Source organism: Hypomesus transpacificus, chromosome 12, assembly GCF_021917145.1.
Source record: "Hypomesus transpacificus isolate Combined female chromosome 12, fHypTra1, whole genome shotgun sequence".
In the NCBI taxonomy this organism is placed as follows: Eukaryota; Metazoa; Chordata; class Actinopteri; order Osmeriformes; family Osmeridae; genus Hypomesus; species Hypomesus transpacificus.
The window spans coordinates 10,692,541-10,745,206 of record NC_061071.1 but is presented as its reverse complement, the minus strand read 5'-3'; the positions used below and the strand labels follow the sequence as shown (position 1 = coordinate 10,745,206).

General features: G+C 46.7%; 6 protein-coding genes across 9 annotated transcripts in view; 4 read left to right on the top strand and 2 right to left on the bottom strand.

The window, feature by feature from the left end:
- fam184aa (family with sequence similarity 184 member Aa) overlaps positions 1 to 1,982 on the top strand; it is a 23,247-nt gene extending 21,265 nt beyond the window's left edge. For both annotated transcript variants that reach the window (XM_047030852.1, XM_047030851.1), the window contains one exon: positions 879 to 1,982. In XM_047030852.1, the coding sequence (XP_046886808.1) occupies positions 879 to 887 (9 nt within the window). In that variant the 3' untranslated portion in view covers positions 888 to 1,982. The remainder of the gene's footprint in view (positions 1 to 878) is intronic.
- Positions 1,491 to 2,459, bottom strand: LOC124474569 (cardiac phospholamban-like). Its single transcript, XM_047030854.1, has one exon. The coding sequence runs from the start codon at positions 2,357 to 2,359 to the stop codon at positions 2,201 to 2,203; it is 159 nt and encodes a 52-aa protein (XP_046886810.1). The 5' UTR covers positions 2,360 to 2,459; the 3' UTR covers positions 1,491 to 2,200.
- A 7,633-nt stretch (positions 2,460 to 10,092) lies between these two features.
- ros1 (c-ros oncogene 1, receptor tyrosine kinase) lies at positions 10,093 to 18,739 on the top strand. Its single transcript, XM_047031411.1, has 19 exons — positions 10,093 to 10,353; positions 10,533 to 10,584; positions 10,873 to 11,077; positions 11,220 to 11,296; positions 11,573 to 11,698; positions 11,824 to 12,008; positions 12,437 to 12,534; positions 12,624 to 13,132; positions 13,674 to 13,880; positions 14,114 to 14,197; positions 14,310 to 14,430; positions 15,167 to 15,332; positions 15,491 to 15,555; positions 15,799 to 15,928; positions 16,152 to 16,249; positions 16,483 to 16,686; positions 16,923 to 17,057; positions 17,144 to 17,598; positions 17,773 to 18,739. The coding sequence occupies exons 1-19, from the start codon at positions 10,204 to 10,206 to the stop codon at positions 17,901 to 17,903; spliced, it is 3,198 nt and encodes a 1,065-aa protein (XP_046887367.1). The 5' UTR covers positions 10,093 to 10,203; the 3' UTR covers positions 17,904 to 18,739.
- Positions 18,740 to 18,855: 116 nt separating this feature from the next.
- LOC124474345 (calcipressin-1-like) lies at positions 18,856 to 28,522 on the top strand. Of its 2 annotated transcripts, none has more exons than XM_047030365.1 (4): positions 18,856 to 19,319; positions 26,121 to 26,294; positions 26,710 to 26,869; positions 27,159 to 28,522. In XM_047030365.1, exons 1-4 carry the CDS (start codon positions 19,203 to 19,205, stop codon positions 27,335 to 27,337), a joined length of 630 nt encoding a protein of 209 aa, XP_046886321.1. In that variant the 5' UTR covers positions 18,856 to 19,202; the 3' UTR covers positions 27,338 to 28,522. The 2 variants fall into 2 exon arrangements, with proteins under 2 accessions (XP_046886321.1, XP_046886322.1); XM_047030366.1 differs by lacking the exon at positions 18,856 to 19,319 and adding an exon at positions 23,559 to 25,146.
- Positions 28,523 to 30,441: 1,919 nt separating this feature from the next.
- On the bottom strand, positions 30,442 to 35,488 carry gpalpp1 (GPALPP motifs containing 1). Its single transcript, XM_047030364.1, has 9 exons — positions 35,305 to 35,488; positions 35,016 to 35,157; positions 34,757 to 34,843; positions 34,386 to 34,650; positions 34,067 to 34,231; positions 33,297 to 33,398; positions 32,322 to 32,949; positions 31,259 to 31,472; positions 30,442 to 30,638 (listed from the first exon to the last, which is right to left on the bottom strand). Exons 1-7 carry the CDS (start codon positions 35,384 to 35,386, stop codon positions 32,731 to 32,733), a joined length of 1,062 nt encoding a protein of 353 aa, XP_046886320.1. The 5' UTR covers positions 35,387 to 35,488; the 3' UTR covers positions 30,442 to 30,638; positions 31,259 to 31,472; positions 32,322 to 32,730.
- Positions 35,489 to 35,547: 59 nt separating this feature from the next.
- ercc3 (excision repair cross-complementation group 3) lies at positions 35,548 to 46,816 on the top strand. 2 transcript variants are annotated; one of them, XM_047030362.1, is made up of 16 exons: positions 35,548 to 35,708; positions 36,100 to 36,299; positions 36,593 to 36,829; positions 37,105 to 37,154; positions 37,514 to 37,649; positions 38,024 to 38,188; positions 38,719 to 38,923; positions 40,789 to 40,952; positions 41,117 to 41,267; positions 41,434 to 41,618; positions 42,315 to 42,517; positions 42,910 to 43,006; positions 44,011 to 44,128; positions 44,598 to 44,770; positions 45,515 to 45,664; positions 46,041 to 46,816. In XM_047030362.1, the coding sequence occupies exons 1-16, from the start codon at positions 35,681 to 35,683 to the stop codon at positions 46,170 to 46,172; spliced, it is 2,394 nt and encodes a 797-aa protein (XP_046886318.1). In that variant the 5' UTR covers positions 35,548 to 35,680; the 3' UTR covers positions 46,173 to 46,816. The 2 variants fall into 2 exon arrangements, with proteins under 2 accessions (XP_046886318.1, XP_046886319.1); XM_047030363.1 differs by having other exon boundaries at positions 35,549 to 35,708; positions 44,652 to 44,770.
- Positions 46,817 to 52,666: the final 5,850 nt, after the last annotated feature.

The following is a 52,666-nucleotide window of genomic DNA, read 5'->3' as shown; positions in this document are numbered from 1 at the left end:
ACTAACAGTTTTCTATTTTCCAGCAATGAATGTATTGCATCATATAACAGTCTTGATTTTAATTTCAGTTTAGCCAAAGTTTGGTTACTTATAATCTGGGTTTCTTGAAAAAGCACAATAGAAGAGATGGAAGTGTCTCTTAAGACCAAAAAAATCCTATGTGTGATTTCTCACTGTTTGGATTTTCTCCGGATTTCACTTGCTCCGCATCCCATAATAGTTAGAGGCTGTTGTTTTATGTGAAACGGGCGTGCTGGGATTTTAATAGGTCAAGTCTTGACAAAAGATCATTACTGTAAATGCCTGGCTGTTGATGCTGGGGTACCAATTACAGCTATTGTTGCTGCTAGCCAGGGAGCGGGTTGCAAGGTCCTGGGTGTCGGGTGATTATGTGCATCGTGGTGGTGGTCTGAATATTAATAAGCTGCTTATGGGAGGCAGTCGGGAGTGTGGAGCTGGTGTTGTTGAAGCCCTTGCTGTCTGGCTGGGTGACAGCGACACAGCAACACACACTCCGCCCGAACCAGCGAGTGTTTTGAGGAGGAAATGTGTCCGCTCCCACTGGAACGGTGTGACTGTCCGTTAAGATGATTTTGGTGGACTCGGAATCTGAGTCACACAGTTCTAATGGTGACCACTTCTACCACGATGTCTATATATTTATGTTATAACACAGCTTTAATTAGGTTATGTGTGACATGTGACAACAACAAAAGTTTGTATTTTGACCCGTCACGAAAACTAACATGTCTGTGGTCTCTTCATGTTGTAGTCGTATCGTCGCATTGTCGAGCTTGCATCTTGACCACGTCTTGCTATCCTGTTGTCGCTGTGTTTAGCGTGTCGTTGTGTAATCGTTGTTTTGAACTCCCGTGCAGCCCTCCTGAGACTGACGAGGTGACCAGCGCGGAGCCGCAGGAGGAGCTATACGCGCAATACTTTACGTTCTGACTCCGCTCGGAGGAGACGACCTTAGAGCATGTGAAAAAGATAATTATTCATAAAACACACAACGTGGCTCTGCGTTCATTCATACACTGTGAACTGTTATCTTTGTTAAACGTTTTTTTTATATATATTTTTTTCCGTTAAAATCTGATTAATGATGATGTTTTGTCATGGCCTGTTATTATGCAATATCTGCGTCGGTGCAGAAAAAAAACGTATTTGTTCAATATAATGCCACTGTAAGTATCGGGGTCCTTTTAAAATACTGTCACTTACTGTCAGATCTGTAAGCAGTCTTATGAATCTGAATAATCCCCTGTAATATTAAGAGCACTTTTCATTTTAATGTCTAAACAGTCAAGAATGATGTTGGAAAAGGCTCCTAATTTGATGGTTTTAAGTGTGTGTTAACGGTTGCATTCTCCAAACTGTTAAACACAAATGATGTCTTGCCAGTTTCAAAGTAAATAGCACAATTAATCTATATTTATAATATACATGTCTATTATTAACAATAAACAACTATTGTGACATTTGCTTGATTTAGTGGTCTCACAATATCTGCTTTATTTGTGTGCATAATACAACGATGAGAACGTACACTGGTGAAGTGGTCATTCAGAGAGAATCTGCCACCTTGAGATCGTGAGGAACATGCGTCCAGAGAGTTGTTTCCCCCAGAACGTTTCACAGAGGTGATAAGGACACACTTGGCTTTCACGGGACAGTTTACATAACATTTGAACACTTTATTCATTAATCAGACACTTCTGTCCAAAGCGACTGCCAGGTTGACCACCTAATGGCAGTTAAAGTAAAGGTAGCTGACCCTTCTAACAGGCAGCTACCTGGCCCTCCCTGCTGCTTCCAGGCTCATCCACGCCACATCTCGGGGGTTTTAGAACCTATTGATCCACATCACCCAAGGTGCAAAAAACTACATTTAGAAAGCAGCTGTTTAACTAGATCTGAACGTTGACAAACCCAAGCTTCAGTGACAGTGACGATGTGTCTACGATACATTTAGTGGAAAACCTGTTCATGCAACGTGCAGGGAGTTTACTTACACTACAGATGTTACTCTAATGACACACCCTACAAGTGTGCTGTTGTGAGGGGAAGAGCAATGATGTTAGAGGATGACCTGCTTAGCCATCCCTCTTCCACTTCCTCCTTCACCCCATTCCCCCACCCCATTGGCTCCCGCACAGTTCATCTTCTTCCCGATTGGCTGCCGTCAGTCTGCGGCCTGTCACATGAGCAGGACGATGATGTAGATCAGAAGCAGGCAGATGAGGATGAGGGAGAAGTTGACGAAGAGCTCCTGAAGGTTCCTCTTGGTCTGGGGGTTCACCTCGATGTTGGATGCCCTCCGGATGGCTGTGCGGGTCATATGCTGAACTCTCTCCATGGCTGGTCAGGGGTCAGAACACTCACCAGTGGTTTCTGTCGGGGACGGAGAGACAAGCACCTTGCTATTGAAGCCAAACTTCTGTGAAGGGAATGATAGTCTGTGGAAGAGCAAAGGAACATGGTGAAAGGATGGTTATACTTGATGAATCCTAATTGGGACGTGTATCACCGCTGGTCCCCAAACAACCTCAGTCAGTGACTGATCTCCTGACAGAGTTGCTCAGGGAGACTGAGGTGACCATGATGGGCAAGGTGTTTGTGTTTTTAGCCCTCCAAACTTCTCACACCAACAAGTGGGTTTGGTGAGAGCAGCTGATATGCTTGTGTGTCTTTACTGACCCCATCTGTCAGATGCCTGAACTTTCCTGGCTTGTTATCTTTTCTCCCGCTGTATTCTCATGCATCTACAGCTATTCTGGGCAGGCTGGATGCCAGTCCTCTCTCCTGAGACTATTATTAGCCCTCTGTTTTTTTTCTTCCCCCAGTCCTTCATAGAGTAGGCTATGTTTGTATGTTGGTTGCCATTTATCGTGTCGTAATGGGACATCATATTTTACTTTTTTTATTTTATTTTTGGCACCAGGGAAAGGTAGTTGTTTTTCACAGATGTTGTTCGACTTCGTCATGTGTCGTCGACGAGTTGTTTAGAATGTATATTTCAGTTTTTATTTTTAAGATATTCCATGTAACAACTTGTTCTTGTGCTTCTGTTCGTTCGAGCTTCCCTTTAAGTCGTTTAAAAAAATATCCACTTCACTCCCACGACGGCGAGCGTATGGCACCATGGCGACTGCAGGCAGCTGCTATGCCTCTCTCCCGGCGAGCTAGCGAGATGACAGACATGCCTTGGCCGCCATACCAGAACCGATGCTAAGCGCCTCCTGTCAACACTAAGATGTGACTTCAGCCACCTAATAAAAAGCCGCACAGCAGAGTTCATTAGGGGCCTGCCTTCGGAGTTTGACCAGATCGGACTAATCCCGTAGCCGGAGTCAACTGCCCTTGTTGTCGTTTCCCCTCAGCACTCGGTTGAGTCACCATGTAAACACGTTCATTGAGAGTACAGTACAGACTGGTGAACTACATTAGGCTACAGTACATGACATAGCCTAAAGTATTTTGTGACATTCAACCTGACAACAAACGACGATCTTAGTATTATTTAACAGTAATGTTAGTATAGTAAATGCTCCAACTGGGACAAAGATAGTGTTACATGACCAGTTAGGTGACAAATCTCAACACATTAATGATGGTGTTTATACAGACTAGATACATGCCCAACTGCTTGACAGTCCATATATGAGAAAAATACTCAATTATTTTATCTCACTCAATAACTGTAAGTGTACACTTATACAACTAGACCTACCAAAAATATACTAATGCCATATTTTATGGTTGGTTTCGTGACAGTAGATCATATTGCAAGGTCTCGGTCAGGAATGAATCTTGACATTATCTGCCATGCAGTGCATGTGTTTGTTTTGGAATAGACTAGTTTAATTTTAAATGTGAAGCCTTTATTTTTGTTTCACATGGGTAATCGCTGACAACAGATCTCATCTCCAGACTAGTAGCCCACAAACCACTCATCGCATTGGTTTAAAACCTGCTCCACCTGCTTAGTTTTGGCTATAAAATAGAGATTTCAGTCCAACTATTTCTGAGAATAAAAGGATAACCAGAAGCAACAGGAGAAACATCTGTCTACTTAACAAAAAGAAAGATGATCTCAAAAGTCAGAAGATTCAAGATAGTCTTTAATTTTTGCAGCCTAAAGCTAAGTGTAAATGACTAGTGGTCTAAGGTTTCCTACCTGACGTAGAAGGTGAGGCGTTGGAGAAGGAGATCAGACTAAACAGGAGAGAGAGGAGCCCATCAGCACAGCGAGGAGGATGGTGCTGGGAAGCTTGTCAGAACACTCTCCAAAGCTTATACAAGCAAAGTGAGGGGTGGAGGAACCGATGAAGTCAACAAGAGGGATATTAACATAGATGGAGTATGAGAGTGGGGGGGGAGAGAGAGGGAGAGGGAGAGAGAGAGAGGAGGGAGAGATAGGGAGAGGGAAAGAGAGAGATGAGGGAGAGACAGGGAGAGGGAGAGAGGGAGGTAGAAAGACAGAGAGAGAGACACAGAGAGAGAGACACAGAGGGAGAGATAGGGAGAGGGAGAGAGGGAGGTAGAAAGACAGAGAGAGAGGGGGGGAGAGAGAGAGAGGGAGAGAGAGAGAGGAGGGATAGTTGGGGAGAGGGAGAGAGAGAGAGGAGGGAGAGAGGGAGAGATAGGGAGAGGGAGAGAGAGGGAGAGAGAGATATAGGGAGAGAGAGATATAGGGAGAGAGAGAGTGAGAGAGAGAGAGATAGGGAGAGAGAGAGAGATAGAAGGTAAAGGAATGTGGATGGTGTCACCTGACTGAAGATGTAACATCAGCTCCTGTCTCTGTTGAATGTTTGTTGTGATAACAGGCCACTCATGCCGGTATTTAATGGAAGGAACTATCTAGGCACTTAGATGACTGGACACACTGAGGGTACCACCGAGGGTAGTGTTCCTAGTGTAGATAGAAGCCTGGTCCTGTTTCACCCTCCCTGGTTAAACCATAAACAGTAGGTGACAGTAAACAGGCTTTTTAGCTGTGTGGACTGTTGCAAATATTTATGGTTGATTGATTACTTGACAGGTCTGGCCTGTTTCTGGTTTATTCCAAATTAAACAATTATTATATTATTAGAAACAATAGGCAATACAAGCTTAGAACAACCACAAACTTCTCAGATTTATAGGTCATGAGCATCTGGGATGGTAAATTATTCTGAGGGTCAGTTAGCTGGTTGTCGGTGTCTGGTTTTGACTCGATAGTCAGGGGGGGGGGGTAGTTTGGCAGTTCAGCTCTGAGAAATGCACTGGAATCTGTATTTTTTTTCCCTCCCTCGGTTTCTCTCACTCCCTCTCTGTCCTCCCGCACTCTATCTCTCTCTGTCTCCCCCCTCTGTCCTCCCTCCCTCCCTCATTCTGTCTCTTCTCTCTTTTTTCTTTATGTGTCTCCTCCCTCTCTCTCTCCCTCTCTTCTGTCTCCTTCCCTCTCTTCCCTCTCTCTCTGCATCCCCCTCTCTCTCTCTCTCTCTCTCTCTCTCTCTCTCTTCTCCTCTCTCTTCTCTCTCTCTCTCTCCTCTCTCTCTCTCTCTCTCTCTCTCTCTCTCTCTCCCTCTCCCTCTCCTTCTTCCCTCCCTCTCCCTCTCCCTCTCCCTCTCCTCTCTCTCTCTCTCTCTCTCTCCTCTCCCTCTCCTCTCCCTCTCCCTCTCCCTCTCCCTCTCCCTCTCCCTCTCCCTCTCTCTCCTCTCTCTCTCTCTCTCTCTCTCCCTCTCCCTCTCCTCCTCTCCTCCTCTCTCTCTCCCTCTCTCCCTCTCCTCTCTTCCCCTCTCCCTCTCCCTCTCCCTCTCTCTCCCTCTCTCTCTCTCTTCTCTCTCTCTCTCTCTCTGTGGCCCAAAAAACACTTTTGCCTTACATGGAGCTCCAGGATTTTCTCTGACCTAAAAAAAATGTGTGTGGAGCCCCTGTTCAGAGCCTCTGTTCAGATCCCCTGTTCAGATCCCATGTTCAGACTCCTCTGTTCAGATCCTCTGTTCTGATCCTCTGTTCAGATCCCCTGTTCAGAGCCTCTGTTCAGATCCCCTGTTCAGATCCCCTGTTCAGAATCCTCTGTTCAGATCCCCTGTTCAGATCCCCTGTTCAGATCCTCTGTTCAGATCCTCTGTTCAGATCCTCTGTTCTGATCCTCTGTTCAGATCCCCTGTTCAGATCCCCTGTTCAGATCCCCTGTTCAGATCCCCTGTTCAGATCCTCTGTTCAGAGCCTCTGTTCAGAGCGGAGCAACAGAGAGTTGAAGCTTGTATCGGTTTTTGCTCTGGATGGAGCCTTGCTGCTGTAGCGCCCCCTTCCCCCTCACATCACCCCCAGCCATTAGCCCCCCCCCCACAGCCCCCCCTCTCAGCATACCCACCAGCTCCCGCCCCCCCAGCTCCTGCCCCCCCCCCAGCTCCTGTGCTATCCCCCAGCTATGCAGGGCCAGAAAGCTAGCATTCCTGCCCTGAGGCCGGCAGCATGCTGTGTAATGAATGAGATGGTGACAGTCAGCACCCACACCTAGACACCCAGCCTGGAGGTGTGGGTCTTGGGTTTGTGTCTGCCTGTATCTCTCCATGTCTCTATCTCCGTCTCTCTCTCTCTCTCTCTGTCTGTCTCTCTGTCTGTTTCTCTTTCTGTCTCTCTGTTTCTCTCTGTTTCTCTCTGTTTCTCTCTGTTTCTCTCTCTCTCTCTCACCGTTCTCTGTCACTTACATGAGGTCACCAGAATACATTCGGTCATTCTGTGCTTGACAACAACAGTTCTCAAACGGTAGTTTGATATAATATAGACTTCAGTGGCTTTGTGTCTCCTATCCAAATACCAGATAGCCGACAGGGAACCAGGCGCAGGGGTGGGGTGGGGTGGGGGGATGCTGATGACATCCCAAGGACAGGACGGATGGCTGAGGTGTTGTCCAACAAGAGGCTGACACCAACACACTTCTGAGAGGGAGAGCTTCACTGCGCTGGTTAGATCTGAGGCGTCCATTTTAAAAACCAGCCCTGTCTGCTTGTTCAGTGACTGGTTGTGTTCTCAGTCGAAGTGATCAATGATCTGTTCACTCAACAAAAGGTGTGCTTCAGGAGATTAGAGGAGGTGTCAACCCTTCACAGCTTGAGAAAGGGCCAGTGTGACTTATCCAGCCTCCGCAAATCAGAAGCCACTACTTGGGAATGCTGCTGAGCCACTTCCTCCTTCCAGTCCTGTGCTGTTGTGTCCCATGCTGGTTGTGTGTATACTTCATGTGATAGAATCAGCTTCTGCCATGATTTGATTTCAACATCTCCTTATTTGGTAAAGATTTTATCTTTCGATAACTTCAAAAACTTTCGATTTCTTATGAGTTCCTGTGGGTCTGAATGGAGATGGGATGAGAGTAGTTGTATGGAGAAGTTCACTTCTAGAAAGGAGAGTGTGTGTAGACGGTCTGGATGAGCAGCTGATAGACTTGATGACCAACGGGGTCAGGAGCTTCAGTCCACATTCTCTGTTCCTGCTCGTTCTCGAGGATGACCTCACTCTTCTCTTATTTCCCAAAATAGTTAATCAAATCCTCCTCCACTTGATGTAAAACGCGCTCTGGAGGGTTTGCATCTCAGTGGCAGACTGTTTCTTGATCCTCACTCTTTTTATTTAAAAATAATAATACATTTAAATTATTTATATCCGGGCATAGCTTTGCCAAGTAACTCTTGATCCTTTGGAAGCTCTCAGGCCGGCATGGGTCAAGCAGGTGTTTCTGACTGTAATCCCAACCTACTGTTCCAGATTTACTTTTAGACGCGTGCACTATGACAGTAATGAACAAGGGTAAACTGTAGCCTTGTGTCGGGTTATCTATTCACTTACATTCAGCCTGAGGCAATTTGCTCTTTGCCTCAGTACATACCGTTTGTATGTTGCTTAGGATAAAAGAGTCTGTTAAATGAGTTAAATGTAAACAAGGGACCAAAGCAGAGGCTGTTGAACACAGGGTGAGAAGGGCTTGGATGAAGTGTTTATGAAAGGCAGTAATAACATTGAAAAAGAGGGCTGGAGGAACTGGTCGAGTGCAGCCATAGTACAATATGACATCACAGGAGCCCGTGTTCGTGGGTGTGTCTGCAAATGGGTGTGTGTAGCTACAAGGAATGGCAGTTATGGACCCCTGGAGGTCTGGAATAAATCCATCCGTGCCCCCCCCCCCCAGACTGCATGGCGCTACAGACTGTAGGACAGGGATGGGGAGTGTGTGTGTGTGTGTGGGATGAATGGGGAGGGCTTGTATGTGTGTGTGTTTATAACAAAAAATGTCATAATTCTTCAGAGGGATGGAAGGAGACCTTGATATTAAGACAACATCATGATGCAGAGTGAAGTGTTTCTTGGTATCTACCATTTCTCTTCTGCTGGATCCTGTTCCAATAGCAGGCTATGCAGTAGTAAGAATTACAGATCATAAGTTGAAAACATAGCGACAGCTTAATCTGAGGTAATATAGGAAGCAGCGAACAGTCATTATCTATGTTTGCCTCTGTTGTGGTAATCGCTTCACCACCTTTCAAATTAAATGGATGAGCTTTGCTACTAGGGAGAAGAGAAAATGCTACTGAAACTAGTGAATTGGATGTTGGGTAAATATCTAGAATAGCAAGATCACTTCAAGGATTCAGGGTTTATTCATCTTGATCCACTGAAATGTCTCACAATGTCCATGGCCACTGCAGCATGTCGATTTATTCTCCATCTCTAAATTTGCCTTTGCATCCTCTGTTGTTGGCTGGGAAGACGCACCTGTTCCCATCTGATAGGGTGAAGATATTGAACCTGTGGTAAGCTAATTTCAGCCTGGCGGTGAGACAACTTGGACATAGTTAGTGGAAAAATATTTTAGCTATTTATACGCTGGGGTCCAATAAAACAAGGCTATTCACAACCGATAGAAATATCAACAAATACATGAAGTTCATCGTCATGGAGTTCTCCGCTTGTGCATTTAAGTAAAATACAATTGACCTATCAGGTATATTTTTAAATGTGTTAAATTAATAGTTTGCGGCTGGTTTACTGTAAGAAATGTTCTATGTGGTACTAATGCAAGCCTATTTTTTGAAAGAGGAAGGAGTTTTCATTTGGGAGGCGTGAATGTGACCCCTTCCTTTCCACTGGCCTTTCACCAATGTAGTGTTTGTGGTCGGACAAATTAACACCATTTGACTAGTTGACACCAGTTGACTAGTGAGAATATTTTAGGAACGACTTCTAAATTTTGTCCGACTTTGCCATCTAGTGGCTAAATACGGCAATGTCATCCGTCATAGATAGCTCTGTAAATCAAAGTACAAATACTTAGTTACTGTACTGAAGTTGATTTTTCTGGTATCAGTAGGCTATTTTACTTTACTATTGAATTATCTGCCAACTTTTTTACACAAATATCTGTACCTTATACTCTACTATTTTCAAGTCAGGCTCGTCACCCTACTTTAGTTTTAATCTGTATTTGGTAGCAGGATCTCTCTTCTCACCTCTCCTTTCACTGTGTGTGAAAATATATGTATGATTTTTTTTCAGAATATTTTCGATAAAGTTCTGGATTTTTGGGGGGGGATGATCTCGGGTATTACGACCATTAATAATGTATCATGTTACTGTCTCACTGGGTCATTTAGTGGAACGTCCATGCTTACAGGTGTTTGGATTTGATAAATACATCTGTTGATGAACCTGCGCTATCAGTCACATTGTGTGTTGGGTTGGAACCCATGTCCATGTGGGCTCTTACACTTGTTATCATCGATCCCTCTTCTTCTCTTACCACTTCCTCTCCCACCTCCACTCACACACGCACACACGCACGCACACACACACACACACACACACACACACACTCTCCCTCTCCCTCTGTCACTGATGGTGTGAATGTTACGATAGCAACTTCCTGAATGTTTGAGAGTCCAGAGTCCAGCCTTCTGTTTAGTCTTTGGTATGAGCTACCTTTGACAAGACAGGCCAGCCCTTGGGTTAGGGTGGATATAGCCCTGGGTGGGTGTGTTTACACTCCAAATCATTTAGAGACACTGATCACAGAGGGGATAGCAGCCATAAGGAAACAGACTGAGATGAAAGTTCTCATTGTACTGTAGTTAGTCAGTAGTAGTTAACAGCCCGTTTTAATAGTGTCGACTTGACACAAGATTTTATCATTAACTCTAAGACTAAGACTAGATACACATGTATGTAATAAAATGTGTGGGTGAAATGGACGTCAAACGGATGAAGGGTCTTTTGTCACGAACAACAAGAGATTTGATCTCAGTATCCGTGTTTGTCTGTATGTGTGTGGACGCAGTCATCCAGAAACCAACTCAGCACTTTCAGACGGTGAGTTATTCATCCTCGGGTGTTTGACTGTCATTTTGAGATCATGTAGTCCATGTATCTTACAGTGCACTGGGAAGCCTGTCATGTAGATTTCTTTTTAGAAAGAGATCTAAATTAAACTAAATGATTGATTCAACATTTTTTGTTTCTAATTGGTGATACTTTGCTGGTGTTTGTAGAGTGTGAATGGTACAGAGGTGCAGACAGACATTTACAGACAGAACAACTCTGGTGAGTCAAAGCATCCCATAATATCCTGTCTGACTCTGAAGACGTCAGCTATTTCATAATATTTGTTTTTACCTGTGGTGGCTGTGTCAGTGTTCTGTATCAGAACACATGGACTAGTGTATGAAAACCTCCCATTCAAACACAGTGGGGTTATTTAAATTGATAAAGAATGCTTTTAGCAGATGCTTTTACCCCAAGAGCCATATTGCAGGGAGTGGGATTTGAACCTGCATCCTGTGAAATGCTTAGACCGCTGATCTGAATCAGGACCCGTCTCCTGTGTTCCAGTACCCTCTGTGCCTCTTGGCCTCATGGTGGAGAGTTTGTCAAGCGAGAGTATTGAGGTCACCTGGTCAGCCCCTGACGAACCAGCGGGGATCATCATTGGCTACAACCTCAACCTCACAGACCAATCACGTACCATCAGCTCCACAGTCGGCGCTGATGACTTCAGCACTTCCTTCTTCCCAACTTCAGCTAACACTACATACAGGTAGGTCTTGTGATGTAAAATGTTGCTATCTGGTTGAATCCAGGAAGTCCCACTTGACCACAAACATCTAAACCCCTGGTTGAAGGGTGAATGCATCTTTGTTGCTGTGGTATAGAAAGCTGATGCGTGTTCCTTCCTTCAGGGTCACCGTGGCAGCGGTGAACAGGAAGGGACAGGGGTCAGCGGCGACAGCCAACTTCACCACACCTCCCAGAGAAGGTCAGTATCCAGCTGGAAACATCTCCATTTGTGTTTCTCCTCCAATAAACTTGAAGCTTGGTTTGTGTGAGCGTTAAGCTCTAGAGCAGGTCCCTGTGGTGTACTGGTTCACGAGAGCAGATCCCTGTGGTGTACTGGTTCATGAGATCAGGTCCCTGTGGTGTACTGGTTCATGAGAGCAGGTCCTTGTGCTGTACTGGTTCATGAGAGCAGGTCCCTGTGGTGTACTGGTTCATGAGAGCAGGTCCCTGTGGTGTACTGGTCCTCGTGTTTCAGAGCCGAGGGGAGGGGATTGGGTGTTCCTGTCCAGGATGAGGTCGCTCAGGAGAAAGGAGATCTCTGCTGGGATCCTGGAAGAGGCCCTCTGCCTCCCTGAAGATCTGATCCAGGGCAACATCACTGGTGAGTCCACATTGATCTCTGTCTCTCTTGTTCTCTTTTTCTCGCCCTCTCCCTGTCTCCACCTCTTTCTCTCTCTCTCTTAATTTGTCATTTCAAGGATGTCTCTGTTTTATCTTCTTGTACAGGGGTGTCGGTACATCCCAGCGCCAGCCAGGTTTACTTCTCAGCAGGGGTGCACATTTGGGTCAAAGGAGATAAGAATCTAACGGACCCCTCTGACATGGTGCTGTTCCACTCCGCTCCTCTAGGGGTCACTGCTCTGTCTGTGGACTGGCTCTACAGACGGCTCTTCTTCATCTCTGATGGAAAGGTGCGACACACACGTTACGTTCCCATTTCACAGACGCTTTGATCCAAAGCAACGTGGAAACAGTGCTGGTGGAACAGGAGATCCCAAGTGGGTTGTGTTTCGGGACACAGTCCCAGTGTTTTATGTAAGGGTACATGTTACTGTGTCAGTGTTCAGGCAGCCTCCCCCTCTCCCCTTGCAGGTGTCTCAGTATTCAGGCAGCCTCCCCCTCTCCCCCCTTGCCGGTGTTTCAGTGTTCAGGCAGCCTCCCCCTCTCCCCTTGCAGGTGTGTCAGTGTTCAGGCAGCCTCCCCCTCTCCCCTTGCAGGTGTTTCAGTGTTCAGGCAGCCCCCCCCTCTCCCCTTGCAGGTGTTTCAGTGTTCAGGCAGCCTCCCCCTCTCCCCTTGCAGGTGTTTCAGCGTTCAGGCAGCCTCCCCTTCTCCCTTGCAGGTGTTTCAGTGTGGGCTGGACAACTGCCCCGACCCCCAGAAGGTTCCCCTGCCTCTCCCCAACCCTCCCTCTAGGATCGTTGCAGATCCGTACAACGGGTGAGCTAACAAACCTTCCTGTCAGTACTGACTGTGTGGAGTTAGAACCGCAGACCACATTGCCAGTACCAAACTGTCCCATCCTCTAGGTACCTGTTCCTCCTGCTGCCTGATGGGATACATCGCTCTGTCCTCCCGGACCCCTCGCAGGCTCAGACCCTCGCCCTGACCCCAGTGGTGACCCGCCGCGCCCTGCTCGACCTGGCGGTCAGCTTCGCGAACAAGAGGGTTGTGTTCTTTGAACAGGTCAACCGGACCATCTCCGCCACCTTCCTGGACGGATCGGATCACGTGACCCTCCGTCCGGATGTAGGCTTCTTGCACTCCGTCCAGAGCCTGGCCTATGAGAAGGATCTCTTTTTGCTGACCAATGGGTGGGCAGTGTACCAGGAAGTGAAACAGGGGAATGTCTTTAATGAGTTCCTGGTGGACTGTGACATCTGGGAGCCCAGCCAGTCGGGGTTTGATAACGTCCGGGTATCCAGCTCCTCCTCCCAGCCACACCCCGTCCCCCGGAGACCCAGGGCTCTGGAGGTCGTGTTTGGAGCCAGCATGGCGTCCGTGACATGGGAAACACCTGCACTGAGGACAGGAGCCAGTAAGGACACACTGTCAGATGTTCAGTCTTCTAAATTAAATGTCTTTGTAGATCCTGACTGGGGTTTCAAGTTTGTTGTTTTTACAGGCACAGTGCAACCTTTGGTCCTTCTCTTCTCAGCAGTCTAACCTAGATCCTTTATCTCAGTAGTCTAACCTAGATCCTTTATCTCAGCAGTTTAACCTTGATCCTTTATTTCAGCAGTCTAACCTAGATCCTTTATCTCAGCAGTCTAACCTAGATCCTTTATCTCAGCAGTCTAACCTAGATCCTTTATCTCAGCAGTCTAACCTAGATCCTTTATTTCAGCAGTCTAACCTAGATCCTTTATCTCAGCAGTCTAACCTAGATCCTTTATCTCAGCAGTCTAACCTAGATCCTTTATCTCAGCAGTCTAACCTAGATCCTTTATCTCAGCAGTCTAACCTAGATCCTTTATCTCAGCAGTCTAACCTAGATCCTTTATCTCAGCAGTCTAACCTAGATCCTTTATATGGTTTCAAGTCGTCTGCAGGTGAAATGTTGTGTTTTTGTTTGTCAGGTCCGTCATCATGGCAGAACTGGACGTACTCGGTGAGGATCTCTTGTTTGAACGGGTCTGAGACGCTGACTCAGGACCAGCTGATCAACACTCATCACACATTTAACGGGCTGCGGGGTAACCATGGATACGCGGTGACAGTGTGGGCGGAGTCTCCAGGTGGACGCTCCGCCTCCGTGCGGTTCGAGGGATCCACGCTCACACTTGGTTAGAACGCTTGCATTTCCAGTCCGTCCAATCAGGGGCCGCGGTTATTAGGATGACCTTTCTTTTGAGGCTCTTTGAAGATCTTGTTTTTATGATACAGACCTTTGTTACCTGTTTATAGAATGTGTCAGATCATATCATGGTGTGAAATACTACTGTATTACATTTCATTTAATTGTATTATAGTATTCCATTATAATATAAAAATAAAATAATTATATTTTGTTTGACAGAGGACCACAAATACAGTCCCTTGGTCATTGGTGTGACTACAGTGATGGGTATAATCTTCATTGCTATGATTGTTGCTGTAGTTGGTGAGTCTTAAACACCATCACCTGTCCTTTATCAAGCACACATTCTCTTTCATGAGTACATGATCTTAATTCTGTAAATGTGATGTGTAATGTGTGATTCTCCTCTCGGTAGTTTGGTGTCGGCGGCCGAGGAAGAGGGTTCTGGAGGGCAACACAGTGGTGCTTCCCCCTGACAAGGAGCTGGAGGTCATCAGGGGATTGGTGGGGCTCGCCAACGCCTGCTACGCTGTCAGGTAGTTCCAGACACACAGAACACTGGACTGACACACTTATAGACTGACTAATTCCATGTCCCCTTTAGAAGTGTCCGCTAAATTTCTACAATATACGCCAAAACACTGTGTTTCCTACCGTACTTAGAGATGGGACGTAACGTACAAATACTGTACTTCTAACATTTATTTGTAAATAAGTTTGTATCATTGATGAGTACTTGATGAGGACTCAACTATACTCTACCGTACTCTATTGTACTCTGCTCTGCTTTAATGTACTCTGTTTTAGGCTTTTCTGTTCTCCTCTCCCCTCTTCTCCTCTCTCCTTCCGCTCCTTTCACTGTGAAAAAGGTTTCGTAAAAAAGATCACTTTTGAAAAATTTGTTTAGAAAGGTTGAAAAAGAATGATGAGAGGTCCTTGAACAGGTAGTAGTAATGGCTACTTTTTTGTTAAGTATGTGTCAGAGCTCATACTTCTTTACTTTTATCCTGAGTGAAAAAGCACTTAAGCTTTTACAAGTCTTTTTAAACATGAGTGTCTGTACTTCTACTTGAGTGAAGGATGTGTGTACTTTTGCCATCTCTGACCGTACTTCATAGATTATCCTTATATGAGGTAGTCGTACAATCCTCAATGTGGTCTGTATGAGTCACAGTATGTATTTTTACAGTTGTAGACGTGTAAACGTATTACAGTTATAAGACGTGTATTGTGCTTATCACAGTTTTTAACCCGTATATTCCTGTCTGTTAGCCCCCTCCCCATCCACAGCAACACATCCACCTTACCTCTGTTCCCTCGCGAGAGCCTCAAGCTGCAAAGGCTTCTGGGTAGCGGGGCCTTCGGGGAGGTGTATGAAGGCATGATTGTAGGTCAGCCCATCCAGGAAGTCATACCCCAAAATAGAGTAGCTGTGAAGGTAAATGTTCCGATAAAGTTTCTCATTTCAAAATCTGTCAGGATTTATTTGTATTTATTAAACCAGGAAGGGCTCTTTGAGATTATGTATTTTTTCCTAGAATTGGTTGGAAGATTATACAGATGTTTTACCGATTTTCTAATGGATCTTTTGTGTAGACTCTGAGAAAAGAAGCGACAGAGAGTGAAAAAGCTGAATTTCTGAAAGAAGCTCACATAATGAGGTAAATAAGCTGTCTACTACATTCACTGAATCTCCTCTGGGGGGCGCTGTATGTTTGATCTTCTGTGATTCTTGTGTGTGTTTGCATCTTCATGTTCATGTCTATGTATGAAGTTTTCGATCCTCCTATATCTTTAGCAACCAGTTCCAACACCCCAACTTCCTGCCTTTCCTGAGTGTGTGTGTGTGCTTGTCTGTATGTGTGTGTGCTTGTCTTTGTGTGTGTGTGTTTCTCGTCATACAGCCAGTTCCAGCACCCCAACATTGTGCGTCTGCTGGGGGTGTGTGTCCAGAACGAACCCCAGTTCCTGATTCTGGAACTGATGCCAGGAGGTGACCTGCGCTCCTACCTCATGAAGGCTCGTCCGTCCGTGGTCCGTACAGACAGGACACCCTCTTGTTTCCTCCCCTTTCCTCTCCTCTCCCCTCCTCCCCTTTCCTCCCCTTTCCTCCCCTCCCCTCTCCTCTCCTCTCCTCCCCTTTCCTCCCCTCTCTTCCCCTCCTCTCCCCTCCCCTCCCCTTTCCTCCCCTCTCCTCTCCTCCCCTCTCCTGCTGTGACGAGCACCATTAAGTGTGTGTTTGTCTGCTGATGTTCAGAGTCGCGGCTCACTGCTCAGTGCAGAACAGCAGCTGGACATCTGCTGGGACACCTGTCAAGGCTGTGCCTACCTGGAGAAGATGCACTTTGTCCACAGGTTTGACAGTCTTTCACTGTAGACAGGGGGTTTACTGGTACTGTACAGAAGTTACTGTATATAAGTTACTGTGTAAATACAGTGGGATCGGTATAGATCAATGGTAGAGCATTTTATTGCAGATTAGGAGTTTAAAAGTTAAAATCCTTCCAAAGGATCACATTGTATAGACTGTATTTCTGTCATAGCCTGTAGTTAGTGCTATAATGGGATGAACGATGTCGTCCATGCAGAGATATAGCAGCCAGGAACTGCCTGGTGTCTGTGCGTGGCTACAACGACTCTGAAAGGACGGTAAAGATTGGAGACTTCGGATTGGCTCGGGATGTATACAAAAATGACTACTACAGGAAGAGGGGCGAGGGGCTACTTCCTGTACGCTGGATGTCTCCTGAAAGTCTGTCGGACGGAGTCTTCAACAAACACACCGACGTCTGGTAGTGGTCAGCTTGTCTTTGGGGTTCTGTACTGTCATCTGGTAGTGGTCAGCTTGTCTCTGGGGTTCTGTACTGTCATCTGGTAGTGGTCAGCTTGTCTCTGGGGTTCTGTGCTGTCGTCTGGTAGTGGTCAGCTTGTCTTTGGGGTTCTGTGCTGTCGTGACATGTTGTTGTGGATACGGAGAGAGAAACACGAGCCTGTCTTTCTGTTGGTGTGTTTTTGTTAACGCGTCCAGGTCGTTCGGGGTGCTCCTCTGGGAGATAACCACACTGGGACAGCATCCCTATCCCGCCCTGTCTAACCTGGAGGTCATGCACCACATCAACTCTGGAAAGAGACTGTCCAAGCCTTTAGACTGCCCTCTGGCCCTGTAGGTGTACCGTTGTCATTTCCTGAATGCTTTAAGTTACCGATGAACTGGTTGCGTGATTGGTTGACGGGTGGTTTGATTGACAGCTATGATCTGATGCTTCGGTGTTGGAGTTCGCTGCCTGGTGAACGACCCAGTTTCCGGATGCTCCAGATCAGCTTGGCCCGGCTCAGACCCGCCCAGGACCCTCTTAGCCCCGCCCAGGACCCTCTTAGCCCCGCCCAGGACCCTCCCAGGCCCGCCCACGACCCTCTCAGACCCGCCCAGGACCCTCTCAGCCCCGCCCAGGACCCTCTTAGCCCCCCCCAGGACCCTCTCAGCCCCGCCCAGGACCCTCTTAGCCCCGCCCAGGACCCTCTTAGCCCCGCCCACGACCCTCTCAGCCCCGCCCAGGACCCTCCCAGGCCCGCCCACAACCCTCTCAGCCCCGCCCAGGACCCTCTTAGCCCCGCCCAGGACCCTCTTAGCCCCGCCCACGACCCTTTCAGCCCTGTCCAGAATCGGTTTGCAGGCCACGTCAACCAGGCCTACCAGGAGGACGGTGAGTACATTACTTTACTACCATGCAACTGCATAGAAATACATTTAAAAAGTAAAAGCTTTCACGAACGATTGTTCATGAAAAGCCTCAGTAGAAAGGATATGACCACCACAACCTTAACTCAACAGTTCAGTACGGTGTATTGCTATTGGCCTCTTGTGTTATTGTCTCCAGAAGCAGACTGCATCACGGTGGATGAGGATGAAGGCACAAGGGTAGGCCTAACTCACGTGGTCAGTGAAGAAGGACTAAACTACCTGATGTTTAGAGTGGACGGGCCGGGAGAGGACACCGATGGACGTTAACCCTGCTAGCCGAAGAGGATAGCTTAGTGGTTAGAGGATAGCTTAGTGGTTAGAGCATTGCAGGTCAAGAGGTTGCAAACTCACATCCCTCCCTGGTACTATGTATCTTAAGGTCTGCTAAATGAACACATTATATGTGATGTGGATCCCTGCCAGAGGTCTGGTACTACTAACAATGGGCCAGAGATTTTATGATCGTCATTTATGATTCAGGAATTTTGCACAGACATGCTGTCATTGGGTTTTTTACATGGTTTAATATATTTTTCTGTTACTGTTTTTACTACATAAAACTTAAATCTTACAATGAATTAATCAACATAAATGTAGTGTTTATATGTAAATGTTGTTATCTATAGTTTAGTAATATTGAAGTAAAGTAATATTGATACATGAGACGTTGTGGTGGTGCACATCTCACTCAGGGTGAGGTATCTGTGGCTTAAATATCTCGCAAACTGGACACAGTTTAAAAGTGAAACATGGTGGGTATTTGGGTCAGGACCAAAGGACGTGCAGTGAAGCGCGTTGTTGAAGTTGTTTGGACTCGACAAGAAATAAATAAAAGTCTATTTGAGACAATATAAAAGGAGCAGATATTGAACAGGCAAGGAGACTGCCTAAAATACTGAGGTCAGTATTCTGTAGATTTTGATATCCGTTTTCTCATCCTTCGTTCTGTGCTGTAGAAATAGTGTGCATTGGAGACAACTAACGTTAAATCTATGACTGAGGTTGGTCTTTTGTACAATGTCTATTAATATGATTATGATGATGGAATGTACAATATCGCTGTTTGCATTGGATCGAAAAAAATGTTAATCTAATCTGCCATAGATTTTTATTATTGTACACATTTTCACAGAATAGGATACATTATTTAAAAAGGAAACTGTCGTGTTATTGTTCGGCATGACTTTTATTTTGACACGTATCCATAATGCGCTAAAGGAAGTTCGGTAGTTTACTGAAGCTCGGATACTTCTCGAGGCTAGCTAGCTGGGCATTCAATAAGGTTTATACGGATTAACCGATTATATTACATTACATTTATCTTATTTATGTGCCACACGAATAAATATTCATTAATGACGCATCGAGTGTTGGCGGAATACCAAGGTGTATCTTTAGTAAAGGGTCCTTCCACTTGATGATAGTCTGCTAGCTAGCTCTGATTTAGTTAGGTAATGCTGGCTAGAGCTGTGATTCAAACCTCGTTTAAATTGATCTAGCCAGCTAGCGACTACGGCTAAGACATTCTCGATATTGTACCAATTAATCAAAAACACGAGGCCCATCATGCAGCAAACAGAGGAAAGTGGCGAAGCGACCGTGGACGTTCAGTTTACCGACCTCCCGAACGCTCTAATCGCGTGCAAAGTCACCGAGGAGGTTTTCAATGACCAGAGTCTGAAGGTAAGCCGATGATCAGTGAAACTATTAAGTTTAATTTAAATGCCATTGGTTAAAATGCTTTGTCCAGTTCATAGCTGTAGTGTCAAGACTAGCGTGTTGCATTGTTGATTAAGTTTGCTATTTGTGTCTTTTCTGTATTCTGTAATATGGAGAATGATGCTAGCTAGCTATCACTGTAAGCTTGTGCTAACTAGTTTAGAATATTTGTTCATGCTATCAAAGTAACAGTTACCGCTATTTTAATCAACTTCCTACTGTATACAGCAACCTATTTTAACAGCGTTGAGGCCTGATTGACTACTCGCTTACAGGTGTTTCAATTTTTCATTATCTTGTGTAATTCAAGGGATTCTACAGTTATTTTGTCCTTGGCCAGCATTGACGAGAAATATTGCTTTCTATTCACCTACTGCTGTAACTGGTATCTAGTGCATTAGTGAAGATACACAGTGAAGTCTCGTGGATCCACTCTTAAACGATTTGTTCCTGCAAGACCCGCATGGAAACGCTGAAGTTCCTTTCCCAGGTTGCATCTAATAGGGGTCGGAACAATTCAATCAGCAAGATAGTTTCCTTTCCAACATAGGAAATAAGATGATACGAATAAACAAGCTTTCTGAATTTTCTCAGTTAATACGGTGACTAAACCACAGACTCACTTTCAGAGAATTTCTTCTTGATTCTTAAATAACACACAGCAGCTTGTGTTCCTGTTAGCTGTGTCTCAGTCATGTGTATGCAGGTGATGTGTCACCATTTCGTTGGTGAAGCTAGTATTTGAAGTGAGGACTGATGGGCCTGGTTATGCTTCTTACGTGAGTCATATGTGGTAAGAAAGCTGTTTTCTGAACAACAATGTAAAAGATGGAAAGTTGGCATCACATGAACAGTAAGGAGCTTTGCAGACAGCTGGAGGGAATTGATGATCCGCAGGAACAGCAGCCAAGGCCTGAAGGCTACATAGTTCAGTGTTTTACAAATAATACAAATAATACACAGTTTGTGTGCCAATTTATTGGACACTCAATTCTTTAAATTGTGTTTTATGACACCTATCCATTGCTCGGTTGAATGATGTCTCAGAAAATATGTTTTACATAAAACAACAACTATTGATCAGTTTGATCCTATTAACACAGAAATATGGCGGAAGCACTGTTTGTAGTGGAGCCTGTCTGCCAGCTTGGAGCCTGTCTGTCAGCTTGGAGCCTGTCTGTCAGCTTGGAGCCTGTCTTCCAGCAGCCAGCTTGGAGCCTGTCTGTCATCTTGGAGCCTGTCTGTCATCTTGGAGCCTGTCTGTCAGCTTGGAGCCTGTCTGTCAGCTTGGAGCCTGTCTGTCAGCTTGGAGCCTGTCTTCCAGCAGCCAGCTTGGAGCCTGTCTGTCAGCTTGGAGCCTGTCTTCCAGCAGCCAGCTTGGAGCCTGTCTGTCAGCTTGGAGCCTGTCTGTCATCTTGGAGCCTGTCTGTCAGCTTGGAGCCTGTCTGTCAGCTTGGAGCCTGTCTGTCAGCTTGGAGCCTGTCTGTCAGCTTGGAGCCTGTCTTCCAGCAGCCAGTTTGGAGCCTGTCTGTCAGCTTGGAGCCTGTCTGTCAGCTTGGAGCCTGTCTTCCAGCAGCCAGTTTGGAGCCTAATCCATGGAAATGTGAGTGAGACAGAAGTCAGCAAAGGGAGACTACCTGTCCTGGACAACACCAAACAGCAACATTCAGGCTGGTAGGACATCATCACCCACTCCAACACCTGTGTCCAGGCTGGGGTGTCGGGTGTCCTCTCCAGAGGAGCCCTGATCTAGGGGATCAGAATGACGAGAGAGATCTGAAGAGCAGACGTCTCTGGCAGTGTGTTCACAACATGGCTTCTCTCCATGTGGGTTAGCCATGTGTTCGGACTCTTCTAACCAAGGTGTTTGACCCCACAGCTCTGGTTGTCGCGGTAAAACTGGTTGTCGTGGTTGAGCTCTGGTTGTCGCGGTGAAACTCTGGTTGTCGCGGAGGACACAGGAAGAGCAACAGCTGAGGTCAAAGCACAAAGCATTCTGGGAAACAAACATGGCGAAGAGGGCTCACAGTAGAATCATATTTACTCTGTGCTGAATTTGATTTGTCATTGTTTGACCTGATAGAAAAGCAGGGGCAGCTCTTAGTTTAGATGACCCAGTTAAAACGCTCTCACCTGGGATGCAGTGTGTGAGAAAAAATAGACGGCCGATCGTGCAAAGGGTGCATGCAATTTTCAGTTAACAAACGATTGCACAACCGGTCCTTTCATTCAGCAATTCACACTGTACACAACAGGTCGTTCTCAAGTTACTAGACATCCCTTAAATGTTGGTTTTACCCTCGTAATCTTAGTCTGTGGGAATAATTTCACACAGAACTCTTGAGTCAGATGCTGAGAGTTAAATAGCAGGCAAAGTTGTCATGGCGAACACAGACACCTGCCATTAGTATGCTTACTGTCAGACATCCAAGCTAACACTTTGCCTCTGACTGTGTGTATTGTTGTCTGTAGTTCTGAGCTCTGGTAGATTGTTCTGGATAACTCTGCTGAGGTACATTTTCCAGTCATATCACCCACAGTGACTCAGGTTCCAGGCCTGTAATGTGACATGCTGACTAATCATTGAACACTCAGTAGAACCTGGAAGGAAGCGTGTGAAAAGATGACTGCCCCCCCCCCCCCCCTTTCTCGTTGTTATCGTCAGTCAGCTGAGAGCTCATATGATGGAACATTCCATGGTGTGTGTGTGTGTGTGCTTGTGTACCTGGGAGCGCGTGTGTTTTCTGTTTGTCGTCTGTGTTGACTGTGCCGATGACTCGGTCAAGTGTTTGCCTGCCACAAAGCTTGTAAATATTGGCCTTCACGTTACGGTTCCACCCAGAGTAATGTAGCCTGCGGTCCCTAGCTTCAGCTAACTGCTTCAGCTGTCCCCCTAACTCTTCCTCTGAATCACCCAGACAACACTGCTTCTCGCCAGGCAGAGTCCAGCCCTCATGCCACTAGGACCCTCCAGGATTCACTGCACAGCCTTCTGGGTCTCAAAGCTTCCGTGACAGTGCTCAACCCATCAGAGCATCAGGATTTTATTACAGTGATATAAGCACTCTCATACTGGAAACTCTGACATGCTGTTTACTCTCTGACATATTAACATGCTGATAGGAGGAGGCTACGGAGCTAGCCTCGGGCCAGGAGAGAGGAGAGACGAGACAGACAGAGAGAGAGAGGGGCAAGGACTCAGAGACCAACTTAGAGTAAGAAAGAGAGGAGAGACTGTTAGAGAGAGAGAGAGAGAGAGAGAGAGAGAGAGAGAGGGGCAGAGAGAGACGGGGAGAGACAGATGGAGAGAGACCAACAGAGAGAGGACTCAGTGAGGGAATGGAAAAATTTAAATATGTAACCAAAAAAGGCTGATGGAAAAAATGTAGGACTGAGAGCACAGACACACACACTCACACACAGACACACACGCACGCACGCACGCACTCATTCTTTTTAGATCAGGGTTAGGGTGTGCCAAAAGGATATATAAAGGACAGAGTTTCACTGAGGTCTGAAGGTCTGGAGATGTTTAACATGACCTCCACAGTCTAAAACAAGAGGCTAAGTAGATATCTGGAGATGTTTAACGACCACAAACACGAGCTCTCGCCTCGACACAAAGGGAAACCACAGCCACTCTCCAGGGAGCCGCTAAACAGCATTTTCCACACAACACATATTTTCCATACAGCATCCACACCCAGAACAAGGGACCTGTGGTCTGTCACTCACTCACACAGCAGCACACCTATACTGTGTCCAGGCACAGCAGCACACCTGCACTGTGTCCAGGCACAGCACCACACCTGTACTGTGTCCAGGCACAGCAGCACTGTGTCCAGGCACAGCAGCACACCTGTACTGTGTCCGGGCACAGCACCACACCTGCACTGTGTCCGGGCACAGCACCACACCTGTACTGTGTCCAGGCACAGCAGCACTGTGTCCAGGCACAGCAGCACACCTGTACTGTGTCCAGGCACAGCACCACACCTGTACTGTGTCCGGGCACAGCACCACACCTGCACTGTGTCCGGGCACAGCAACACACCTGTACTGTGACACCAAGACTCTTCGACACAGAGAGAGACTCAGGGGTCTCCATGTTGTGACAGCAAAAGATCACATTGTCTCCATGTTTCTACCAGATTTCTGTTCTGTAACCAAAACCTGGTGGCAGGGGATATGGGACACAGTGGTTGAGGTCCCTGAATTATTTTGATGTTGAAGAAATCCACAGCCTAACCTGGCTTTAGAGCAGGGGAGACTGACATGTTCTAAACCCACACACATTCATTAACACACACACACACACACTTGATTCTTCAACGATCTAAAAGAGAGACCCCACAAGCACACTAACAATCTAATGATCTAGACAGGTCAAATCATGCTGTCTGGCTGTCCCACAACTATCCTGGTGAAGTCTGGCGAGCACACACACACACACACACATACATACACACACACACTCACACACATACACACACACACACACTTTTACCCCTACACGTCTGTGCTATTAATACCACCAACTCTTAGTGTTATCAAGCCTCCTGCTACATACTTTCCTTAAGCACTTCTCCTTCATCCCTTCCTTAAGCACTTCTCCTTCATCCCTTCCTTTGTCTGTATTTAACCCTCGACTAACTCTCCTCCATCACAGGCTGGGTGTCTCCTTGTCTTGTGTGCTTATGTGTCAAATGGGCCACATTGTGCTGAATGTTTTGTGTGTGTGTGTTTGTCTGTTTGCATGCGAGATTATTATTAGGCTTATTCTCACATATTTTCCATTCAATACCAGAAAAGAGATTAGTCATGAGGGAGAGGGAGAGAAAGAGAGAGAGAGAGAGAAAGAATGAGCAGATTAACACGTCAGTCAGTGGAGAGGTGATGTCACTGTTTTCCAGCCTCCCTATTCTCTCTCCACCTCACTCCCTCTGATTGGTCGGCAGCGGAGGAGGGGGAGGGACTGACTCCCAGTAAACGAGAGGGGAATAGGGGAGACCACGCCCCCTGCAGCTGAGGTTGGCTCGCAGTGAATGAACGCATGCAGAGAACAAGGAAGAGACGGAGGGAGGAGCCACATAGTGCGTCAGCAGCTCTGATATAAGTAGCTGGTCAGAGAGAGAGAGAAAGAGAGAGAGAGAGGGTAGTATTAGATGTGTATTTGGGCAGCCAGCCCACATTCTTCCGAAGCTTCTATTGTTGCAACACCAGATTAGACCAGGGCAGGAAGACCGGCTGTAGCAGGGGACTGTGTCAAGGGAGAACTGTGAACCCAGACGAGGTTGTGTGTGTGTGTGTACTGTCTGGCAGGCTGCACCTCCGAGGGTGGGTCCTGAATGCTAACTCGGCTAACCTTGGACGTGGCTGAGCCGTCTCTGTGCTTGATGCTGTGAGACCTGCTGGAGGGCTGTCTGTCTGGGCTGGGCTCCCGGCTGCTGCAGGGGAGAGAGTTAAGGAAGACGGAGGACTGGAATCGATCAGGGGAAGAAGAAAAAGAGAGCACAGCTAGAAGGACAAAAAGGAAAACTGAGAGAGAGAGAGGTGTGTGTTCTTTCGTTAGAGGAGGTTTCTCTCTGGTCTCACCCTGGGGAAGAACACGCCCCCAAACCCTTGCCACCCCCACCCCTCCTCTCGACCTCTGACCTCTCGCATCATCAGGTGGAAAGGCCTGCACCTTTCCAAACTTCCCATCATGCACATCAAGACGACTAAGTGTAACCACTTCTGCCTGGTCGCCTCGGTGACCAACCAGGAAGTGTTTGAACGACCTGAGGCCCAGGTAAGACCACTTCCTGGAGTGCAGGGGGACGGTGCGTGGCTCGTTAGCAGGCGTCCGGGACCAGAGGACTCTGACGTTGCAGGATCATAGACGTTCCTCTTTGATACAAGCCAGAAGGAGATCTGCCACACTTCCTGTTTCCTGTCCCTTCTGTTTGAGGTGGACCACCTATCTTCTCCTCCTTAGTCATCCTCATCAAAGCCAGGAGACGCTTCTCTTTCTTCTCACGGCCTGTGCTTCTGACTAACACAGGCCCTAACACAGGCCCCAGCACAGCGTAGTAATCGCTACATGGTTGAAACCTGATTGAAGTGTGATGGTAATTCCGGGAGGTGTGTTTTTAATCCCAGAGGGGCTTTAATCTGGCCTCCCTCTGTCATCATGCTGCCGCTGGGAGGGGTGGGTGCTGGGCATTCTTGTCGATCCTCCCTCTGTCATCATGCTGCCCTGGGAGGGGTGGGTGCTGGGCGTCGCCATGGCTACCGGCCAGGACGATGTGCACTTTAGTTGTTTAATCAGTGAAGAAACTACAACTGCTGTCCTTGAGAGAAACGCCTCTCTGTCTCTCTTTCTCTCTCTCTCTCTCTCTCTCTCTCTCTCTTTCTCTCTCTCTGTCTCTCTCACTGTCTCTCTCTGTCTCTCTGTCGCTCTGTCTCTCTCACAGACGTCAGCTTCAGGGTATTTTTAGAAAGTCGAATCAAGGATGGAAAAGTGTGTTGAATGACTTGAGTGTACAGTGCTGTGTTCTGAAAGGTTTGTTTGACACTTTAATGGCTATTGGGGTTTGTGTGTGTCAGTGTGTGTGTGTGTGCTTGTCAGTGTGTGTTCCAGTGGTTAAGCCTCCACAGGAATTATCCTGTGAAGATGGTGCAGCTGCAAGATCACAATACCTCCTTTATCAGACTGACTAATGTTCTCTCTTCCCCTCCTCCCTCCCTCCTCTCCCTTCCCCCCCCCCCCCCCTCCCTCCCCAGGCCAGTTTTGAGTCTCTGTTCCGCTCCTTCCATCCTGACGTGTCCTTCCAGTTCTTTAAGAGTTTCCGTCGCGTCAGGATCAACTTCAGCGATGCGCTGGCGGCGGCTGATGCCCGGCTCCGCCTCCACAAGAGCCACTTCAACGGCAAGGAGATGCGTCTCTACTTTGCTCAGGTTTGACACGCACACTTTGGTCTTGTCAGGCTAAATTCGAAACAATGTAAACTTAGAGAAACGAGGAGAAACAGGCGTAATGTTATGGAAAATTTCAACCTGACATTGTTTTGGTCCCCTGTGTTTTGTAGTTTAATGGGAAAACCCCCAGTTTACTGTTTTCTCTGTTGTCCTGATCATAAAACTGAACCCAGCTCTGAGATGTGAGCCTTTATTCAAGACAAATTTCCACCAAGCCAGTGTGGTGACCTATCCTGAGAATGATACATTCTATCTAGCTAGACGATGTTCTCCTTATAGACCCTGAAGCACTGCTGAAAGCTGAAACATTTCCACCTTCGTTCCACCTCTCATTGTCTTGTCCTTGTTTCTTCCCGCATCCTGCTTCCTGCTTCCCGCTTCCTGCTTCCTGCAGTCCGTCCATATAGGCAGTCCCCGCCTGGAGCCCCCCAAGCCGGATAAACAGTTCCTGATCTCGCCCCCTGCTTCTCCCCCTGTGGGCTGGAGGCAGGCACAGGACGCCACGCCCGTCATCAACTACGACCTGCTGTGTGCCATCTCCAAGCTAGGCCCAGGTACACACACACACACAGTGCCATCTCCAGGCTAGGCCCAGGTACACACACACACACAGTGCCATCTCCAAGCTAGGCCCAGGTACACACACACACACAGTGCCATCTCCAGGCTAGGCCCAGGTACACACACACACACAGTGCCATCTCTCACACACACACACACACACACACACCTTGCACACACTTCAGCTAGACCTGCGTCTTGCAGGCCTTAGTGATCAGCCGACCACATCATGCTGAAGGGTTCATTTGAGCTGACGTGCGTGCGCGTGTGTGTGTGCTCCAGGTGAGAAGTACGAGCTGCACACAGGCACCCCCACCACCCCCAGCGTGGTGGTGCACATGTGTGAGAGTGAGCAGGACAGCTCCGGGGGGGAGGATGACCCAGAGAGCAGCTCCCGCCCCCCTCGCCCCAAGATCATCCAGACGCGTCGGCCCGACTTCACCCCCAACGTCATGCAGTGAGAGGCAGAGCAGAGAGGGGGCGCTCTAACATCCAACATTCATCAAACCTTCCAGGACACCAGGCCTGGGAGTGTGTTTGGGACATGTAATACATCTTCCCCAACTCTAGGGGCAGCGGTGTCCCAAAGCCCTGCTTTTCATGGAGAGAAAGAGAAGGAAGAGAAAGATCATCTCTTGTCGTGTCACTTTTGTTTGCGTTTTTTTTATTTATCTCTTCCTTTTTCCATACGATGGGAATTAGTGACTTGGTAGAGAGAGGGAAAGTGCATCAGAAGTATTTGATAGATTAATGTTTTTACTGTTTTGTAAAATGTCCTCATTTTGCTTTGGTGCTACTTGATTCATCAAGCATGGAGGTTGTAACCTCAAACAGCGGAGTTGCTTGTGTAGATTTTCATTTGAACCTGTAGTCACCTCACCCCTCGCCCTGCCTAGACTGAGTTCACATTGTGTACTTGTACAACCACTGTTTTGGGTTGACATTTACACGTGGTACTGTAAATATGTTGTGTCTGTAGACCCTGTGCTGTGCTGTTGTCTTTAGTCCTACTGTTCAACCCTGAGGATCAGTCATGACCCCTCAGCGCTCCAACCATGTGGTTCATCTGCACACGAGACAACGAGGACAGGAAGATCCCTGACTAGGATTTGAGCTAGCTAGCACTCCTAGGTCATTCAGTCTCCCACTGTAACCTCACGGTTCATCTTACAGCTGTAGAGCATGACGCACTTTACCCCACGCTGCCATATCCTGCTTCAAACTGAGAGGGCGGAGCCAGGTGGGCGGAGCCAGGTGGGCGTTCTGCATGGGGATGTTCACAAACCCCATCATGTGCTGCGCTTGTTTAGCTTGAAACAGGCGGCCATTTTGGGGGCTGACATGCATCCATTGTGGCTCTGAACTGTACTTGGATGTATGGGAGTTGTAGTCCATTCCTGCCAGGGACTGTTGGAGTGTGTTCACCGTTTCATAGTAATGGGAGGGATTGTGTAGACACACTGTGAATGCATGTATTATCACAGCATATTGGAGATGGATTACGCTCCAAGCCCTAACTAGTAGGTAGATATTGCATTTAGCCAATTTAGCTACTTTTGTACTCTGAAACTACTGTTATTTGGAAATTTGTTTTACCTTGAAATAATCTTATGATTTATATCATTAAATAAATACCTAACATCTAACATGTACGGATGTGTCATTTGTTTCATTCAGTACGTTTTATTTCATAACACATATTGTAGCTGCCTCACTTTGTCCAGAATAATAATAATGCATTCATTTAGCAGATTTGTTTATTTTAAGCAAAATCCTTGGGGGATTAAAACCTGCAGTCTCTTTATCTGCAGATAAATGCATATCCCTGAGCTGCTCATTTCCGTATGTATAAATAGGAGAGACCAGAGGGTGATGACTCAGCTGTTACATAACGACACAGTCTCCGTCTCTTCCCCAAACACATGGACGTATGGGGCATCTTCCTGTCTGTCCCTGCCTCTTCCTGTCTGTTCTGTCTGTCCCTGCCTCTCCCTGCCTACCCCTGTATGTCCCTGACTCTCCCTGTCTCTCCCTGTCTGTCCCTGCCTCTCCCTGTCTGTCCCTGCCTCTCCCTGTCTGTCCCTGCCTCTTTCTGCCTCTCCCTGTCTGTCCCTGCATTAGGTTCTACATGCACAAAACTTAGTCTGGTTACTCATGCCAGTCCCCTCAACGTGCAGTAATAATCATTTGAACCTGGAATCATTTTTTTTCTGTTTGCTTGTCCGTCTACCTTTGTTCACAAAAAAACGGCCTGATGAGTTGTATCCCCTATGTGACTTTTGCTAGAAAAGAGCAGACATCTCCATAGTGGCTGCCTCTCCCTGCCTGTGTTGATGATGCTGCACCATAATGTTACACCTCTCCCTGCCTGTGTTGATGATGCTGCACCATAATGTTACACCTTTCCCTGCCTGTGTTGATGATGCTGCACCATAATGTTACACCTCTCCCTGCCTGTGTTGATGATGCTGCACCATAATGTTACACCTCTACCTGCCTGTGTTGATGATGCTGCACCATGATGTTACACCTCTACCTGCCTGTGTTGATGATGCTGCACCATAATGTTACACTTCTACCTGCCTGTGTTGATGATGCTGCACCATGATGTTACACCTCTACCTGCCTGTGTTGATGATGCTGCACCATAATGTTACACCTCTACCTGCCTGTGTTGATGATGCTGCACCATGATGTTACACCTCTACCTGCCTGTGTTGATGATGCTGCACCATAATGTTACACCTCTACCTGCCTGTGTTGATGATGCTGCACCATGATGTTACAGATTCCAGCCGATCCTCCCAGATGCAGGCAGCCCTCCTGCTGATGTCCCTGCTGATGTCACTGCTGATGTCACTAGTGGGCACAGAGCTGGCCCTCCCTCTCATGGTGACACCTGGGACGCATGAGAAGCCAAATCAGGAAACTGATAAGTATATACACCTGTCATGTACACTCTTTACCAGATGTGTTTATCATTTAGTCCATCTGGTAAAGAGTTGTCATGACAGCTGTGTTCATGAGCATGTAACAAGAAATTGATTTAGTTTTAGTACAGTTGAGTAAAGTGTAATTTTCCTCTTGCAGACATCAGCAGGCAGTCGCTAAATGTGATAGTGCACAGATTAGTTTAATGCAGTATTATTAAAAATGTTATATTGACTTTGATCCATACTATTGGACAACTGGACTACTGGAATATCCAAGAGGATCAGTGTTGGTATCCACATGACAACATTCCTATCAGACCAGTTGGGTTATAGCTCAGTAGTAGAGCATTTGCTGGTAGATCAGAAAGTCCCTGGCTCAAATCCCCAAGTCTCTGAAGATTTGGGTAAAAGCCTATTGTACATGAACATGTACAAAACACAGCTATTGTGACTCTCTACTCCCCCTTGAGGTGTTCTTTGGTATAACCCATCACTTGATAACATGTTAATCCAACCATAAATCTTTTTCAATGGCTCTGACTGCAACAACAATGTTGGATCTATTCAACATGAGATAAGTCACCCAACTATCTGTCAACACTAGCTACAAGAAAAACATTACTGAACCAGGGTAAGAAAATTAGACTTTATTTACAAACAGAAAGATGTTGAAGCACACATTTGTTTAAAAAAGTAACAGCTAAAAGTCTGATGTTGTCATCACAGGTACTGTCCAACAGGAAGTGATCAGCCCTTCTTCCAGGAACAGACAGGCGTTCTCCTTTATTCTTGGTGTGTGCGGCCGTCTCCATGCCACCCAGGGTGGTTGCTGGAGTGACAGAGAGAGACAGGACAAGGTAATTCAGCTGAACTGCCATCAAACCACACACAGTCTGTATGTGACCTCCTTCTTTCCTGTCCCAAATCAAACCCTGGACTAACTGCACCAACAGGGTGACAGTGAGGACCAACTGCACCAACAGGGTGACAGTGAGGACCAACTGCACCAACAGGGTGACAGTGAGGACTAACTGCACCAACAGGGTGACAGTGAGGACCAACTGCACCACAGGGTGACAGTGAGGACTAACTGCACCAACAGGGTGACAGTGAGGACTAACTGCACCACAGGGTGACAGTGAGGACTAACTGCACCACAGGGTGACAGTGAGGACTAACTGCACCACAGGGTGACAGTGAGGACCAACTGCACCACAGGGTGACAGTGAGGACCAACTGCACCACAGGGTGACAGTGAGGACCAACTGCACCACAGGGTGACAGTGAGGACCAACATGAGTGGCTCGGTCTGCTGAAATCAACTCCAATCAATCACAGATGAAAAACAAAGCTGTCATCATCACCTGCCAATTTCCTTTAGTTTGTAATGCGACACACCAACACATTCTCTCTCTCCCACCCTCTCCCTTCCCCCATGGTCTCTCTCACCTCTTCTCCCTGTACACCTGTTTTGTCATTCATCCTTCTTGTTGTCTAAGAGCTCCTGTGTCTGCTGGGCAAGCCGTTTTTTCTCCTCCATCTCGCGCTTATTGGCTGCTTCTAGCTTGTTGGTCTGGTAGATCTTCACAGCTGCAAACCCCAGACACAGCAGGATCGTCTTAGCAGCTAGGATGTAGAACAGCAACGGGATGTTGTCTAAAGCCTGAAGAGAGAAGGAGGCGTCAAGAAGATCACAGACACAGAGAGGAGGAGAAGCATGAGTGATGTTTCATTTGTGTGACTCTGCACTTCTGTGAGTAGGTGGAAAAATCTAACTCTTGGCCTACTTTCAACTTATTTTCATTCCCTGCTTGGTGACCAGAATATCACAACCTGACCTCCAACCCTGATTTTCCTTACTTGCTTATTAAAGCGTGTGGAACTCTCTAAATAGAACACCCGGATGGACTTAAATAGGCTTACCACACTACACTCTCGTCTCAACTAGAAAAGTCTGAAACAGCTGTGGGTATCATTTAGAGGGGGTTAGGGGCACTATCACTCTCACACACTCAAAGAACAGCTGCGTGTTTGCTTCAGGCCTCGGAGTGAGGACATTGTCGTATGCGTCTTTTGAAAAACAAATTCAGATTCTTAACGTAATCGTCAACTTTAATATTAGGTCATTATATATGGTCATTCACGGACGGTACAAATTTTCTTTGGAATTGTATATTTGCGTAGCCCATCTCAAAGTTATAACTAATAAGTTGGACCTCTCTTATTTAACAGTACTTTGATTGAACGCTCATTAATGTATCATGTAAAGCAAACAATGATCTGCCAGGACAATGACAAGCCGTGACATAAACGTACTATATCATCATACAGATGCATAAAATAATATTTGCGATTTGCTTGCACTGCTCCATAGTCCACACCGGTAGGCGACCACTCCGTTCAAAGGAGCATAGTCGAATTTCTAATACATTGACAGCAAGCATTCATCGAGATATTAGTAGTTCCGGTGAAAACATGAAATAATCTGTTTCGGTATGAAATCATGACGTACCTTCCAATTGATCATGTCGATGGCTGAGTAAAACCCCGATTGTGTACGATTGTCCACGAGAGTGTTGATTCACGGTTGCGGTAGTCCTCAGCTACCCCGGTTGTAGTTTTAAACCAATAGCGGCGTAGTGACGTATTAGTATTCCTCCTTGGTACCGCCCACTAGTAGTTCGTTTGACAACTTTTTCAGAAATATTTATTTAAAAAAGAAATAATAATGCATAACAGCAAGGAAATAGTTCTCTAAATATGGAAAAGAAGCAAAAACTAAACATGAATAACATAAACGTCACAATTACGAAATGAACACAAGGTATTTAACCAACTCTATTATATGACCAAGAAATCGTTTTAGGGGGGGAGGGGCCTGGGCGGGAGGGGCCTGGGCGGGAGGGGCCTGGCTGTCCTCCTCACAGGAACATGCGGTCTTGGCTGTGGGAGAAGCGCGTGTTCAGCTCCTGGGACTTCTTCAGCAGGCGCTGCTTCTGCGCCTCGTCGAAGCGGTTCACCTGGAGGTCATTGTCCCGGTCGAAAGCCCGTCGCTCCACCACCTTGCTGCCCTCCTCCTCCGCCTTCCTCTTCATCTTCTTCTTGTGAAGGTTGATCAGAGTCTCGCCTCGCTTGGACTCCTAACCCCGGGAGAGGAGAGAGGAACTCTTTTAGGACGTCCTCATAAACAGTGGAAGATTCCTACAGCTGAACACTCATTTAGATCATGTCAAGTTGGTAACTGTATGAGTTATAAGTGCTTCACATAAGCAGGTGATAAGGCTGGACTCCAATCTAACTAGACGGGTCAAAAAATACACCCTCAAAGGTTTTTTGAGGCTGTCGAGAAAAGAGAGAAAAAAATAATAATCTGATTCTCTGCTGTACTTTCTAAGTAAATAGAAAACGTCTTACAAATGAATACTAATGTGAAATGTCGGCGGCCGGACTGAGTCGAGATGGAGCAGGTTACCATGACAACACTCACGTTGTACTTGGAAACCTTGTCGGCGAGCTGCAAGTCCTTCTGGGATAGCTGTGGGGTGTCGACCTCCTCTGCCTCGCCACGCTTCTTCTTCTCCTGACGCTCCTATTGGTCGAAACAAGAAAGGGGGAGATACAAACAAGAGATTATTTACAGAATATTATAAAACATTACATTTATGAAGATTATTCAGGTCTGAATTCAGTTTACATTGTAAGAGTGTGAGCTACTCTAACGTCTTTCTCGTATAACATATACACTCACACATTGATATGCAGATTTTCGATACATATGTGAGGTCGTCTCTTGCTGTGGACAAGAGGTCACGCAGCGGGCTGTGACAATACACACGTAGAGGAGAATGTGCACTGTCACCTTTGGAAAGAGCAACATGCAGAAAACCGTACAACCAATGAGCTATGACCACATCACCTGTGTGTTGTTCTCCCTGTGCATTAAGTCATGGAATGTCTATCGTTTCAGGACATGTTTAGGTGGTTACTTTATCTGTCCTGTCCAGCTCATGTATATAATGTCCATCTGAGAGACATGTTTCTCACTCATGCTAGCCACTCGGTTGTGGATTGGTGGCATGATCCGACGTCGTTGCTAATAAACTGAGTCATTCTTTTTCTAATTGTCGTGCCTCTGTCCAGTCTACCTGTTAAGAGGTCTCATCCTCACACACATTATGTATAAACTTATGAAGGAGACTCCTGTCTGATTGTCTGTCCAGGTGGGACGGATGTGCAGGGACACAGCAGCATTCCTACCCTGGCTTTGCGCTCCGTGTCAGCAGGGGTGTCGGTCCAGACTGAGCGGTCCTTGTTGGCAGGCCCAGACTTCTTCTTGAAGGTGCGTGCGCCCAGACCGATGTGCTGCAGCTCTGGAGGAAGCTCCATCATCCACGCCTCCCTGGCCAGCTCCTCCGGGCCCTCCTGTCAACACGCAACAACACACCCTGACCTTTGACCCGGAAACACTCTGTCCCCCTCCCCTCAGCCGAGCAGGATGGAGAACCTCAGCTGTTACCATGGAGCGGAAACTGGTACAACGTAGTGACAAACGAGTACTATACGTCACGTCGCTTACGTCTCCTTTCGTCAGTTTGTCCTTCATCTTCTGTGCTCTACGCTCAAAGTCCAGCGCTACTGAGTCCTGGACAGCCCCGCGGGCTGGCATGGGCCCAATCACATCCTCCTCCTCCTCTCCCTCATCACTGCTAGACTGGCTGGCTGTGTAGCCTGGTGGGAGGGCAGGTCCAGAGACACCGTCATCATCATCATCATCATCTTCTTCGTCATCATCTGCTTGTCTGCGAAATCCAGGAGGTAAAGCTGGTCCTAACACTGGGGGCCTACCAAAGAGAGACTGAGTTCATCACAGCTTTAATCATTTGTATTAATCAACATGATTGAAAAGCAATTTGTCTAGGCCACCTTTCTGTTCCCCCTGAATGTTACCTCTCTGGGGAACCTGCGTCGTCCTGGAAACCAGGAGGAAGAGCTGGACCAAAGAAACCTTCCTCCTCCTCTACTCTGCGCTGTTTCCTTCAAGTAAACATAAAGGTACATTTAACAGACATTTTAAAATTTAAAAAGGGATGCGTGTCCAACGATAACAGCGAATTCCAGACATTGTGACAGTTTTCATTATTCCTACCATCTAGGATAGATATTTTGGGTCTCATCTAACAAAGTTTATATTCTGAAGCTGAATTACTCTGCGGAGGGTCCATCTCCCGTTGCCCTGAGCCTGCCGCCCGCCTTGGACCTTTTGAACACAACTTCCTCCTGCTCGCTGTCGTCTGAAGAACTCGAGGACGTCCCTGCTTTATAACCGGGAGGCAGCGCGGGACCTGCGACTGGCAAAGTACAAGACGAGATACATACAGAGAAAATAAAAACAGAAAGTCTGAAAAATCAGCGTAAGGTTTTTAGCAGTGTTGTTAATATTACAGACGCCAAAACACCGTGTGGTAGACAAAGCTGATAATATAGCTCCTACTTACACCCTTCATCGTCAGAGTTGTCTTCACTGCTTTTCCTGTACATCGGAGGCAATGCCGGACCAATAATATCATCATCTGACATGATCGCTAAACTTATATTACGAATAAGAGTTGAAAGCGAGGGGAAGAAAAAAAACTGTTTTCAGATCCCAGTTCAGCTTGATATTCGCCTATGGACTCCTTGACCCTTATGCCCGGAAGTAAACAATTTCTATCTAACAAATACATCCGGGTTATTAATATGTGCTGTAACATTAGAAGAAGAAGAAGAGACGCATCAAATGATATAGTTAACTCACAATGAGGTTTGCGAAGATTGTGATAACCTCTCATAACACCATCTGAAAGGGACATTTAAGCCGTCCAAGCGATTATCATGGGTAAAAAAGACAGAGGAGATCGAGGTGAGTTCTTAGCTAGGCTAATAATGCTTACAAGAAGTGTGTTGACCATAGACATGGTGTTGACAGTTACTTAGTTTGTGAAACAGTTAGCTAGCTAGATAGCTAACGCTAAATATACTGATGGCAAATCGATATGTAGTTGCGACTCCTTTGAAGATAGCTTGTGCTAGATAAATAACTAGGTTTTGTCATATGTCGAAACCCTATGCCGTATGTCTACTTACACAGTCCAGATTTGGTAGTGGTAAGTGTTAAGTAGTGACACTGATTGTTAAGTACTAGTAGTGACACTGACGGAATGTCCCGCCATTATCTTGAGCTCTATCAGACCATTTTGAAAATAATTTCTAAAGTAAACAACCTATTACGCGCACACGATGTCTGCTCACAGAGAAAAGGTCGAAGAAGCGTGTGTACGAGGAAGAGGAGGATGAGGAAGAGGCGGCGGGCGGTGAGACTCAGGAGGCCATACCTGCGGCCGCGGGGAAACAGGTTGATGAGTCGACCATCAAACTGGACGAGTACGGGGCCAAGGACTACCGTCTGCAGATGCTGCTGAAGAATGACAACTCTTCACGCCCCCTCTGGGTGGTAAGATGGCAGTTTGTTGACAGTAGTTGTAGAGAAGAACATGTTAATGCTCTTCAAGTTGTCAGACCAAAAAATGAAGAAGTTTCAGCTTTTTCTCTTTAATTTGGCGTAAAGTTAGCTGTTTATTCAGCACTCTTTTAGCCTTCTGCAACAACGTCTTCAACAACAACAACAACAGCATAAGAGTTCTGTTTTACACAATTTTCACGCATTATTTTACACTATTTTACAATTTACAGAAAAGCAGCCTTCCCAACCATTTTTTGTATCTTACCCCCTGCCACCTCTCCCAGGCTCCTGACGGGCACATCTTCCTGGAGGCCTTCTCGCCCGTGTACAAGTACGCCCAGGACTTCCTGGTGGCCATAGCAGAGCCAGTGTGTCGGCCCATCCACGTCCACGAGTACAAGCTGACTGCCTACTCCCTGTACGCCGCCGTCAGCGTGGGCCTCCAGACCTCTGACATCGTGGAGTACCTGCAGAAGCTGAGCAAGACCTCCGTGCCCGAGGGCATCATACAGTTCATCAAAGTCAGTTTGGAGAGGGAGGGAGGGAGGAGGAGAAGGAGGGAGGAGGGAGGGAGGGGGGAAGGGGGGGAGGAGGGAGAGGGGGAGAGGGAGGGAGGGATGGAATAATAAAGTGATGGATGGATATATACGATTCAGTGCAATACTCGGATGTATAGCTTCAAGATACATCCAGCAATGTGTTTCCAACTGGACAGAGGAAGTATTGAAATGTGATTTAGCGTGTCATGGTGTCCTGATCCCTGTCCACTCACACTCTCTCGTGATGCTTCTCACAGCTCTGCACGGTGAGCTACGGAAAAGTCAAACTGGTGCTCAAACACAACAGGTGAATACTAAAGTATTTCTATAATACTATAATGAATACGTATTTAAATGAAAATATGTGGTTTACTAAGTTTACTTTTATCCTCATGTGATTCTTTCGTGGATTGCCCCAAAGATTAGAGGGATTTGACTCCTTAAATAATGTGCCAGTGTGGAAGGCTTTTCAGTCTGCCAGGCTAATCCACTAATCTGATTTCCTCGTCACGTTTTACTCAACACCTGTCTTATTATTAGTTTTGGGTTAAATCCCAGCTTTCTTTTTTTGCAAAAAGTTGAGGATTTTTCCCTTTGAAATGATAATAATGTGCTCTAAACTGTAGATGTGCAGATGTTGTTCAGAGTGGTGTGTGTTGCTGTCAGGTACTTTGTGGAGAGTGCGTTCCCAGAGGTGATCCAGCGTCTCCTGCAGGATGGGGTGATACGAGAGTGTCGTCTCCGCAACGCTGAAGGGGTCGACACAGAGCTCATCACGGAAGTGCTTCGGAGCAAGTCTGCGGTACGCCCACCTGTTCCCCTGTTCACCTGTTACCTGTTCACCTGTTCAGGGTTCATCTATACTGTAAAAAATGTATGTGACCCCCCCCCTCCCAAAACAGCTGCATCCTCATGAGATAACCAGGAGCATTGGACCTGGGCATGCTTTGACCTTGACCCGTCTAGTTGAGGTTCAAACCTTTACCCTGAACAGCCAGTAGAGGACGCTGTTCACATTTGCTGAAGTACCAGAGCAGGGATCGGCCTCAGCAAGCCTCCCACCACAACCCCCATATACAAACAAGCTTTATTCCAGTACACAGCTGTTACACCCGTGTTACACCTGCTGCCCCCCTGTGGTGAGTACCTGCAGTGACGCTTCCCTCTTGTCCTCAGATCTCCAAGTCTGTCCAGGACAACGGTGAGGCGGCGTCCACCTCCCAGCCCCCCGAGGGGGCAGCCCCCCAGGTCCCTGAAGACATCTTCAGCTACTACGAGCAGATGGACAAGGAGGAGGAGGAGGAAGAGGAGACCCAGACCGTCTCCTTTGAGATCCGCCAGGTTGGGCTCTCTTGAGAGTGTGTGTGTGAGGAAGAAGGACTGCAGTAATGTCTGTGTAGACTGACAACACTGCCTTCCCTGCTCCCCTCTGTCCCCCCTGTCCTCCCCCTCCTTGTCCTTCCCCCCCCCCTGTCCTCCCTGCCCCCCCCCCCCCTGTCCTCCCTGCCCCCCCCTGTCCTCCCTGCCCCCCCCCCCCCTGTCCTCCCTGTCCTCCCTGCCCCCCCCCCCCCCCCTGTCCTCCCTGTCCTCCCTGCCCCCCCCCCCTGTCCTCCCTGCCCCCCCCCTGTCCTCCCTGCCCCCCCCTGCCCCCCCCCCCTGTCCTCCCTGCCCCCCCCCCCCCCCTGTCCTCCCTGCCCCCCCCCCCCCCCTGTCCTCCCTGCCCCCCCCTGTCCTCCCTGCCCCCCCCCCCCCCCTGTCCTCCCTGCCCCCCCACCCCTGTCCTCCCTGCCCCCCCCTGTCCTCCCTGTCCTCCCTGCCCCCCCCCCCCCCCCCTGCCCCCCCCCCCCCCCCCCTGTCCTCCCTCCCCTCAGGAGATGATTGAGGAGCTTCAGAAGCGCTGTATCCAGCTGGAATACCCCCTGCTGGCGGAGTACGACTTCCGGAACGACACGGTGAACCCCGACATCAACATGGATCTGAAGCCCACAGCCGTGCTGCGCCCCTACCAGGAAAAGAGCCTGCGCAAGATGTTCGGGAACGGACGCGCTCGCTCAGGGGTCATCGTGCTACCCTGCGGTGAGGGGGGGGGCAGGGGTCATCGTGCTACCCTGCGGTGAGGGGGGGGGGGGGGGGGGGGGGGGGGTACAGGGCAGAGGGTCAGCAGACCCAGGGAAGAGAGAGAGAGTGTGTGCGTCTATGAGTTTCGACCCTGCTAGGTTTACCAGAGGATCAGCATGTTTATGGCATGCTGCAAAGACAGCAGTCATCATGTTTACGTAAGCTTGGTGTTACCATTGTGTTCATTTCGAGGTTTAACCTTTCTGCTCTCAAGGAATGCTGGAAACAGATCATTTTATACAGAATAAAGTTTACATCCTCAATGCCTCTGACATAACTTCACTGAAGAAAAACAGGATTTTCTCTTGAGATTGATGGGATTTTAGATGGAGTCCAGTGTTTCCGCTATGTTGATTTTGCCCGCCACGGCTAAATTTCTGCCGCCACAGTATCAGAAATAGGGCTGTACAAAATATTTGGCCCTCTATCAAGAGTGATTGTTAGAGTGCATTTCAGAGAATGAAGGACTCTAATTGTTGTTGTGTCTAATCCAATATGTAATGATGGTATTCAATGACACAAGTCTGTGTTCTAGAAAGAGTGGTCTGGAGTCGCAGAGGTCCGATAATATCAGCTTTAATGCAGCAGTTGGAAATCAACAAGTACAGAGCTCTGGGGTTGTCTACGTTTCCCTACCCGCAACAGAGTTTCGGGCTGGTTCACGAAGTCCAACTACCTATCTGTCCCTGGCCCAGCATATATTATACAGTGCAATTCAAACAGAAAGATAAGAAAAGGGTTGAGCTTGTTCTCTCATGCATCAGGGAGTTGTTCTCGCCGGCACGTCCCACCTGCTCGGGTGCCGTCTCAGCCCGGTTTCAAGGTTGCTTCTGGAATGAAGAGATTAAGACACAAAGTACAGCCTGTTCCCACACCCTGCGTGAGACATAATGTTTAAGCCCAAAGAAACTTCTAAGTTCATTAGACATAACTATAATAAGCCCAATATATAATTTTAATAGACACAATATATTCTTTAAGACATGCATCCTTTATAGAGTCATACGAACATTGTTCCTGTTGCCATATTCACTAGTGCACAGTGCCCGTGATGCATTCGGTGATTAAGATGCCACAAATATTAATAACTGGAATTATAGATAGTGCCGTGCCCGTGATGACAGTTGATGAATTGTAATGTATTGTAAATTATTTAAGAATAGCACCGACACGCTTCACAGCGCGGTTGAGATTGCGCGTGTGCGTCCTTGAGAACTGTAAATCGTATAACTTATGTTTTCAGTTCATTTAAGCCTATTATTATATGAGTTTATAGTTCTTGCAAATTTAAATGAAGTTAACTGGTGATATTCGTTGTTTGTATTCTTCCCCTGCTAGCGAAATTGCACGTCTGTTGATTCGATAGCGATTGCTGCCGTTGCTCACGTTTGTATTTTAGGTGCATTATTATGCTGAAGTAGTTTTAATTCATAAATAATGGGTATATTGCTATTTGCTACAGAATGCTTAGCCTATCAAGATCAAATGAAGCAGACAGTGTACAGTGCAGATAGTGGGGGCGGGGGGGAACTCAAATCCTAGAGGAAACACTGGAGTCTATTATGATTGATTGAGTTTCACGTGCAGTGTACTTCGATTGGAAATAATCAAAATGGTCTTTGTTCTGTTAATTAAAACGGTAATTAAAAAGGTATTAGACTGGTAAAAGACCAGGCCATGCTCTTATGAATAATTGCAACCGTGGTTTTAAAACACAATACTCTTCTCCTGAAATCCTCCATTAAAATTGCACAAGGCACACTAGGATAGAAAAACCAAACGTGTGTGTGTGTGTGTGTGTGTGTGTGTGTGTGTGTGTCCAGGTGCGGGGAAGTCCCTGGTGGGGGTGACGGCGGCATGCACGGTACGGAAGCGCTGCCTGGTTCTGGGAAACTCATCTGTATCGGTGGAGCAGTGGAAGTCCCAGTTCAAGATGTGGTCCACCATTGACGACTCCCAGATCTGTCGCTTCACCTCCGACGCCAAGGTACCCCCTCTGGAATATAAATATACACACCCTCTGGAAGATCATTTGACACATCCTCTGGGGTGTACAACAATGATTATATTTGTACGTCGCTTTGGATAAAAGCAACCTGCTAAGTGAGTGAATAGTAAGTGTGAGTACAGTATGGGTTATCCCTGTGATAGGACAAGCCCATCGGCTGCTCTGTAGCCATCAGCACCTACTCCATGCTGGGTCACACCACCAAGCGCTCCTGGGAGGCAGAGAGGGTCATGGAGTGGATGAGGAGCCAGGAGTGGGGCCTCATTATCCTGGATGAAGTTCACACCATCCCTGGTGAGCTCACGTCATCCATCCTGCCTTACTTCCTGTCATCCATCCTGCTTCACTTCCTGTCATCCTCCCTGCTCCAATCTCCCGTTCGTTTGAATCGGGTGTGTTGGAGCAGGGAAGCACCTAGACCAGACACACCCAAAGAGACGCTTGCTCATCTTGTCCTCAGCCAAGATGTTCCGGCGTGTTCTGACCATCGTCCAGGCCCACTGCAAGCTGGGCCTTACAGCCACGCTGGTCAGGGAGGACGACAAGATCGTGGACCTCAACTTCCTGATCGGGCCCAAGCTGTTTGAGGCCAACTGGATGGAGCTGCAGAACAACGGTTACATCGCTAAGGTCCAGTGTGCAGAGGTGATTAGCCAAGGTCCAGTGTGCAGAGGTGATTAGCCAAGGTCCAGTGTGCAGAGGTGCGTTCAACGTGTCGTAAGATGGATTGTTCGTAGCTAAAACTGGAACAGAGGTCCCCCCCCCCCCCCCCCCCCCCCCCCCCCCCGGCAGCCTCCTTGTAGGCTGAAGCCTGACCACAGCGGCCTGGGTTTGAATCTGCCCATGGCTCTTCACTGTATGTCTTCCCCTCTCTCTCTGTCTCTCTCTGTCTCTCCCTGCCTTTCTTGTCACACTTCACCTAAATACTGTCCAGTAAAGCATGACAAATACCCCAAAATACATCTTAACACATTAATGAGCAAATATGTGATCGTTCGAATGTGGATCCCACAGTGTAACATCACAAATATGTGATTCGAACATTCCAATTTAATATTTTCTGACAAAAACTATGCGACAACCGCTTTTGGATGGCTTCAGAATGTAGTTACTAATTAGAAGGCTAACAAGTAAGAATAACATGGTAGTAGCATTGCTACGAGTTTAATGCTAGGTAACTTAGCCCGGAAGTTAACTAAGCTAGCTACCGTTTTGAAAAAAATTACTTGCGCTGTGGGGACTGTCGGAAATATTTGGAACTCACTAATTTAAAAAAAACTGTACTGTATGTGATGTTAGCTGTGGTGACAGCTTCTGGTGTGTCCCACTACCTGCTGGCAGGTGTGGTGTCCCATGTCTCCAGAGTTCTACCGCGAGTATGTGGCCATCAAAACTAGGAAGCGCATGCTGCTGTACACCATGAACCCCAACAAGTTCCGCGCCTGCCAGTTCCTCATCCGCTTCCACGAGCGCCGCAACGACAAGATCATGGTGTTCGCCGACAACGTGTTTGCCCTGAAGGAGTACGCAGTCCGTCTCAACAAGTACGCTGCCGCTCCGCTAGTCGTTACTCACACCAGAGACCCCTGTTGCTTCCCCTTAGACCCGCTGTTGCTACTTGTTGTCTTGTTTACTTCTAATCCTACTTTCTGTTTTGCGCTGGAGAAACAGGTGTCTTTGTGTAAGGTTAAATTCCCACTCCCGTCGTTTTGACAGTGGCCTGGTGTGTCCATGTATATGAAGCAGTTGTGTCTTTTAAAACAGAAGAAGTGTTCATCCCTTCCTCCTTCTATCCTTCCTGTTCTTCACCTTCATCCCTCCTTCTATTGTCTCTCCATACATCTCTCCCACCATACCTCCCTCTCTCTCTCTCTCTTTCTCCCTCCCCCCCCCCCCCTCTCTCCCCCTCCATACCTCCCTCTCTCTCCCTTTCCAGACCCTACATCTATGGGCCGACATCCCAGGGAGAGCGTATGCAGATCCTGCAGAACTTCAAACACAACCCAAAGATCAACACAATCTTCATCTCCAAGGTAATCTGCCCCGTTGACCTAAAATGGGAAACGAGGCAGAAAATTGCTTGATTAAAAACAATCGTTATTGCTCCCTTTGGGGACAATAACACCAATACCAGCGGGACCCTAGGGCTGTTCTGCCAGTGATGTTTGAATGTTGCCACTGAGCAGCATAAAATTCTCAATCATTTCTTAATTAATTTATTTTTAGTTTGCAAATTGGACTTGTTTCCTCTGTTAGCAGTCAGGAGATCAGGAAGGATTTCCTGGAAGCTCACACTTAGTTTTTCAAATACGGTTCAGGCGAGGCAAGTGTGCAACGTCACATTTCTATGATCTTATTTGCTTAAGTATTCTGAGAAAGAAAGTTCTCAGGTTTTAATTGGGTCCAGGTTTGAAGGGAGTGTGTTCTGTTTGGAATGAGAAGGCTGTTTGTGAACTGAGTAAACTTCCAAGAAAAGCTGGATGCTGTAAGTTTGTCCCTTTCACTCAGCTGTTTAAGGTCAAAGTACTTGGGTAATGTTTTATCACAAGCTTTGTATTTTTGGGGCAAAGTCCCGAGTTTGAATAAGTACATGAGAGGAACATGTCGGACATTGCTGTGGGTGCAGTTTGTATATTTTTCTGGTAAGGATTTTAGATTTCTTAAGAAATAGTGAAATAATAATGATGCTAAGTATAAAGCTGGACGTTTATATCCCTGGTGGGTTAGAGGTCTGAGATTTTGTAAGGATAGGCGTGTTCTACTTCCAAAATAAAGGCGATTTAGGGTGCAAGTGAAAAAGACTATTAACTTCTCTGTGCTTATTTTGACCAGTTTATTCACAGACTGGTCAAAATGAGAAGAGCTTGAGAGTGTGTTTTTTTACTTTAAGTTGAGAGGTCTGAGAGCCACTGTTACGAACAGTAAAGGAACTACACACACACACACTGTCACCGTGGTGACGACCCCGCACACTGTCACCATGGTGACGACCCCGCACACTGTCACCGTGGTGACGACCCTCCCCTCTCTGTCCCAGGTGGGGGACACCTCCTTCGACCTCCCGGAGGCCAACGTCCTCATCCAGATCTCGTCCCACGGAGGCTCCCGGCGCCAGGAGGCCCAGAGGCTGGGCCGCGTCCTCAGAGCCAAGAAAGGTAGCAGCTTCTGCTGCCTCGCAGGACACTGGACCAGTAGCGGCCCCAAACCTAGAAGAATAATTCTTAGAACATACACAAGTCCTAACGAGTTGCTATTCCCATCAACAATATATTATATGAATAAAGTTTGAAGAATTGAATGATAATTTAACGTACAGTTAAGAAGTAACCTAAACTAATAAAGTAAGCCTATGTATACATTTGCATGATGTCAAGGAAATTAGGGGTGGGGGGGAAATCGATTCACACTCTAATTGAGATTCAGTCTTCTAGCGATTCACATCGATTCACAAATTTTTGATTTTTTAAATTTATTTTTATCGAATCGTGACCCCAAGAATCGATTCTAATCGAATGGTGAAGTACCAAAAGATTTCCACCCCTAAAGGAAATGTACTGTCTGGTGAGCTGAGGGACCAGCTCTCTCTCACACGGAAACAACCCTAAATCATTTTCCTTTCATTAGACTATCTCTTTCTCTCTTCTCACACACACCCACACACCCTGGGTTCCTGTGTAGGGATGGTGGCAGAGGAATACAACGCCTACTTCTACTCTCTGGTCTCTCAGGACACCCAGGAAATGGCCTACTCCACTAAGAGACAGAGGTTCCTAGTGGACCAGGGATACAGCTTCAAGGTACACACACACACACACACCTATCCAAGCCCTTGTGTTCTCTCCTAGCTGCTCAGCCCCCATACTCGACAGCCTCCCAAGAGGTTCACCAGAGACTCAAATGAACGACCTACACACATCAAAGCAACACAGTCAGACTCCCTGCTATTTCAGGCTTAGCTTTTGGATCTGAAGGCTTTTGGCTTCAAGCCACATTCAGTCCCCCCAACCTCTCTCTCCCCCCAACCCCAACTCTGATCTACCTCTCCCCCTCCCCACCTCCCTTCCCCCAACACCAAGCCTGATATAAACCCTCCCTCCTACTCCAGTTAGCACATCTCCGAGGTGAGAAGCTCTCTCCTGCTCAGACCCCCTGGTGTTTCACCTCCCGCACAGTGATTCACACACGCTGACTCAGGAGAGACACTGGCCTCACTCAGGGGAGACACTGGCCTCACTCAGGGGGGACACTGGCCTCACTCAGGAGAAACACTGGCCTCACTCAGGAGAAACACTGGCCTCACTCAGGAGAAACACTGGCCTCACTCAGGAGAGACACTGGCCTCACTCAGGAGAGACACTGGCCTCACTCAGGAGAGACACTGGCCTCACTCAGGAGAAACATTGGCCTCACTCAGGAGAAACACTGGCCTCACTCAGGAGAAACACTGGCCTCACAAAGACTTCTGTCGTTGTTTTGTTTTGCTTGATTCACATTCAAGTAGCTGTGAGGTAACTGTGGTCTCTGCTCCCTGGGGAGTCCAGGTCATAACCAAGATGGCGGGCATGGAGGAGGATGACCTGATGTTCTCCTCCAGAGAGGAACAGTACCAGCTGCTGCAGAAGGTTCTAGCTGCGTCCGATCTGGACGCCGAGGAGGAGGTGGTGATGGGGGAGCTGGGTGGAAGACCTCAGGTACCCTGCTTGGGATGTGTGTGTGTGTGTGTGTCTTATCCTCAAACAGCCCTGGCTTTCTTTGCCAAGCCCTTGCTTTCTTTGCCAAGCAACTTACAATTAATAGTACACAGATGAATGGGCCCCCTTTTTTTTCCCTCTAAGAAAACATCCAATCCTTGAGCAATAGCATGCACAGAAGTCTTAAATCTCTGGCTTGGTGGTTTTGTTGTTAATCCAGTGAGTTACCCACAGCACTGACCTTGAGAGCTGAGGACAAGCTCTGTTTCAAATAATTAGTTGTTTCAAATAGTTTCTGTTTGTCCATCCCTCTTTCATCCCTCCATATCTCTCATCATCTCTCCTTCTCTCCATCTCTCCATCCCTCTGTCTCCAGTTCTCCAGGCGAAGCGGCACGATGGGCTCCATGTCGGGGGCTGATGATGCCTTCTACATGGAGTACAGCCGCAGCAGCCGGGCCTCGCTGGGCAAGAACATCCACCCGCTCTTCAAACGCTTCCGCAAGTAGACGGCTCCGCAAGGGGCGTGGCTTCGCAGGGGGCGTGGCTCTGCAGGGGGCCGCAAGGATGGCGAGCACGCTGGGAGAGGAACCTAACACGGAGCTGCTGCTGATGGTGATGATGATGATGGTGGTGGAGGAGAGGTTGATGGATGAAGATGTGATGGAGGCCTGCAGTCTGTCTGTCCTCTGAGTGTACGTCCAGGAGGACAGGCGGTGGTGAAGGATCCTCCCTGCGTCTGGCCCTGCTACCCTCAGTCCTCTCAGTGGAAAAGGGGCTGGGGCCGCCATTTTAATTACACCTGTTATAATCCGGCTTCATATGGAACTCCCCCCTCCCCCTGATGGTGCAGACTTGGGTAACTGCCAAAGCAAAATGCATTTCGGGCCCATCTTGCAGATGGCTGGAAACCAGCCCGTCCAGTGCTACCTAAATTTGATTTGTTGATCAGTTATTTCATGCTGTGTTCATGTATTATGTTTCATCACCCAGAAACTGTTTTTGTTATAAATTTAACAATATAAAAATATTCTCAGTTACTTTTTACAGTAAAAAAAAAGTTGTTTATAGTCGGTGTCTTGAAAGGGCTGGCAATCTCTGTTTTTTCTGGACCCCAAATTGAAAATTGTTAATAAAACAGAAAAAAATCATACTTTTTGTTGTTTAAAGACTCTTTAATTAATACATTTCACTGGTGCAGGGCTGTTTGAGGGATCCACAGATAAACCAATCATCAAGTCACCTTCTATGTAGTTAACCTTTTAAGGAGGAGAGAGTAGATGGCTGTTGCTCAGTGGTTAGTAACTGACCTCACTCAGGAGAGACACTGGCCTCACTCAGGAGAAACACTGGCCTCACTCAGGAGAAACACTGGCCTCACTCAGGAGAGATACTGGCCTCACTCAGGAGAGACACTGGCCTCACTCAGGAGAAACACTGGCCTCACTCAGGAGAAACACTGGCCTCACTCAGGAGAGACACTGGCCTCACTCAGGAGAAACACTGGCCTCACTCAGGAGAAACACTGGCCTCACTCAGGAGAAACACTGGCCTCACTCAGGAGAAACACTGGCCTCTCAAAGACTTCTGTCCGTGTCGTTGTTTTGTTGTTTGTTTTGATGACCTGATGTTCTCCTCCAGAGAGGAACAGTACCAGCTGCTGCAGAAGGTTCTAGCTGGGCCTGATCTGGATGCCGAGGAGGTGGTGGTGATGAGGGAGCTGGGAGGAAGACCTCAGGTACCCTGCTACTGTGTGTGTGTATGTATGTGTGTGTGTCTTATCCTCAAACAGCCCTGGCTTTCTTTGCACAGCCCTCGCTTTCTTTGCCAAGCACCTTACCCATTTTTTTTCTTCTAAGAAAACATCAAATCCTTAAGCATTAGCTTTATGCACATAAGTCTTACATCTATGGCTTGGTGGTTTTGTTGTTAATCCATTGAGCTGCAAACAGCGCTGACCTTGAGAGCTGAGGAAAAGCTATGTTTCAAATAATTAGTTATTTCAAATAGTTTATATTAGTGCTTTCAAATGATTGAAATATTTAATCGCAATTAATTGCATTAATGTCATAGCACATTTTTATCTATTATAAATGTCCATTGATTTCTTTTTGTCCCATTATATTTTCTCATTTTGATGCTCTTATCAACATGGAAAAGTGGATCGGATTGCTTAGTGCAAATGTGTTTTTATTTATTTATTGAAAACAACGTTAGGTGCATTCGACATGGACTGTAGCTGCATGAAACGACTGGCGAGAGTAGCCGCTTGCAGTCGGGGAGGAGTTAAAAACGGCCATGTGAAGTTGGACATTTCAGCTTTTCGCGGTTAGCTGAGTTGACGTCAGTCACGGCCAATTAAGCGCTGTTTGCTTACCTTACTTTATTTATAATTCAACGTAGTATTTCTGTTACTGAAGAGGCGGAGTAAAACCCTTGCTTATTTTTTTTAAAATTCAATTAAAGTCCATATGGCAGGTTAATTTTTCAACGAATTTGCGCTATTTGCTTGTTGGTAATAACAGACAAAAGTGGGGGAGTGGCTCCGCAGGGGGGCGTGGCTCTGCAGGGGGTGCAAGGATGGCGAGCACGCTGGGAAAAGGAACCCAACACGAAGCTGCTGCTGCTGATGATGATGATGGTGGTGGAGGAGAGGTTGATAGATGAAGATGGGATGGAGGCCTGCTAATCTAATTTGTTTATCAGTCATTTCAACGCCAATAAAACGCCAATAAAAAGTTAGCTCTTCGTTGACGCAGGTGGCCTATTACATACCTGAGGAGCGAGTTTCACGGTTCTAACTCCGTTACAGTTACAAATATAACAGTTAAAAATATTCTCAGTTGCTTTTTACTGTAAAAAAGTTGTTTATGGTCAGTGTCTTGAAAGGACTTGCAATCTCTGTTTTTCTGGACCGCAAATTGAAAATTGTTAATAAAACAAGAAAAAATGTCATACTTGTTTAATTAGTTGATTTAACTGGTGCAGGGCCTGTTTGAGGGATCCACAGCTAAACCAATCAACAGGCACCTTCCATGTAGTTGACCGTGCTGTCTGAGGTGAGGAGAGGAGGAGGAGGAGAGAGGAGGGAGGAGGGAGGAGGGAGGAGGGAGGAGGGAGGAGGGAGGAGGAGAGAGTTGCTGTTGCTCAGTGGTTAGAGTGTTTGCAGTGTCCCCCTTTTCCCCTGAAGTGAAGCGTAACGCCTGATATTTGAGTGTCAGTTGTGGTCTACAGGGGTGATGTTGCAGTGGGAGGAGTGGAGGGTGCTGCTTAGAGCTTCTTGGAAACATTAGAACATGCTGGAAGAGCTTTACAATACTGAGAAAAGACAAACGGATTTTATTGAAGTTGAACAGTACAATACTTCAGTCCCGTTAGAATGATCCATACTTGCACGTATGCACACACACACACACACACAAACACACACACACCCACATACACTCTCAGACACGCACAGACAGACACACACACACAGACTCTTATCCTCTTGAAGACATTCCAGTCAAGATGTCGGCCACTCAGAGGCGATGGCTGAGCGTGGGAAAGTATCCCCCTTTAACCCAAACCCTCTGAGACCCAGAGAACCAGCTGTTCCCCTCCTACCCCCCTCCTACCCCCCTCTTGCCCCCATCCTGCCCCCCTACCACCATTAATCCCAGTCTCCACTCTGAGCACTGAGGTAAAAAAGAAAAAAAATCTATCTGAAGGAAAACATTCTCATTGGTTCCACAGGAGAATTGTACTAAGAGTTGGCAGCCCATTGGAGGAGAGTGAAAGTGACTGTCTTAGACTATCTGGAACACCAGCAGTGTGTAAATAAACATTCTCAGAAAACTTTCATGAGACACGATTGTTTTTCTAGTAATAGTAATTTCATTGCCCTGTTCTTTCTCTCTAACCACCACTAGATTATCTGCTGTTCTGTCTTCTATCAAGACACTCGCGTAATGATTCAACCAGTAATTGTAATGGAAGTAGATTTGTCTTTGGTGGAGTGGTTGTATCTAACAGGGAGCTCCTTGGCTTGGAGCAGCTAGCATAGCACATAGAACATAGCACATAGTACATAGCACAGTACACAGTACACACAACAGCACAGCAAGGAACATAGGATGTAGATCTCCCAGTGGACAGGAAATCAAACCAGACTTATATAACTCTTAGAAAGGGTTCACAAAAACTCACATTGATCAGCATCGATAACCAACCCAACCCTCAAAAGACAAGCAACCTCCCCCTCGGAGGGCCATCCCCTGTGGTGTGGGGGGTTTAAGCGGTCAGCACCTGCCTGGTCGTCGGTCTGCCAACGTTCACCTGGTCGCCAGTGGACATCAATCTGTGACAGTCTGCCAAAGCTGGATCTAGTCTCCAAGTGGCTCCCTGACGGACAACAGCAAGTTCCTGGTCCCTTTCCTCACCCCCCTGCCTGTGAGGCTGCGCCGGTCACAGTTCCCAATCCTGTGGCTACCTCTGCTTATACTGACATTTACTCTGATCCAAGTTGAACACTGGATTTAGGTGTTTCAACACCCATTGACACTTTCCTGCTGTATGACCATGTGTAGCCTGTGTTCTGCACCTCTCTTTCACCAACCGTCTCTGGAGGAGGGGATCCCTCACTTAATTGCTTCTCCCAAGGTTTTTTCCAATTTTTCTCCTCTAGTGAGTGAGTTTTTCTGGGAGTTTTTCCTTGTCTTCCTTGAGGGTTGAGGTTGGCTAAGGGGCAGTTCTATGGGTGTATGTGAAGCCCTCTGTGACATTGCTTGTAAAAAAGGGCTATACAAATACATTTTGATTTGGGAATACTGGTGTGCTGCACGTGTGTGTGTGTGTGTGTGTGTGCGTGCGTGCGTGTGTGTGTGTGCGTGCGTGTGTGCGTGCGTGTGTGTGTGTGCGTGCGTGTGTGCGTGCGTGTGTGTGTGTGCGTGCGTGTGTGCGTGCGTGTGTGTGTGTGTGTGCGTGCGTGTGTGTGTGTGGGGGGGGGGGAATTGAGGTTGAGCCTGTCACCATAAAAGGGGCTGGTTACTTAAACGCTCATCAAATCAAATCAAAATGTATTTGTATAGCCCTTTTTATAAGCAATGTCACAAGTATGAAGCAATCAGTATACTTAAAATGCATATTCTTTTATATTATTTCTGGTACCATCAAAATTAACAGCTTGATTTAAAACTAATTTGGAGGGTTTTATTTTTCTTAGTTCCCTTATAAAAAACAAGTATATTAAAGTATACTATAAGTATCCTAAAATAGGGATAGTACACTTTTAGTTCACTTTTGATATACATTTAAGAAGTATGCTTAGAAAATAGTTCACTTTTGATATACTTTTAAGAACTATGCTTAGAAACAGAAAATGGTATACATTTCTTCTGGAGCAGGATGCACGTTTTCCAATATTAAACAGCAAAAACAGTCAAAATAATTTTAAAGTACATTACAGGTTACATTTTTTAGATCCATCTCATTCTAATTATTAATGTCTATTAAAATCTATTATGCATTGCACATTGAATCTTTTTTGGTACTGAAGCTGTAACCTTAATTACTGCCAAAACATTCTGAAGCCCTACACTCTTATACTAATAATTATCAATTGGAGTATTAATGGAAAAAAACTAAAAATCTACTTGAGAAAGAACCAGACAGAAGGGTTGAATAATGCGTTTAAAGGTTATGCTGTCAAACTGACTGAGGAACGAAATAACGACGTGAAAAAATGAAGATAGCGTGGCTCATTGGCTGGTCAATTCCCATGATGCAAGGCGGTAAATAGTGTTAACATTTGCTGATAATTTTGCCGTTTGTTCAAAATACAAACATAACTTCATGAATTTTGTTTTTCAAATGTGTCTGCTTAGAATGTAGTGTTTTGTTGCGTGGAAATTGTCATTGCTGGTTTACCATTGTAACCATGAGTTAAATGACTGATACGTTTTATAAGAAAATCTGGATTCAATAGTTAATTATGGGAGAAATAAATAGTTACTATAGATAAGAATCTGCAGTGCGCTAGGCATAGGCTTTACCAATATTTTTATTTTCCATCAAAGTGGAAGTACTTTCAAGACCATCATGATGTATTATGCGTAATTTCAGAATACATTCCGAAAGCCATTGTTGTTAATATCAAATCATCAGCAATATACATTACTGTCTGTGATGCCTCCTTTGCTCGCGTCATCTGTACTTCGTCATACTCTTTAGGGTGTTTAACTTTTAGATGCTTACTATACGCCATTGTGGCAATACCCCAAACATGACAAAAGTATCGTGCTTTTGTCATGTTTGGGGTATTGCCACAATGGCGTATAGTTTTTTGACATATGTCACGTGAAGCTTCATCGTTGTTAACTGGAGTGAAAGGAATCCAGATTACACTTATTTTTCTTTCAGTCATGACCGCAGCAATGCAATCGAATCTGCGCTGAGTGTGCTTTCACTGAGTGAGAGTGAGAGAGCGCGGCGCGCTGCCGCTGATGAACTCAAGATAAGCACAGACACAGCGGAAGAAAAAATAGTTCCCATTGACTTTCTTATTTAAGTACATTTCTATACGATACGGCATACTACTATTATAAAAATATTCTAAAATCATTGTTTAAAATAAATCACGGTTAAGATCGATATTTCAAATTGAGAATCGATCCTTTTGATACAATGCCAGTATCGAAAATATCGATACTTCAGGATCGATCCGCCCATCCCTACAGTGTACTTTGCCCCCGTTCTCGCCAAGTTCAGATCAGAGGCGTTTGAGCGGCCCCTAAACATTTTAATATACTAGTAAGTCATAGTACAATTATTTATTTTACTTCTTGAGGTACTTACATTGATTGAAAGTGCGCTTGAAAGTATTGAAAAGTATACTTTGAGGCACTTTAAGAAGTATACTTAATGAACTGAAAGTGCAATACACAGGCTTCTTCACAGTATTCAAAAGTAAACCTTGAAATACACTATAAGTATACTTTAAAGTGTACTAAATGACCTAAAAAGT

Excerpts from the sequence above, each read along its gene's own strand:
- ercc3 (XM_047030362.1), top strand. The coding sequence starts at position 35,681 with ATGGGTAAAAAAGACAGAGGAGATCGAG. Across the intron at positions 37,650-38,023 it reads TGCTTCGGAGCAAGTCTGCG|ATCTCCAAGTCTGTCCAGGA; the intron begins GTACGCCCACCT and ends TCTTGTCCTCAG. Across the intron at positions 41,619-42,314 it reads CTAAGGTCCAGTGTGCAGAG|GTGTGGTGTCCCATGTCTCC; the intron begins GTGATTAGCCAA and ends ACCTGCTGGCAG.
- LOC124474569 (XM_047030854.1), bottom strand. The coding sequence starts at position 2,359 with ATGGAGAGAGTTCAGCATATGACCCGCACAGCCATCCGGAGGGCATCC.
- ros1 (XM_047031411.1), top strand. The coding sequence starts at position 10,204 with ATGTATGTAATAAAATGTGTGGGTGAAATGGACGTCAAACGGATGAAG. Across the intron at positions 11,078-11,219 it reads TCAGCTAACACTACATACAG|GGTCACCGTGGCAGCGGTGA; the intron begins GTAGGTCTTGTG and ends TCCTTCCTTCAG. Across the intron at positions 15,556-15,798 it reads AAAGAAGCTCACATAATGAG|CCAGTTCCAGCACCCCAACA; the intron begins GTAAATAAGCTG and ends CTCGTCATACAG.
- LOC124474345 (XM_047030365.1), top strand. The coding sequence starts at position 19,203 with ATGCAGCAAACAGAGGAAAGTGGCGAAGCGACCGTGGACGTTCAGTTT. Across the intron at positions 26,295-26,709 it reads TGCGTCTCTACTTTGCTCAG|TCCGTCCATATAGGCAGTCC; the intron begins GTTTGACACGCA and ends TGCTTCCTGCAG. Across the intron at positions 26,870-27,158 it reads CATCTCCAAGCTAGGCCCAG|GTGAGAAGTACGAGCTGCAC; the intron begins GTACACACACAC and ends TGTGTGCTCCAG.
- gpalpp1 (XM_047030364.1), bottom strand. The coding sequence starts at position 35,386 with ATGTCAGATGATGATATTATTGGTCCGGCATTGCCTCCGATGTACAGG. Across the intron at positions 34,651-34,756 it reads GACGCAGGTTCCCCAGAGAG|GCCCCCAGTGTTAGGACCAG; the intron begins GTAACATTCAGG and ends TCTCTTTGGTAG. Across the intron at positions 32,950-33,296 it reads ACAAGGTTTCCAAGTACAAC|GAGTCCAAGCGAGGCGAGAC; the intron begins GTGAGTGTTGTC and ends TCCCGGGGTTAG.